The sequence below is a fragment of the Strix uralensis genome, chromosome 4 (genome assembly GCF_047716275.1).
Source record: "Strix uralensis isolate ZFMK-TIS-50842 chromosome 4, bStrUra1, whole genome shotgun sequence".
NCBI classification, from domain to species: Eukaryota; Metazoa; Chordata; class Aves; order Strigiformes; family Strigidae; genus Strix; species Strix uralensis.
In genome coordinates this window covers 68,416,098-68,488,186 of record NC_133975.1, presented here as the reverse complement: position 1 = coordinate 68,488,186, position 72,089 = coordinate 68,416,098, and the positions used below count along the sequence as shown (strand labels likewise).

At 41.8% G+C, this 72,089-nt stretch overlaps 1 protein-coding gene across 3 annotated transcripts; it reads right to left on the bottom strand.

Moving 5' to 3' along the window:
* Nucleotides 1-19,303: 19,303 nt before the first annotated feature.
* On the bottom strand, nucleotides 19,304-70,297 carry UGT8 (UDP glycosyltransferase 8). Of its 3 annotated transcripts, none has more exons than XM_074867201.1 (6): nucleotides 70,229-70,297; nucleotides 48,835-49,658; nucleotides 29,238-29,380; nucleotides 24,998-25,074; nucleotides 23,244-23,463; nucleotides 19,304-21,607 (listed from the first exon to the last, which is right to left on the bottom strand). In XM_074867201.1, the coding sequence occupies exons 2-6, from the start codon at nucleotides 49,654-49,656 to the stop codon at nucleotides 21,244-21,246; spliced, it is 1,626 nt and encodes a 541-aa protein (XP_074723302.1). In that variant the 5' UTR covers nucleotides 49,657-49,658; nucleotides 70,229-70,297; the 3' UTR covers nucleotides 19,304-21,243. The 3 variants fall into 3 exon arrangements, with proteins under 3 accessions (XP_074723302.1, XP_074723301.1, XP_074723304.1); XM_074867200.1 differs by lacking the exon at nucleotides 70,229-70,297 and adding an exon at nucleotides 69,757-70,219; XM_074867203.1 differs by lacking the exon at nucleotides 70,229-70,297 and adding an exon at nucleotides 69,216-69,319.
* Nucleotides 70,298-72,089: the final 1,792 nt, after the last annotated feature.

Here is a 72,089-nt window from a genome sequence, read left to right as displayed (position 1 = left end):
CTTTACTCTTCACCACTACATTCAATTCTCTACCTATTTCCGTCCTATCTTCCCTCACCATTTGATCCCCAGGTGCCTAACAGGCTCACTGGCACAGACACCTTTTGTGCTTTCCTCATGTTTTCCTCCAAAACATAACTGAAGATGGGGTTACTAAGGAAGTGTCACTGGAAGAGTGCAAAAAAAGTCTGTTAATTTTATGACTGACTGAAAGAAAAAACATGCAGTAAATGCCATCTAACTGATCCCATTCCAGAGTCTGACATCAAGAACTGGATTAACACCAACACAACTCTGGTGACCCTCACAAAGGAAAACATGCTGGGCATTTTCTCATTGCTGAACAGTTTAAATACACTAGGCTAGCTGCAGTGGCAGTTTCCTTAAATCAGGGCTTGATCCTACAAGAACAAGCATTTAGACTGTATTCTAGGAAGAAGAAATGTAAATGTGAGTTCAGGCATGTAAATATTCCCCATAAAGGCTGTGGGACTGCTACTGTGCACGCTAGAGGGCAAGCCTGCAGTGGATCAATACACCCTGCTTAGGGAGGCTGAACGACTTCTTCTAAGGTTTTAAATGCACAGAAACCTGCAGTAGAGTTGGGAACACATTTTCTAGACTCTTTTTATAACTGGTGCTGAGCAATGTCATCCTTAACCAGTGGTGCCAGGAGTATGAAGGAGGAGATGGCAGAGGAGAGGAATATGTACCTCCCCATGTTTTTATCTATCCTCACAAAAAACATTAGGCAAACTGCCCCAAACAGAGTGTGAGGCCACCAGTCCCCTGGAGCACACTCGTGTTGCACAGATACTCACACAGTGGCTGCGGGATGTGCTAAAGCAACGAGAAAATAGCTGCAATATACGAAATTCTGGTCATCTTGGGACACCAGCCAAATTGCTCAGGCTCAGAGATCCAGATTCATCCATCGTGAAGACCTTGTCTACAAGGTAGCTTCTGTGTCAGATAAAAATCTATTTGATGACATTTTATTTTAGAAAGCACCATCCATCCAGAGTAAATGAACCTTTTCTTTATAATCTTTTTGGTCCATCTCCAAAATGTGGCAGAACACTTTGTAAATGGGGATGTTACCGAAAACATCTTCCATGTTGAAACTTTTGTATTCCCTCGTGTGCCTCAGACGTGAACGCCACAGGCTCCCATTTCATGAGCAGCATGAAATCTCTGGTTTACATTTGGATTTAGTTAAATGTCAACTGTCTTTCTAAGTACTCTTTTTATAGGAGAAGAGTGATTGAAATTACTTCTGCAACTGAGGAGTGCAGTCTATTCCTCTTCTTTGTTATAATCAGAAATTTGACAAAATATTTTTCTCAAAGCCTTTGGCCAGTAAAATTATTTAAGCCATCAAGATTTCAGTCAAGCAGTGTAAGAAAGGCTATTTTCCTAGCTTTGAGTAATGACCAGAAAAGCCTCTATGCATCGCTGTTTATTATACACCTCATTTACTTTGATACAATGCTAATACTAAACCAAAGTTCAAAGCCCATGAAAGTCACATTTTCCTACATGGGGAAAGCAGATTTTGCTTATCTCAAGCATCTGAGAAGGTATGATATAACTCTGGCAGGAATAGACAGAGTCCAAGACAGTTTCTGTCCTCCCACATCTGCTCAGGTGCTCCCCGCCCCCAGCCACGCCTGTGTCTTCTTCCAAGCAGTCCCCAAACAGGCAGGGAGCTCTTACAGAAAGTCTTAAAAAAAGGGTGCAGAGAAGAAGAAAACTTGAGACAAAAGGATAAGAAGTGCCAGAAGCAGCATCGGAAGTTTACCATTCAAAGAGAAACAAAGCAAAGCAGGGCTCTGGCTTAGAAAAAGAAGCCCCAAGATAACCTTTCAGTGGCCAAACAAGACTTCCACAGTCTGAGGAAGGTGGCAAGCAAGCAAATACCTGCTGATTACACAGAGACTCAGGGGAACTTGTTGAAAGAGCCATTTGCAGGTTAGAAATCACAGGGAGCATTTATTCACAAACAATCCAATGGGATCAGTGGAAGTTATATTACTCCAGAAAAAATTATCAACAGACACAAGCAAGAACCACACAGCTGTCACAGGGGCACATGCAGCTTAATGCCTAAGAAAATGTTAATGCACAGATTGATGGACATGGCATGAGCAGGATTGTCTGTAATAGCTTTGTTTCCTATTCTATTTCCCAAAGCTTCAGATACAAACTACTACTGTTAATCAGAAATTTTGCCAGGCCTAGATTTAGCTCTCTGCACATACCAAGAGCACAGAAAACACCACAATTACAGTATTTTAATATATGACTGACTTACACAAACTGTGATTTATCTTCTTCATCTCTATCCAGCATCATTCTGCCCAGGCTAGCCTCTTGCCTTCCTTCACTTAAAACTTTGGGTCTTGATTTATCTGTTATCCAACCAATAGATCATGAGTGCTGCAGAGCAGGATTACTTTTCTCTTTTTTTTTTTTTTTCAGAACAATCAGAAAAAATGCAATAGATAGTTTTAACATTAACATAAGAAGATAATAATGAAAAGACTTGAAACTCACCTGTGCAGAAGAAAGCTAGACATGCAGTCCCTTGCAGACAAAAGACTCTGTGACATAATTTGATACTGGGATGAGCAATGGCCTCATTGATCTCATGTCAGGAGCGAGGCCAGGAAAGTCCCTCTCTCATTATCAAGGAACTGGAGAAAGAAATGGACCATGAGAGGTCACTTAGTCCACTAGTCCCAAACCAAGTTCAGATGCACTTATGGCATTGTGGAAAGGTGCCTGACCCATCTGTCCTGAATAATCAAAGATGATTCCCCACACCAGAGCCCTCCCTGCAAGCTCTCGAAATGCCTCTCTGGCCTTGACATTACATGGCCTTCCTCACGCCTAGCCAGAACCTTTCTCACTGCAAATTAAGCTCATTATTTCTTGTCTGACTCCCACAGTTTGCCCTGGGTGGTACCCCTGAGACCACCTCTGTGGGCATGGGGTGCCACCGGTGTGCCTGGGCAAGGCAAGGAGGGCATGTGTTGAGGAATGTTTTCTGCCTTGTATTGAAGAGCAGGATATTTCATATATCTATCCTTCCTTAAGATGAAAAAGTTGCAGTATCCTATATCTCATTTGGATAACATCTGGATTTCTTGAGAGCTTTTGTAAAGCCATACTAGACTCCTGCACTCTTTAACCTCCTTCCTATAGCTTTTCTGTTTCTTTGTTTGCTTTTTGACTTTGTCACAGGGGATTTCTTATCTCTTTGGGTGTCTTCATAAATTGAATATGTCCACAGCAATGGAACTCCAAGAAAGAAAAGGCAAAATAACACGGTTGCAAAACCATGTGCTTCATTTCACAGTCCAGTTCCCCAATATAGAAAACAGAAATGTCTCTCTCCTGTATCCTCCAGCCTCACAGGCCTATATTGTTCAGCAATTTATACTCATCAACCACTTGACACACATTTTTACAGATTAAGCTTTCAGCCTGGAGCCTATTAAAATGCCAACTGACAATGCAAAATTTATTAAAAGTTTTAAAAAAACATTTATCACCAATTACGTGGCCCCATGCAGTTTCATTGCAGGTAACAAACATTTAATAACTGTGGTTTAATACACACAATAATACCTGCACCTAAAAACTTCTGAAGTTTGAATTCACTTTAGAAGGGTGAGGATTTCACTTGTGTCATTCAGGAATAGCTCCACCGAAGTCAGCAGAACAACACTGTAGTAAGAAAATTAGGCCTTGTGTTTTTTCAAACCTTTCTATCCTCTCCCAAATGCAGTGATGGACTTGCACATTTGCAGCTTTTGTCTTTGCAATACAGCTTTTCTAATGGGTTAAATGGCTTTTTGAGTAGAAGCTAGCCCCTGGAGCTTCAGACTATACCTAGGATGTGTTTTCATCTTCTTTGCAGTAATTTTTCCTATATATAAGCAGTCAAATAGCATGGTCTGGTATAGGTAAATATCCCACTGTATTAATGAAGCTTGAAGCAAAAAGCATTGCTAGAGCAAAACCACATATTTACAAACAAAATCAGGAGGAAACATGTCCTGGAGGGAATTATATCTGCCACATGAATGGTCTCACAATAAACTGCACTGATATGACACGATGGTTTCTATACGGGTTAAATAGAAATAAGAAGTTGGAATTAAAACCTTTCAAGTCTCTGATGGTCCGATTCATCTCTGCTGATAGAGACCTGAGGTGCCGCTCAAGCTATAAAACTCGGAGTACCTTCCCCCCACTTTGTGGATTTAAATGCAACTGAAATCTCAGAAGAATGCTTAATCATGGCAGATTTTCCCTGTTCTGTCTCAAAACAAAGGATCTCACAGAATCCTAGCTGTTGAGACCCAGGCCTGGAGCTCAGGCTGCTGTCCTGAGCCACCCAAGGAGCATTTCAACTCTGGCAAGCTCTGCAGCAGCAGTCAGGATAGATCCTTTAGGGAAGGAGCAAACTCTGACTGTATGTTACCAGCTTAATTTGGTTTTACACTAGATCAACTAAACTATTGCAGCTGTTTTGTCTTGGTGTAAAATAACAGCTCTTTAAGACGTCATCTCTAAGAAACAAAACTTTCTCAGGTACTTTGTAATGAACAAGGTCCAGCCAAGCAGATTTTCTCTTGAGCCTTTAAAGTATTAACTCTTTTTTTTTTTTTTTTCTGTTTTTAACTATTGCAGAATCCATTTAAGTTGAAGATGAATGTCATAGAAAAGCAATTCAACAATGCCACTGATGCTTTGAACAACCTTCGAAGCTGCCTTGAGGAGGTTAGCGTGTTAATTTATCAGGAACAAAATACTATTGGCAGTATTGTTATTTCCACTGCATGTCTCATTTGCATCTTTCCTGAGTAAGGACAGCAGAAAGGAATACGCTAAAGTCTTGAAATGACAACTGTCCTTCAGTACTTAGTACCTGATTTTACAATCAACTCAACACAATCTACACTATTTTTGCATCCAACAGCAAGGTAAAATATATTGAGAAAATGTGCTCACTTCTTCCCCAGGAAGGTGAGGAATTCCTCAAAAAAAAAAAAAAAAAAAAAAGGAGAGGCTGGCAATACAGTTTAAAAATATGCACATCATCTTTGAGAGTGAGCACGCAGCATAATTAAGTGGTAAGACACAACCTTGCATACCTTAAAATTGACTCTGCCAAAGGAGACAGCACCACACCTTGCCCTTATTTCTTAAAACTGACTTCTCTGTTAGGTTAGAGAAACTGGTAACTTGGATTTGTGCTTGTATGCATGGATGTGATTCGCCTGTCTGAAATAAAACTCTGCCTGCACATCCTGGCTATATTTTTATATCACATTTCTTTGCCATCAGTAACTCCTTTCACAGCTGCATTTATATCCAGATTTTCTTTTCTTCAGATTTAAAATTGAAAACACTGCAGAGCTGCAGTAGAGGAGCAAAACAAGGCCCCATCCTCAGCACAATACATGAGCTGCAATTTCATCCCTGAGATTCGGCTTCTTCACTTGAATTGTGCTTTTGTGGTTTATGGCATCAACAGAAACATCTCACTGAATTGCCGCCTTGTATTTGGTTACAGACAGCACTCGGTATTATCCGGCTTTTTGCAAAACGGCATCTCTGAACATATCCCCAGTGCACTGGGAAGAAAAGCCGGGAGAGGGCTGGAAGAGGGAGCAATGCTTTCTTTTTATTTCTGCAGAGCTGGAGTCAGTGTTATTTAGTCCCCAGACTTCCACTTCAGCAGTGGTAACACTTGTTCAAAACCACAATCCGGTACATCACAGGTCAACAGTGGCTGTCACAAGGTGCCGCAGGCTGATGCAGGCTGATTATTTAGGATGAAGCAGACTGGAAACAGGAGTGATCCTGTTAGTTTATGCTTCAGAAAGACTGTTGTGATTCATCCCTCTGTCCTGGAAGTTCACCCTGAGCACTGATTACTCAGGAGCAAGGCTCTGCCAGGAGTTCATACAAGGAAAAAGGCTCGTTCATTCTCTGGAGATGTGGCACCATCCCAGAAACCAGCAAGACTCGAAAACAGCAGCTAGCATCTGCCAGGCAAATTTCTTGTAAAAGACAGTCATTTCATGTTCTGCTAAGGAAAAATAAATATTATGGTTATTTTTCATCAGCCTTCAACTTCAAAGTCAGGCATATTAACAGCTGTGATTTTTGCCTCTGACAGCAAAGGCCTAATTGTGCCCTCAAAGACTTGCACAACCCACTTGATGTAAATATGTGAAATTAGTGAGAAAGAAAGTCTCCTGTGATCCTTTGGTAGAAAGGTAACATGTGGACATGGAGGTCTCCACTTTATTAATTATAGATACCATCCACATTATCCATATTTAAGTTTATATACATTTTTCAAGCATATCAACTTCCTAGAAAATGTTACTGGCCCAAAGTAGGAGGACGAAGTGCTGCCCCTTATGCTTACTGCAGGGGCATTTCATCTGCCAGCAACAGAGCTGAAGCAGACACCACAGGGACCCCAAGTTTGGACCCCCCCTAAAAACCTGCACTGCCTCGGTCTGCAGCTGGGGAGGCACCAGCCAGGGGACACAGCGAGGGCAGCCGGGATGTCTGCAAGGAGCCTAACCGGGTTCGGCAAACAGTAGGGAGAGGGAAAGGGATAGGGGAAAAGGATGGGGAAAGGATAGAGAAAGAAAATAGGGAAAGGGACAGCATACTGTAGAAGGGCTCAAATCCCATCTGAACTACATAATAGTAATATATAGTAAAGGACACATAACATCTAATAAAGACCTCCTCCAAATGAGGCAGGTCCAGCTCTCTGGGAGATGTTAACAACGTCGTTCTGCTTCATTTTTTTTGTTGTTTTTTTGGGTTTTTTTGGGGGGGTGTGTGTGTATTTGTTTGTTGGGGAGTTGGGGGGGGCCTGGGGGGTTGGAAGGTCATACCTCCCCGAGAGGCAGAAACAACGCGCTTTTCCCGGCTCCCTCCGCCGTCGCGACGGCAGGTGGCAGCGCAGCCACGGCCTAGGCCAGCAGCGGGGGGGGGGGGGGGGGGGGGGGGGGGGGGGGGGGGGGGAGAGGAATAGAAAAAAAGGGGCGGAGGAAGAAGATGGAGGGGAAAAAAGCAGCGGGTTTCTAACAGGCTGCCATGAAAAGAGCATCTCCGGACATCGTGCGGAGGGGCTGGCACAGAGGATGCGAATGCACGGGCACAGACATGGACATGGATGCATACATCTGTGTGTCGTGTTGTTGTGTCGTCGTGTTCCCCCCCCCCCCCCCCCCCCCCCCCCCCCCCGCAAATATTTCTAATAAGGTGATGATCAGGGGGCTGGAGCACCTCCCTTATGAGGACAGGCTGCGAGAGTTGGGGTTGTTCAGCCTGGAGAAGAGAAGGCTCTGGGGAGACCTTATAGCGGCCTTCCAGTACTTAAAGGGGGCTACAGGAAAGATGGGGAGGGGCTCCTTATCAGGGGGGTGTAGGGATAGGATGAGGGGTAACAGTTTTAAAACTGAAAGAGGGTAGATTTAGATTAAAGGAAGAAATTCTTCCCTGTGAGGGTGGTGACACACTGGCACAGGTTGCCCAGAGAAGCTGTGGCTGCCCCCTCCCTGGCAGTGTTCCAGGCCAGGTTGGACGGGGCTTTGAGCAACCAGGTCTAGTGGAAGGTGTCCCTGCCCGTGGCAGGGGGGTTGGAACCAGATGGTCTTAAGGTCCCTTCCAACCCAAACCATTCTAGGATTCTATGTTTCTAATGAACACAAATTTCAAAAAATGCCATAAACTGGGAGTTCAAAGTAAAATACCAGTTTAGGCTTATCAACGTGATTTGTTTAGGCCTTTTAAAATGTGTTTTTAAAGGAAAATAGCATGTATTTCTGAGGAAAATTATTCTTTGAAACAGATAGCAGAGAAAAGCAAAGGTTATGCTAGGAAACAGGAGCAGAGTGTTTCAGCACTGAAAACTTTTTGCCAACTTATTTCCAAACCCAGAAATGCCTAGAAATCAAGAAGTGGAAAGGGTTTTTCAATCTGTGTGTGTGGCAGGAGGTGCAGGCTACAAGTTTATCAAGCTCCAGGGTGAAACCAAGAAGCGTTTTCCTCCAGTAATTCCATTTAAAAGACTGTTCTGGTCCTGCATGATAAAATCAGAAAATTACCAACCTAAATATTCTTCTGGCCAACTTCTACCCATCTGTTTTGTCTCAACGTCATTCTTTGGTTAAAACACCTTTCCAAGCCCTTTTTTCTGTTGTATAATCTTAGCTCCTCTTAGCCTTTGTCTTTTGGCTAGATTGAACAAGCTGGGAATTGGCTTCTCCCTTCCTGAAACTGATACCTTCATTGTCAACAAATTCACTTTTTCCCTTTCAGAAGATGCTCGGTTCCAACTTTCCAGCCAGCTCCTTCCTCAGGTGCTCCCATGACCAGGGACAGCCCAACTTCTCCTGCGACTTGTCCCAGCCCTGCCTGAGCTGTGCAGAGGGTCAGGACAGGCCTCTACTCACCACCACCCCCCAGCTCAAGGGTTTTGGCAATACCTAGAGCAAAGAGCAGCATTCAAACCCCATGCGGGCGACATGCAGCAGTTATGCGAAACAAGACAACTTGCCCCCAAATGGCTGGTCACGAGTGAGCCCTTCAGCTTTAAAAGTGACTGTCTTGCAGCCCATCTGATCTCTGCAGAAGAGCTTACTTGAGACCTCAGGAACCTCAACTCCCATAAATACCTCAGATACCACAACTCCTCAGCCATTGTCCCTGGACAACATGGACCCCTCCACCTCTGCTCGCTGAGGATTTCAGGGCTCATTTCCTGATGGCTCCTTCCTCCTGTAATTCCAGCAAGTCTGAAGATTTTATCTTGTACATCTCTGTTGATAGTCCTTCTTGAGGAGTTGGATATTTGTCAAGCACTTCCTTGGCTACTGATCTGGTCTTATGTTTGTTAAGCAGAGCCAAGCATACACCATAGCAATCTAACCACAAAGCTCAAACAGCACAAAAGACATACTCAGTATTCAACACCTCATTTCACAGCCTAACAGATGAAGGCAGCACCCTTTTCTCCCTTTCCCACAGGTATAACCTCTTTGAGTGTTTTTTTCCACATGGGCATTTCACAGTATTGGTGCTGGGGAGGTGAAGGGGAGCTCCCGTTGAGCAGGGACTTTCTGGGAGGTTGTTGTGTCTCCAGATTTCTTATGGAGTGAGGCCAAGCATGAGGAAGAAAACACAAATAAAGGCAGCGAGGAGAGCAAGAGGGCAGTAATGCTTTGGTATTTGTAGGATTATTGGTATTCAGCTCAACGGAATTGCACAGGGCTCACACAAAAAAATTGTAAATAAGTATACTGGTTCGCTTTGCATGACTGGGATCTTCAAAAGGATAAAAATCTTACACAACACACAACATACCAGTGTGTGGTCCTGTATTTGGCAGGGACTTGGACACAGTGTTCTTGCAGATCTCCCAGCCTGAGAACTAATTGTTCTGTACTGAGAAATTTCTGAACCATGCAGATACAGGAGGCTTAAAGACCTCTCTCTCGACACCCAGGTCTTCAACGGACACTGAAGGTGGACCTACAACTTTGCCTTCATTTTACAAAGATCATGGGGTTTCAGGTAACTCGGCCTAGAATATAGTTGAAACTATCAGTTGAAATTGATAACCCCAGAGGGCTAAAGACTTGGGAAAAGAATCTTAAAAGAGAGTTGGCAGAAATTATACGTTGCTTAAATAACTAAGTACCCTCCTGAAGCCCTTGAGCCTGAACAATGATATTTTCCTTTTAACGTGACCTGAGCAGCTGGACAGTCTCCGGTTGTGCCCACATGCCACCCACACTCACGGCTCTTTTATTCTCCACTCCCATACCAGGATGTAGCCAATGTTTCCAACCATTGATACGAGAAGAGTGGTGTCTCCTCTCAGCAGGCATCTGCAGCGTGACTGTCCCAGGGCTCCCACATGGCACAGGGCACTTGCCTTCTCCCACGTCACCCTCAGCAAGACACGTGTCTTCTAACAACATGGGAAAAGATGGAGAAATGTGGCAATATCATTAACATGTTTCTTTGTAACATAAGGAAATGAATAAGTTGATAATTCCCAGAAATTCCCATTGCACAGAAAGATCACATTTTAACAGAGGTGGGACAGCAAGCTGGTAAGATGCAGATACATACATAAAAAAAAGATGTTGCACAGAATGGTACAGGTCTAAAACTCACTAAATAGCTCAAAATGGCAATCAGGAACATCTGTGGCATTTGTATTTGATCACAGCCAAGAGCACAAGGGTGAGAGAGGCGAGGACATGGCAGGGATCCATGAAGACCCCCTACACAGAACATAACATCACCCAAGATCAACCAGCAGATGATAGAAATAGTTCCTTCTGTCCTGGAGCAGAATGGGAAAAATTCTGCACTCTGATGAAGATTGCATCCTGAAATAGCTTGGCCAGAGGAGGGCCACATGGTGCACTTTTCTGGGAGGACAAATACCTGAAAAAGGGTTTAAGGACATAGGGGGTCCATGAGGTAGACAGAGTAAAGACACACAGTGCCATGGTGGGACAGCCCTAGACATGAAGTCCCCTGAGCTTTTACAAACATGCTCCTCACACAGTGTGATGGAAAAACAGAAAGAAGAAGGTGGCAACCACAGGCTTGCTCTTCCTCCCTCACTCTTCAAGAATTCTCTCTGGTTTTCTCTTACAGCAACAGTAGCATTGCATGTATATCAAGGTGTGCTCTCAACATGGGAAGCCATGCAGCTGGACACGTGTTGGTTTATATTTCACAACTAGAAGCGTCAAATGTTCCCAACAGCGTCGTCCTTTCCTCCCACACCCAGGAAAGCAGGACTGCCCAGAAGCTGTCCATAAGAACAGATCTGGTGAAATTGTTTGGGTCTATACCCAAAGGAGAGAGAGACAGGTTTCCCTCCAAAAGAAGATCCAGCAGCAAGTCTCTGTCTTTCCTCTTACTCCTGAGAGGATGTTTGCTAGGGAGCCTCAGCTGCCTCCAGCCACCACCACTCCTCTGTCCCAGCCCCCCCCAGCTCTGAAGCCCCTTCAAAATAGCTTCCAGAACAGCAAGTTATACAGGCTACATCCCACGCAAGTAAGTTTCCTGATGGGCAAAGGTGGAGAAGGTGAACTATGACTGGAATCAGGTGGATCATTCTCCTCCCTGGGTTATAACCCTTTGGTCTGTTTCCCACAGGAGGGGCCTTTATTCTCCAGGCTGATGGAAGAGAAGTCTTTCTGAGGAGGGGCTGCTGGCCAAGCTCAGCATGGTGGCACAAGACTATCTCCCTGGAGCTACCTTCCAGCAGCTGTCACTGAAGTTATCAGCACAGGAATGGCCCCAGGTTGTCTGTTTTTCCCCTTTCCCCAAGAAAACAACAGACAGAAGAAAACAGGGAGAAGGTGATCAACAGCTGAGAAAAACAAGTGCTCACTTGACCTACTCACTTGCAAAACATTGACGTACGGCCATCCTGGCCTGACTGGTCACGATGATGAAAGGCAAGCAGGAAACCAGCACCAGCCATGGCTAAATAGCTGCTTCTCACCACAGAGTCATCCAGAGATCACCAGTGGGCTATTAGCTCTGCAAAAATACACCCACAAAAGCAGAAGGCATTGCCCTGACTCCTTTGGTGTGATCTGAAAAGATCCTTACAGGCCAGGGAATCCCAAGGGCTGGCAGCAGGAGCTGCCTGTGGCCCTTCCTCATCCAAAGGACCCCAGCATGTGGTGAAGGAAGAAGAGTCTTGGTCTCTCATCTTGCACAGACTCTCCAAATTTTCTCATGACCCTGTAAGCCAAGAATGAGATATTTCCTAAGGATTAAGTAATGATGACAAGGAAGTTGGTCACAGGTCTGGGAATAACCTGTCCTAAAGGAAGATGCTTTTATATGATCTGATCAGTGATGAAAATTTGGTTATGACTTAAAGAAAGTTGTCTTACCCAAAATGTTACTTTAACCTTCTTAACTAAAATCTTTTTTTTTTCACACAGTTAAAAACTTTCTACAGCAATCCCATCAGTGGTCCCATGGATAGGCTGGAATGTTTCCTGTTGTTGGCTTGAGTTTCTCTTCCCTTTATGTCCACTAAGTACATACTTAGAAAAATCAATGAAAAAAAAATTAAGGAAGCTGATGGGTCTTTCAGGAATCCTAAGTGCCACACACAGGTGTGGATTCATTTGCCTTTTTGGCAAAAGCACAGTCATACAGTCCCCATCCCGCATTACACATCATTCTTTACCCATTGCTTTCTTTACCGCGCCATCTGCTTTTGTAAGACTGCTCTGAAAAAGAAACAAACAGGGAATGACCAAGGTTTTACTTCTGCAGGGTTATTTTTAACCTGGATCTTCTCACTGGTTTTGTTTATGGTGCAGCTCCACAAAAGAGATGTGTCTGCAGAAATGAGGATGCAGAGAGCTGCAGTTCATGGCAGAATAAGTGGCCAGTGGCAAAGAGTCCTTAAAAAAGAACACAAAAAACTCTTGAATTTAAGTAATGAGTGATGGGATCGAGGAAGAAAAAGTTGTTGCCTCTGCTGTACCCTGTGATCAATCACACTACAAATTCCATGTTATTTTATTTAAAAAACCCCAAAACATAACATTTGTTTTTATCCAGGAAAGTAATGCATATTTTTAATTCATGTGTCTTCTTGTTTCCATGCTTTTTTCAGCATCACCAGAAGACCCAACATCACACCTTCTTCTGGACCATCAGACAGAAGCCGAAAACAGCAGAAAGAAAGAGCAAAATAAACATTTCATGAGGAAGCTTACAGGTGAGGCTCACAGGATTGGAAGGTGTTATCTGCAATGAAACCAAATGACCAAACTTACGGTCTTAGCTTGGAAACATTCCCTGGGGTGACAGTCCCGCTCTATCAGAAAGTCAACAGAGCCCAGCCAGGACATAAGGGGTACACAGGAGCTACCCAAGCTTTCCATACAAGCAGTACTGTGATGAAGCTATTGGGACAGCTTCTCGCCAAGTTATGGTACCACCAGGAGTGGTATCCAGGAAACCAGTACCAGGAGGACTGGTAAATGCCAAGGGGCTTTGGCAAAGTGGCAAATGCACACTTCATATGCATGAAAACTATACACACTAAAACTCTAGTGAGAAAGGTTGCCGCACTAAAAACGGAAGAAACAGAAACATAAAGAGGTATAAAAGTCAAGGCTAGAAAAGCAGGGCACAACAGAGAACCTCTTATAAATATAGGCAGAAGCTTTAATTCCTTATAGAGCTCTATTTTTTCTAGATATATTTGCTGTCTTTTTATAAAGAGTTTTCTCAGTGGGTGTCTCCTGGAGCTGAAAAACCATTTCCTTGCTTTAAATCTCACAGGAGTCGAAGAAAGGAATTTATTCAAAGCCTGTGTCTGAGATTATTATATATGCTGCTTAGTTTCAAGTAGTAAACAAGTTGTTTGTGTTTTGAATGAGAACATTTTCTTCCTATAAAGCTGCCAGAGGAATTCAGTGCATCTTTCCACAATGAACTTTGAAAATGACCATAGAAGCTTTACCCACCCTATGAGAAGTACAAATAACAGAAAAAAAATTAATATAGAAGTACCCAAAATGGAGATCTAGCACCTCTTTCCTTACTTTATGGGGGTTTAATATTTAGTCCAAACTTGCCACATGAAATCTGATCAATGATCTTTAACGTCTGATACCACTGCAGATTCAGCCTGTAAATGAAACTTCAAAACCAAGTCCCTTCCAACCCAAACCACTCTATGATTCTTCATTAGTGCTGAAGCCTTTTATAAATCCATCGAATCAAAGAATCACAGAATAGTTTGGGTTAGAAGGGACTTTTAAAGGTCATCTAGTCCAACCCCCCCTGCCATAAGCAAGGACACCTTCCACTAGACCACATTGTTCAAAGCCCCATCCAACCCGGCCTTGAACATTTCCAGGGATGAGGCATCCACAACCTCTCTGCGCAACATGTGCCAGTGTCTCACCACCCTCACAGGGAAGAATTTCTTCCTCATATCTAATCTAAATCTACCCTCTTTCAGTTTAAAACTGTTACCCCTCATCTTCTCCCTACACTCCCTGATAAGGAGTCCCTCCCCAGCTTTCCTGTAGCCCCCTTTAAGTACTGTAAGGCCACTCCAAGGTCTCCCTGAAGCCTTCTCTTCTCCAGGCTGAACAACCCCAACTCTCTCAGCCTGTCCTCATAAGGGAGGTGCTCCAGCCCCCAGATCATCTTTGTGGCCTCCTCTGGATCTGCTTGAGCAGGTCTATGTCCTTCTTATGTTGGGGGCCCCAGAGCTGGACACATGGCAACAGCTCAGATAATTGCATATTATGCAATACACTATTTATTCATGAATCAGTTTTAAATGTGCTGCTCTTTAATTTTCTTGTGTGTTCCTTTTTATTGGGAAAGACACATGGGTGAGTTCAATTTTGCTTTTGTGTACTATTACCTTAGATCCTTTCATCCCAAGGAATCAGAGAAACTTATCAGTTTACTTGCATTGGTTTATCCTTGAGCACTGGGCTGATATATGCCTTAAGACATCCAAGAGAATGACGAACATTTACTCAGTTTCCTCTCTCCTACTTCACCTTCATGCCCAAATTACTAAGCAGGGTCAGCAGTTCCTACATCACCTTTTGTCCCTTCTGGCTTTGAACAACTGATGTAATTCTGCATTTTCTAGTAACAGACAAACACATAGTTAATTATTACACTGCACAGCCCAGTCAGTGCAATGCTATGTCAGGCAAAGTGGGACAAGGAATTCTTCCTGATTTCAAAAGAAACATTTCATTTCATTCCACCCCCCCACCCCACCTCCATGGTTTCCTAATCTCAGCTTCACCAATTTGTTTTCCACAGTGGAAGATCCTTTTTATGAAGGAGGAAGTTATCTATACCTATGTATTTAGCTATGTTACCTCACCGTCCTTATAAGTAACCTCCCACTTTTATGACAACTGGCGAGATTTTATTTTTTCATAAGAGACTAGAAACATAGATAATTAAATTTTGACCTTTAGTTTCTCCTAAGTCATTCTTAAACATGTAGAATGCAGTAAAAATGTTTATTTCCACAGAACTCAAAATGAATTATACAAAACTCGTAAAATTTGGTTTTGTCATGCAGTAATCAATCACAAGCAAAACAAGATGAATGGATGCACAGCAGAGTACAAGCAGCAACATAATAAAGCCAGTTTAGACTGTGTATCTGCAAGAGAATCTAAGCTTGCCAAAGTAGATGATCAAGCATCTGCATATGTTAATTGGTGTGAGAACCCTTATGCAAAAACCTTCTTGCAGACCAGCATCCAAAATTATTTCTTCTCTGTCAAGCACTATATCAGTGAAAGGTCTCCAAATTTGCTCTAGAGAAATGCCCTGAAGGCAGCAGAACTTGAATAAGAGGGTTTTTTCCATTGTTTCTGCAATATGGTGAGATGGGGTAGTACTGGGAACAAGGACTGACCAAATCAACGCTTTGAACTGCTGAACATTGACCATATCCTGTACAAATGAGATGAGGTGAATCAAAAGTTAAGGCGGTGGTTAGGCAGCAGACTCAATAGACTGCAGGACATCTTCAATGAAAGAATCAGACAAATCTTAAACAGTGAGATGGAGACACTACATGAACACTCATTTTATGACAAGTTGACTACAGCATCATAAACCAAGTATTATAGAGAAGAGGGCCCTGAGCACTTCGGTAGACATGTGAAAAACATCTAGTTTAAAAATACATCTGGGTGTGTATTACACTAATTGCCTACCAAAAATCTTCATGCTCATCTACAAAAAGTTACTCTATATTGGTTTTTGCTTTAGTAATCACTCCTCCCCAGCCTCAGTTCTTACACCTAGACATACAATTATTTCATTACCATATAATCATATTAACATTAAAAAGCCAATTAGTGCTCCATGCATTGCAATTATGCTGTAAGTTGATGCCTCCTATTTTTCACAGACCAGTACTTTCATGACAGCACTTCTAATCTCACTGAAGGGTGCTGTCTGTGGTTCAAAAACCAGTTTGACACACTTTAATCAAAGGACCCTTCAAATCCAAATTTCCCCAATTCATGCTAAAACATACAGTACTGTTCTTCTAAGGAGCAATTCCTGAACTGACTCACAGTGCTTTGGTATTCCTCGTCTCTCCATTTTTCTAACTCCTCTATAATACCTAAATAATATAAACCTAATGTATCCTCTTAGCCACAAGGAACATGTGAAGACGAGAGTACCTTCCAGCAAGTACTTTCCAAGATTTCTCTAACTATTGTTCAAGCTTCAACCTATGTGAAACAATCTTTTCCAGCCAATTTTAGTTTCATCACAGAGTAACTGAAAAGACCAAGACAGAGACGCATGCCATGCTCTGATTTTTGTTATTTTACAGTGAAATAAAATTTAGCATTGGTTGCTTCTTGTTTAAAAAGAGCAAACACACCCACACCCCTAGATAAATCTGTTGTATACCACTGAAAGGTGTAATTTTCATTAGGATAAATAATACTCAACTGGTCTGCGGTATTTACCAAACAGTGGCAGAAGGCTGTCTCAGAAGATTAATGCAGTTTCTTTTAAGACTGTCTTCTCTGTTCAATGCATAATAGACAGTATTGATCAAACAGGTGAGTAAAACCTCAGACTTGGTACCGTGGTTCAGTATGCAGTCTGGAGTTACACATGTATTTTTAAAGATGCCTTTTTAACATTCCTTCAACAATCTGTCTGGTTTCAAAGCTGGCTGAGCACCAACACCGATCCCTGCAAAATGCTTCATCTTGAAACACAGGAACATTTGCTGCTATGGCAAAGAGGGAATTTTCCCCCTTGTTATCCACAGCGCAGATTTGGAATGTGTACCAAAATACAGCCAGAGGTGGTTGTTGGTTTTGTTTGGGTCTCTTTTCCTGCGTTTCCCAATTAAAATGTTGTGATTATCTAAATGAAAGGAAGGAGTTATGGTCTTTCTGAATATAGCTACCTCTCTCCTACCAGTGCTGCTGGACCGGAATAAAAAAACAAATGTATTTTTTTTTCTTTACAGCTTCGTAATAAAACAATTCACGGAAAGAAAACATGAAATTTCTGAGGAAAATTCCTCCTCCTCCTCCCCTCCCCTTTCCCTCACAAGATCTTCATCCTAATTCTTCATCCTACTGGTGAACTGTTAAAAAAACTGAACACTGTTCTTCAAAACCCAAGTGCAATAGAGCAGCCTTCACCTTTGTTCTGTAACACACCTAGACCTTTAATATAAAGAGCAGCCACATGACTTCAGAGACTGTTCTCTCATATTTACATAACTGAACCTTCTCACTAGAGGTGTTGCCTTCCTTCTTGTAAATCAGAGTATTACCATTCCGGGGGACCACAAAAGAAAAAGTATTTGATAGTAGTACAGCCCACTTCTTTTTGCAAGCATGTGCACCGTTTATCCCAATACACAATCTAAAGCAACATGGGCAATTTCTTGTGTATTACTGGATTTGTTATATCCATCTTTAAACACACATTCCCCCCACCCCCCAAAACAGAAACACATCTCAAGTTATATGATCTCATTGCAGGAAAATTACAGTATCTATGTCGAAAATTACGTCACTCCAAAGAATCATCACACCTCTTATTTGTTGACCACTAGCCATCTCTAGTGTTGCACAGCAAGGAAGATAAGAGTCCTTGGTCAAGACACCAAAAAACCCCAAAAGTTTATTAATAAAAGTGCTGATGTCTTCCGAAAAATCACCAAAGCAAATGAAGCACAGCTCAGCTTCAGAAGGAATCAGATGGCCGCCTTCTGTTTCTAATACAGATGCACACATGTATTAGATTTCATATACAAATAAACCACTTATATGTACCCACACAAATTAAGGGAGAAAATTTAGCAGCCTGGAAATAACAGGGCTAACATTTTGCTTAAATGCATACACTAGTATTTTAATCATGTCTCCTCACTACAGGTGTACAGATCAGACTAACTACAGCAAATACTGCATACTTACCATGCCATAGAGTAAAACAGAACATAAGCAACTTCATGAAAAGTGGTATCTTTCAAGAACATCAAAAAGAGATTAACACAGAATAGTATTAAAACCCTCATTTTGCAAGTGATCTCGGGGAGGAAGAAAAAACTGCTAGCACACTCATTGATTTCCTTAAACTCTGAATACTTGATAACCATCTCCAGAACCTATTTCTGCAGGTGATAATTAAACTGTCTTGCTTTTACCGCTGCTTTCTTCTTGAATTGTTGAGCTATTCAAAGGAAATCAGAAAGCAGAATACCAAAACCTATGGCAAGTGCCCAAGTGTCTCAAGCGTCTTTGAAAATCTTTATGCAAGTGGTATGTGTCTTTTCTACTTCTTATTGGGGCTATTTCTTGTCTGCTAGTTCTGCCCACACAATATTTTACCTCTTCTGCTCCAACTACCTTTCTTTCAATACACACATATTTGGGAGAGGGGCGAAGCCCATTTAGAAAGCTGCATGAGAGCTGCAGGTCACACAATTGTGCTGTGCTGCCTAGGGACTCCTGCACATCTGCCCCAGGAACAGCAAAGAAGTGACTAATTTTGCACCAGTTTTACTCTCCGTCAGGCATGTTTTGTGGAAACGTTCCCCCCACACCATTATCCATCCACTTCATCTAATACAGGTCCCTCTATTACTGCAGAGGGCTGAAAAATAACTACAAGAGATCGTATTTGAATTTACAAGATAGTAACTTTGAACACAACAGGTATTTCTATAGATTAGGTGGATCAGACCCATCTAGAGGTGTGGTAATATAATTAATAATGCAGCAACTTCCTCTTTTTCCAACTGAATTGCAGCATGTTTATATCTACAGAGAATACTCAGAAATCAATCTTCTCATCTAATATCACTGTGAAAAATCTTTTTGTTTTGCTTTCCAATAAATGGGTATAACTTAACACGTACAGAAGCAACATACTTCACCAGAAATGTTCACATAAACTTTAAAAAATTTAAACTGCCTTAAAAAAAGAGATATCTGGTTAAGCATTCCATCTTTCAACTGATTCAATGCTCCTACAGAAAACAGATCTACATTCACAAAATATAACAACTTTTGATTTCAAATATGTATCATGCATCATGGTATATACTGAGAAGAAAGAATTTGTGCATCCACATTTATATACACTCACACACACTGGGTACTCAAAAATAAACAGCATTCATTTGAACAAAAATATACTTCCAACAACAGAATTTCTCTATTAAATCCATGTTTATTGCTTAAGTTTTATCACAGTGGAGATTAAATTATGCTTAATCATCCGGTCAGTGCTTTTGTACCTTCTTCAATGCCAAAAAAAACCATTTAAACCAAGTCATTCATACACTCGAAGTCTTAATACCATCCCACCATTCATCGCCTCTGTGTGCTCCTTTAGTTGCCACAAACTGCAAGATTGTAAAAAGGTATAGCTAATAGGCTTATTTATAATACCATTTTCTTCAAGTATTCAGAAAGCAGTACAAGTAGCTGTACTGTATATTAGAAATATATCTGTACTGTTATTTATTGCTATAGGATAGAGGCTCCTGATGGAATGATAGTGAAATATTGCATCACTGTGTATGAAGATGAGCTCAGCATTCTGTAATCATCACAACTCTTCCCGTGTTAGTGAACAACACTAGGTAAATGGGTTTCTTTCCTTTCTCTTTCAGACATGGGGTTTCAAATAAATAAAGCATACACTCACAACATGTGTAGTGCAAATTCCAAGTAAACAGAATGACATGGAAATAAACTCATAGTTGCCAACCTTGGTTCAGCAGGGCAGTTATGATTTTATGCCCAGCGCCCTGCATCCCCACCCTTGGTGCACACCAATGCCAGCGTCCCATGTCGGCGACAATGATTGAAAGAGATTGTTGCAGGGAGGGGCCGTAGCAGGGGAAGGGGGAGACGACCACCTCTGCAAACCTTGCGCTTGGGTGGCCAGGCTTCACCCCACGCGTCCTGTCGGACCTCGGAAGGAGGCTGGTCACCCACCCGGGGAGCAGCCTCCCGTCCCGCATCGGAGAATTCGTATTGGCAACTATGTGAAACATGGATTGCGTGGCCCAGACTAATAGAAGGTAATATTTTTCCAGATACAACCATTGAAAGAGAACATCTACAACACTGCGATTTAGAAAGAACTTAATGAGAATTAATAGGATAGACATTCAACGTTGGGAGGGTGTGGGGTACATTTGTTGCTCATTGTTTTTTTTAAACAAACCCCAAATAGTGGTTTGATCCTGCACAGCTCTAGGCCACTACAAAACCTTCTGCGTTGAGCACAGGGCTAGATCTTCTTTTTTGTTGCCGTTTCATTTATTTTTCTTAATTATGCAAATCTACTTCCCACACAGCCATATTTTAAACTGAAATAAAACTCCCTAATATTTTCATGGCATAAATTATATATGCAGAGAAAGGCAACAAATATAATATTGTATAAATTACAAATTAGGACATATTGTAGACTTGCTCAAGACCCTTTTCTCCAAAGTACTGGTAGCGAGCAGAAGAGTCATGCAGCTTATCAGTAAAATGAGTACATATTTTAACCATTTTTCTTCAGTGCTCATTTTGAGATTTTTTTTTTAATTTCTGTGTTCTCAGTCCACAACTTGCTATTTCTTGCACAAAGACTGGGAAATTATTTTTTTTTTTTTTAAACATTCTTACACAACATGGTGAACCTTCCACAAAGGAAACACAGAACTAGCACTAAAGTTCTCTCAGCTAGAAGATGGATATATTAAAATAATAAAAAAATAAAAGGAAAAAACCTCTGCAAATAAAAAGAAACCTCTCCTCACTTGGGACACACACATTTAGCTTTTAAAAACTGAAAATTCATAAATACGGTCATCGTATAACTTCAGAGAATTAAGGCTTCTAAAAACTTCAGTGCCAAAATAACCTCTCTGCATCAGTATTAAGAATAAAATATTTTCCACTTTAGGTTGTGCTTGGTTTTTTTTAAAGACTTTTCTTAGTTCTGTAGAATTTTGTCACATAATATTACATACTGAAGGGGGAGTGTTAGAACTGCTTATTGAGGTTTTAAGTAGTTGTTAGACTAAGTTACAGCGATAAAATTCGATTACTGATCTGATTCATTACTACTTTACATGGGGCGGTTGGCTCATTTCACCTTTTTTTCATGCTTAATGTGGCCATTTCTTCTATACTTGCCATTTGGTATCCCATTTTGGTAATGTCCATTGACAGCGCTATGTTCATCATTTGACCAAAGATGTTTGCTTTGTTTGCGGATAAATTTTGTCATCCTGGCCAACATATAATAAAGTAAGGCAGCACCCACTAGTACAACAAAGGCAATATCCAGTAAGAAATACTGATATAAAGAGATGCTGTAAACAGCGGCACGTAGATGTTGGGCTCCATTGTGACGGAGGATGTAATTAATCCAGTATACAGTCCGGTTAACAGGATGACCAGGTTGGTCTTTGTGAATCTCAGACAGCCTCTGGGCCCGCTGTCGGTAGCTGTGGGGAAGAAAAAGAGAAAAGGGAAGAAAGGAAAAAAGGTTGTCAGCACTCTTGAGCAATACAAGCCTGCAAACATGTAAATATACTTAAGCCTCTTCAGAGCGTATTACCATAGGACTCTTGCAGCCAGCACCATACAGAGGGCTAGACACAGCAGATAATCTGTCTTTAAATCAGTCCTTACAGCTTATTGATGAAGAATGACTGCAAAAGCAGACCTGTGTGTGACTAAAGATAGAAATCCACCCTCCAGCAAAGCGATGAAGAGCCAAGCTGACCTGCTGCCAGAGGGGAGTCTTATCTAATCCAAAATGAATCCTAACCAGGGAGACACATTCTCCCTTTCCACTGTGAAGTGGCAACATACCCTAAGACACCACTCATGTATGCTATTGTGCAACTGAATTACTAGACAAACAGAACAAAGTGAGAAACTCGTTTTTGATTGCACAATAGACTATTTCTTCTTGGGTCCGGAATTCAGCCTAAAACTTATTTTTCTCAACATGCTGTCCCCAGAAGCTGATCTTGTCAAATTCCTTCTCTCCCCCCTCACTGCAGCTGTGGGGTCAACAGGTTATTTATGCAGAACTCACCTTTACACTAAGGATAATTGCACAAGGGAAAGGTGATGCAACCGATGTTATCAAGACCTCTTTAGTAACATTCCCCTTCACTGCGGTTCTGCTGCTTGTTCCTTACAGGTTTCTCCTTTCCCAAGGCAAGTGCCGCTTAATGACTTTGCTTCCGTGAAAGCAAGAAGCATTGTCAGCACCATCCAAAACTACAGTTAGCTTGGTACAATAAACCAACAGCTAACACATCATTATTTTTAATCTGGATACAGTCTGAACATCACAGATGTTTAAAACAGAACAGTTTGGAACAAACCTGTAAAGTAACTTTCCTTGCACTTTAATACCCCTGAGCAAATTCATTTGCTCGAATTAGTTATGAAACCCAGTTCATGAGCTTTTACTTATTCCACTTGAGTAAAAAAAAAATAAATTTACAAAAAACAGACTGGAGTCCTCATATTCATAAGAATTTGTTAGAATACTGTCATTTGCAACAAATGCAAATAACCTTCCTGACCTTAAGAGAGGTATTACTGGCCAGAACAGGAAAATATTATTATTTTTAAATCCAACCATGCGACTTTTTTCTAAAGAGGCACTCTTTTTGAATACCTCCATATTTTTAGCTATGTTCCAAACATGCCACCCTACAATCATTTAAGTGTATTTTGCTCCAGGCCCCTTAGTCAACACAACAGACAGACTGCTAAACATGGAGTAATCAAGACACACAAAAAGAGACATTGGCCAGCAACAAGGAGTAAGTCAGGAGAGGTTTGTTTCTATAACCTTTCTGCCCTTCACATGGCAACTGTTGCAAAAAGCGAATGAGTCACCTGAGTTTTGGTACACTGAGCAAGGAGTTTAGCACCTACCCAGAAACCTGATCAACTGAGTCATCTTGTGAAACGGGACAACCATCCGAAGACTTGCCCCAACTGTACACACAAATAAATCCCAACATGTGTTTTTTTTTCCCTTGCACAAAGGTTCTGTATATACTATTTAACCCATAACAGTAACTTAAAAGCAAGAAACAATTGTTCATTCCATACCTGGGATCATTAATAACTTTTCTTAGGGCTTCATACAATTCACTCTCAGTGAGAGTCTTCCAGTTCAACAATATTCCCATGCCTTTGGCCTGCACACGAGTCATAGTATCGTAATGGTCTCCAAAAAGGGGAATCCCCACCACTGGGACCCCGTGGTACATGGTTTCAAAAATGCTGTTCAAACCTCCGTGACTAAGAAAAGCTTTAATGTTAGAGTGACCTGAAAACAGAAGAGGCATGAAGATTAAAAAAAAAAAAATAATAATAAATTGCATCTTCTTAATGTAAAGTTATTGAAGCAACTGGGTACAATGCATTTGTTACCATGTTTCTATGGCTGCAATTCAGGAAGGCAAAAATGAATGTCACTTGTTCTAAAGTTCTCCTTAAACTCACTTCGCTGAAATTTCACATGCATTAGATGATTTCCTTATACACTAAGAGAGGGAACAGCTAACACAAAGAAAATTTTCATGTATATGAGTTGTGTAAAATTATTAATGGAGTAATTAATGTACAGTGTTTACTCCTGAGTAGCTGCAGGTGGTGACTACAACCAGTATAGCAGTACATATGAGGAAAAATGCTCTCTCCCTGGCTCATTATTCATATGAAATACAACCTATTTAATGACAGGACAACTGATGTTACATTCTCTCTAAAGTTTCACATGCCTTACTTCTGGCTAGCAAGTTTCACATGCCTTACTTCTGGCTAGCAAGATCTGACAATAATGATAACAACCTTATGTAATGGAAAAATGAGAATGCCTCAGAGCAATTAAGTAACCAAAACAAATCTACCTGCTTTAAAAGTCATTTGCCTAATATATTATGATAAAAACTCCAGCTAACATGCACACACACCGATGCACACGCACGCTCAATACATTCAGCAGCATCCATCGTAGCACTGGAGATGTTTTGCAAAGACAAAAACATCCAGGTATCCCAGAGACAACCAAAAATATTCTGTGGCCCCCTGAATCTGCAGTGCATTCAGCTACCCTTCAACAGTGAAGGAAAGGAAAAAAATAAAATACAATACACAGACCCTAACATAGTCTTTACCAAAAGATGGAAAAATATCAATTTTCATCTCTGCAGCTGAGAACCTGGAATATCTCAGGTTAAACAGAAACGTTATTATCAGCTTGCAACACATGCCCAACTTCTGCTAGAGGTTTCTTTGGAGAAAAATAAATAAATGTGTATACATACAGCAGTGTGTACAGACCCCTAAGACTTGTTTTGATGCAATGTGAACAGATTTTGCATGTTTAGTTTTATGACTTTTCCATGAAGACCAGTGAACACCATACCATGCTTTTTCATAACAGAGAAATTAACAGTTACAGTCATCAGTTCCCTAAAATAGCAAATTGAAGAAAATTCCTAATTATTTATCTTTAATAATTATTTTCCCCTACACTGCATAGCTTCCATGGTACAGAAGACACCTGTCAAAACATTTTCGCATTTATTAGGCCAAATAGTCTTTGGAATAACTATGTCCTGCTACCCTATTAACTCAGACAAAAAATGGAGTCAGTACCAGGGAAAGATAATCAACATCAGAAAGGTGTTTGATTTCACCATCGTGAAATTCTGACGAATTCTATATTCCTGTTCTATGACCTCCATTACAGAAGTTACCCTAGCTCTATAATGACTGCTAATTCAGTAGAATATTGTTGGAAGAGCAACCTGAACTCGAGTGAAAATAAGCGATATATGATCAAAATAGATACTCACCAAGGAGGTCGTTTTGTGGTAACCATTCTATAAGCTTTGTATTGTTGCCTAAATTCCTTGGTTTGTTTCCGGAAAACCTAAAACAATGAAATCAAATAGAAGCTGAGTTATCAAGACCTCCAAAATCAATAAACTCAAACGAGAGAATCAAACCAAATGATCCATGAGCCCTAAGCACATTTCCAGTTACACAGTGATACTGTTTACTCACTATTACAAGAAAACAAAATATCCTCAACCAAAGTGCTGTAAATAGCTAATAACTTCCAACTTCATGTTCTCATGATTCAGTTTCCTTACAAACTGGATTGAAATGCAATGTTTTCTGTTAATATAACGGCAACATAGTTCCCTCTCAAAGCATATATAACTCTTACCTAACTCTTACCACTAAGACTGGTAGGAGGTTTTATAACCTCTCTATGGTTCCAAGTCCATTGTTTTACTGAAGACTCTGGCTGGTACTAGATAAATAACTCCACTGAGAACACCCCACCAGCACACAAATAATAATCCCTACCATCAACACAAGGTGTTCCCTTTCAGTTGGCCAGTTTCCTGTAGCTCTTGATAACTGCCACCATCTTACTTTAAAAGGAATATCAGGAAGGGAAAGACTGACAGCTCAGCTTATGAGGCAAGAAGCTACTGATAAAAAGTTTGGGATCAGACTGTGAGACAAATGTATTTTTCTTACTTGCTCTTACTTGGGACCGGATGGGTTACACCCAAGGGTGCTGCGGGAGTTGGCAGATGTGCTCACCAAGCCGCTGTCCATGATTTACCTGAAGTCATGGCTAACTGGGGAGGTCCCACTGGACTGGAGGGTGGCAAATGTGACACCCATCTACAAGAAAGGCGGGAAGGATGATCCAGGAAACTATAGACCTGTCAGTCTGACCTCGGTGCCAGGGAAGGTCATGGAGCATGTCATCTCGAGTGCCATTAAAAGTCATATAATGGACAACCAGGGGATCAGGCCCAGTCAGCAGGGGTTTATGAAAGGCAGGTCCTGCCTGACAAACCTGATCTCCTTCTATGACAGGGCGACCTACTTATTGGACGAGGGAAAGGCTGTGGATGTTGTCTACCTTGACTTTAGTAAGGCCTTTGACACCGTTTCCCGCAGCATTCTCCTGGCGAAACTGACTACTCGCGACTTGGATGGGCACACGCTTTGCTGGGTAAAAAACTGGCTGGATGGCCGGGCCCCAAGAGTTTTGGTGAACAGAGTTATATCGGGTTGGTGGCCGGTCACGAGTGGTGTCCCCCAGGGCTCGGTTTTGGGGCCACTCCTGTTTAATGTCTCTATTGATGATCTAGATGAGGGGGTCGAGTGCACCCTCAGTAAGTTTGCAGATGACACCAAGTTGGGTGGGAGTGTTGATCTACTTGAGGGTAGGGAGGCTCTGCAGAGAGACCTGGACAGGCTGGAGCGATGGGCTAAGGCCAACTGTAGGAGTTTCAATAAGGCCAAATGCCGGGTGCTGCACTTGGGCCACAACAACCCCCAGCAGCGCTACAGGCTTGGGGAGGAGTGGCTGGAGAGCTGCCAGTCAGAGAGGGACCTGGGGGTGTTGACTGACAGCCAGCTGAACATGAGCCAGCAGTGTGCCCAGGTGGCCAAGAAGGCCAATGGTATCCTGGCTTGCATCAGAAATAGCGTGGCCACCAGGGACAGGGAAGTGATCTTACCCCTGTACTCGGCACTGGTGAGGCTGCACCTCGATTCCTGTGTTCAGTTTTGGGCCCCTCACTACAAAAAGGACATTGAATTACTCGAGCGTGTCCAGAGAATGGCAACAAAGCTGGTGAAGGGTCTGGAGCACATGTCGTACGAGGAGCGGCTGAGGGAACTGGGGTTGTTTAGTCTGGAGAAGAGGAGGCTGAGGGGAGACCTCATCGCCCTCTACAACTACCTGAAAGGAGGTTGCAGAGAGCTGGGGATGAGTCTCTTTAACCAAGTAACAAGCAATAGGACAAGTAGTCATGGCCTCAAGTTGTGCCAGGGAAGGTTTAGACTAGATATTAGGAAGCATCTTTACAGAATGGGTTGTTAGGCGTTGGAATGGGCTGCCCAGGGAGGTGGTGGAGTCCCCATCCCTGGAGGTGTTTAAGAGTGGGGCCGACTTAGCGCTGAGGGATATGGTGTAGCTGGGAACTGTCAGTGTTAGGTCAATGGTTAGACTGGATGATCTTCAAGGTCTTTTCCAACCTAGATGATTCTGTGATTCTGTGACTCTGTAACTGCCTGAAACCCAATGGCAACATCTTGCTCACCAGAGCTGGAAAATTTTAGCCCATAAGATACAGGCTCAAAGGCCAAACTGATTTACATATTCATGTTATATACAGTTAATAAAGAAAGTGAAATATATTCTAAACAGAAAAGAAAGAGGGAAAAAATTACCAGTGACTACTAAGAGGATAGAGCTCTTTTGTGACAGCTCCACTGAACAACGTAAAAATATTCTGGTTACTAGAGAGCATTAGAACTGTAACTTCATAAAGAATCACCTACATATTCCCAGTTAAGCAAGCTATACACCTTTACAACTGGCTTGTACATTCTGTATGTTGAAAAAAGCGTACATTATTTACGCTAAGTTATGTAAAAGCAAATAAACTATGTTACTAGTTTTGGCTCTAATTAACAGTCCATAATCAGAAGTGTATAAAGAACTACAAAGATTTCCTTGATTTGGCATCGTGACATAAAGACTGCCAAGCAGTACCACCTTTCTAATTTTCAGAAATATCCAGTATAAAAAGCACCTGCGTCCAAACACAGGCCATAGGTCAATGATCTAAAGAACAAAAAGAACCCCAAAAAATAAACCACAAACAATGAAGTAAAGTTGGGTTCATAATATCATATTTAGGTATTTAATTATGGATCTCAAATTCCCACTGGGGTGACTGAAAGCCACTTGCTCAGCTCTCCCAAAGACCATGTCTTACATCTAGTCCCAGGGACATCTTCCCACTCCACAAATCATGATGGAAAGATGCAGCAGGTGTGTTCCCTTATCCAAAAATCCACTCAGCAGATAATAGATTGCAGATAACAAAATCAGAACATAAAAAAAAAAAAAACCATTGATAAGGAAATACTAGTGAGGAAAATGAAAAATTTTAACAGAAGGCTTCAACTAAGATTGTTGCTTTTGCCTTAAAAAAAGCTACCCCCAAGAAAAATCCATTAAAATTGATTTGTTTACTACAGAAAGTGGATACTTCCTATGGAAAAACATTCCAGGGAAAACATGATCAAAGGATAAAACAAAAGAAAAGCAGTAACATCAACTGGGACTAATAATTAATTACAAGCCAAGCAGTGTCGCAGGCTTCTTAACAAACGCATAGTGGCTCTAACCCCAAACAAAAACTGATGAGATCTTTACTACAACTACCAAAGGTTCTGTGCCATAGCCTGAAGAATTTCCATTTTCCTGTTCATTAGTGAGGTTCACTATCTGAATTACACACAGCAGTAAAAATGGTCCTGAAGAGATGGTGGGGAACAGGCCACTAAATAGACTGCTAATACAAGTCTGAAATCACAGCAAGGACAGCAGTCAAACTGTAAAACACTGATTATTTGGAAACCAATGGTTTACATGAACTCCTCTAAATTATATTCCAGTGCAACGCTCCATGTGAGGCAGAGCTGACTAAACAGTTCTTGGATTTTTACGGTAAATTGAGAGCGTCATTCAAGATGTTTTTAGAGCTGAGAAAGCTTATTACTGACTTTTATTCCTGCAGATTTTTCTTCCTCCAACTTCTCACAGAAGAAAAAAGTAAGAAGAGCAATTATTAAAGTCTATGTTTACAGATAATAGAACAGAAGGGGCCTGAAAAAGTGAGGAAGAAGAGAAAGAAGAAAGAAAACCTAGGACAAAATCAGCAGGATGTCATTCTTGCTCCCTAGGGTGGCTTCTTTATCAGAAATGATGACAGTATGTCACAAATGTTATAACCTCAGATACTCTTTTCACTGTCCCCAATCCTTCTAGGATATAAACTCAGCATAGGAGTATAACCTATGCCTTATTCTGCCACAAAATCACTACCAGGGAACTTCAACATTTCCACAAAGAGTGTCTTTCAAAAGAGTCAGGTCCTCTGTGCCACCCAGACTGTCTCAATTTCAGCTTCTGCAACTCTAGATCAAGATGGCACAATAGGAAATAAGCATGCTTCAAATCACCCCAAGTACATCTATCATTGCACTTACCTCCAAATAACTCTCTGAGGCAGTCTTGCCAGAGCATGTGCTAACTTATTTGCTATATCTTCTGACAGGTATTTCACTCCAGCTCCAAATGAGACGAGGACAAAGCCATTTTCATTAGCACCATTCACCCAAGTTTGGAGATCCTGTTAAAGTGAAAATTTATACTGAGCACTGTAGAAGCATAGGTAAACCACAGAAACTGAATAAATAAAACATTGCTTAGGAAGAACAGTTGTTGGTCCCTGTGTTACTTCACGAGCCAAGTTTCAAGAGTCAAACATTTTAGAAACCACTGAGTACAATGACTCAGTGATTCAGAATCCATGGTACAGGCTATGAAGAGCCAAATCCTTCCGGCTTCGCTTTAGCTTCCATATTAATAACCAGTTTCATAAAACAATTCGTCCTTTCTTAAATAATCAGTTGACACACATTCATGAGTTAACACATTACATTTTAACTCCGCAAAATATAAATAGTTCTATCTCGTAGTATCAGCCTGGAGGTACAGCATGGGAAATAGATGAACGAGGTCTGACACTTAACTGTATGATTTCTAGCCTTAAAGAAAGTGAAGTGAAACAACTTCAAAAGGGTTGTTTTTCTTTCATTGATATAAAAATAAACACAACTTGAAAGAAGCCAGAGCTTCAAAAAAACAGCCTGAGTTTCTACTGCTCCAATATTCTAAAGTAGCAAGGAACGATATCGCGTCTGTATGCCAAGTACAGGGTGGACGTCCCTCTTTCTTGGACCTACATACTTTATCTTACTTAGACCTAACAGTGCGCCTCTTCCAAAGCAAGTTATCAGTATCATATTGAACATACACAAGTGTAACAAAGGCCAAAGCCCTTTCCATCTTTAAGCTCATCCTCCCCCTGTAATCACTCTGAAATTGAGTCTCTTGCAACGCAATTTTTGCTGACCCTCTTGATTCAAGGGCTGCCTCAACTTTGGCAAGGAAGGCAATAATGCCAAAAGCAGAGGTCTGCAGTACTGCGCTGCTCAGCGGCACTTCGAAAGCAGAACCAAAACCAGTCTCCTGGGGGTAACCTGACTGCCAGGCCATGAGATTCAAGTTCAGAAGCAGCAGCTTTTGCAGCAGGACACCCTGCGACAATGGTTCTGCAGCAGCGTCAGGTCCTGCCTTCTGCTGCACGGGGCTTTGGGAGTCTCACCAAGAGATGCTCAGCCCACACGTGGGCACTGGCAGGAGAGCCCTTTGCACAACCACAGCTGGTCCAGGGTTCCACTGCACCAAACACCTCAGGGCCTTGGGTCCAGCCACTGGGAATTCTTCCACAGCTGATGCTTCAGGCTAGTCAGAGTTCAGCTGAAAGGAGACCACAACATCCGAACACCAGCACTGAGTTGGTGAAAATGGGGTTTGTGTCACCGATGACAAGGCAAGCCAGCAGACACCACTACCAACCGCCACCAGAACGGCAGGGCTCAGCAGAGTCGGAGGAAAAACCATCCTAGCATACAAGAGAGAGTAGAGCTGCCAGCTAAAAACAAGTCTTAGACACAAGAACAATGTCATCTGGCTTGAGGGGGTAAAAAATGATGGTTAAAAAAAAGGTAAAAGCTCCAGTGTACCTTTGCTTTTGGAAACACAGATTTAAATTCTATTTTTCCAATGTAACTGTTGGCAGTGGAAATTAAAATAAATTATACCACTGACATACAGATATGTCAGTCTGTCGAATAACAACTTGTATTTCCCAGGATATGGTTTAATTCCGGTCTTGCCAAATTTAAGCATAAGCCTGCTCGACACCAGTACAGCAATAGGAAATGAGTAAAAGGAAAATTAAGAGCCCTGTTCACAATGCACTTCTTGTCCTGGCAATAAATAGCAGGCAAGACAGTAATAGAGTAATGCTGTGCTATCGTATCTGAGCACAAAACCACAAAAGCTACCACAAAAACAAGCAGGTGTAATGAAGACCTGCACATTACACTGGGGGTTGTACACTAGCCTCTGCTATGCAGTGAAAAAGGGATTTTCATCCTCTCTAGAATTCACACTTTCTCATTTTTCTTCATCCTTTTCCACTGCACTTTCTTTTCAATTTTTTTTCCTTTATCTGTGGAGAGAGGGGGAAGAAGGGAAAGGAATGGAAGTGTCTATGACCTGCCTCGAAGCTGAATCATATATTATGGGCTGAACTTCTGACATCAAAGTATCCAAGTGGCTTCGTGATTTAAAGTTTGTCCTTGAATTTTACTTAAAGCATGCTGCAAATGTACATATGCACAAATTTACAAATGAAATGCACAAATATGGGCTGGGCGATGAGTGGATTGAGTGCAGCTCTGCAGAGAAGGACTTAGGGGTATTAGTGGATGGAGAACTGAATACCAGCAACATGCACTCTCAGCCCAGAAAACCAACTGTATCCTGGGCTGCATCAAGAGAAGTGTGGCCAGCAGGTCGAGGGAGGGGATTCTCCCCCTCTACTCCACTCTCGTGAGACCCCACCTGCAGTGCTGTGTCCAGCTCTGGGGCCCCCAACGTAAGGAAGACATGGACATGCTCGAGCGGATCCAGAGGAGGCCACAAAGATGATCTGGGGGCTGGAGCACCTCCCTTATGAGGACAGGCTGAGAGAGTTGGGGTTGTTCAGCCTGGAGAAGAGAAGGCTCCAGGGAGACCTTGGAGCAGCCTCCCAGTACTGAAAGGGGGCCTGCAGGAAAGATGGGGAGGGACTCCTTATCAGGGGGTGTAGGGAGAGGATGAGAGGTAACGGTTTTAAACTGAAAGAGGGTAGATTTAGATTAGATATGAGGAAGACATTCTTCACTGTAAGGGTGGTGAGACACTGGCACAGGTTGCCCAGAGAGGTGGCAGATGCCCCTTTCCTGGAAGTGTTCAAGGCCAGGTTGGACAGGGCTTTGAGCAACCAGGTCTAGTGGAAGGTGTCCCTGCCCATGGCAGGGGGGTTGGAACTAGATGATCTTTAAGGTCCCTTCTAACCCAAACCATTCTGTGATTCTATGATTATAGTTGCTTTTACTTAGTGGTTCAACTAGTTACATTTTGAACTATTTCCTATCTGTTGTTTAAAGCTAAATAGAAAATAAACTTTTGTGGGCTCTAGGACAAACCATTATGAAAAACAATCAAGTACCATGCTGTAAAAGACAGCCCTCTGCCCATTTGTGACATTCGATCAAGTCATATTCTGAGAGCGGATGTCACCTGTTACAAGGTGGTTTTCTTCTGACAACTGGAAGAAGCCCAACATTCACAGGCTCTTGTCTTCACAGGCCACTCACCCACCCTGATACCTGCTGGAAGGGGCAGAAGCCTGGAGGTTTCTGGAATGCCTTTTTGATGACAACTCCATGACATAGGTGCTGAAGAAGCCAACAAGAGGAGACACTCTTCTGGACCTCATACATACAAACAAGGAAAACCTTGTCTAGGATGTAAAGGTCAGGGGCAGCCTTGGCTGCAGTGACCATGAGATGGAGGAGTTCAGGATACTAAGAGGACAAGGAAGACAACAGCAGCATCTCCTGGACATCAAGAAAACTGACTCTGGTTTCTTCAGAGACCTGTTTAGAAGAATCCTGTGGGATACAGCCCTGGAGAGAAGAGGGGTTCAGGAGAGCTAGTCAATATTCAAGCATCACCTCCTCCAAGCTCAAGCATGGTCCATTCTGATGAACAGGAAGTTAAGCAAATGTAGCAGGAAGATGAACAAAGGACTCCTGGCAAAAATCAGGTATAAAAAGCAAGCATACATGAGCTAGAAACAGGGACAGGTGGCCTGAGGGGAATGCACAGGCACTGCCTGAGTTTGCAGGGCTTTGGAAAGCCAAAGCCCATTTGCAGCTGAACATGGTAAGGGACACAAAGAGCAGCAAGGTACATGAGCAGCTAAAGGAAGACCAGGGGGAGCATGGCCCACTGCTGAATGGGACAAGTAAGCTGGTGACACAAAAATATGGTAAAGGCCAAGGTACTTCATGCTTTCTTTGTCCAAGCCTTTACTGCTAAGGTCGATCTTCAGCAATCCCAGGTCCATCAGACAAGAGGGAAAGTCTGGAGCAAGAAAGACCTAACCTCAACGAAAGATCAGGCTAGGCTACTTTTAAATAAACTGGACATCCACAAGTATATGGGACCTGATAGAATGCCACCAGAAGTGCCAGCAGGTGATCAGGAGCTGGCCAGTATCACTGCAAGGCCATTCTTGATTATCTTTGAAAGGTCAGGACAATTAGAGGAGATTCCTGTGGACCAGGGGGGAAAAGAAGAAAAGAAAAGCGAAGGTCACTTTCATTTTCATGAAGGAGGATCCAGGGAATGGGCTGTTCAGCCTCACTTTGATGCCTGGAAGGTAATGCAACAAATAATCCTGGAGGTCATTTCCAAACATACTAAGGACAACATGAATGGAACAGTCAGCATGGATTTACAGAGGGAAAATCAGCTTGATCAACCTGATAGCCTTCTACAGTGAGAAAACTGTCCCAGTGAATGAGGTGAGAGCAGTGGATGTTATTTACCTTGACCTAAGTCTTTCAGCACTGCCTCCTACCACAGCCTCACAGACAGACTGGGCTGGCTACACAAACGGACAGTGAGGTGGGACTGAAAACTGGCTAAACTGTGGGGCCCAAACAGTTGTGATCAGTGGCACAAAGTCCAGCTGGAGGCATGTCTGCTTTTCAATAAGGACAAAAACAGGATAGATGGCACTACTGCTCAAATATTTCTCATTCAGCACTGGGAAGTCCTGCCTGTGACTACTTATGCTTGGTCAGACACATGGTTTCCACTGCTAGAGATCAGTCTGTTCTAGCTGAGGAGTGGCTCCCAAGGCTCCTGCTCCTCTGTGCTTAATTAGAAATTCCATGAGACTTCACAACTCTGATGTATTCACACAGTAAGAATTATAAATCATTATGTAAACATAGAGGAGCTATAAAATATTTCCTTATAATGGAATTTCTAAAATAGCATTCAAAAATACATGTATAACAACAATTAGCTATTAAGTACTTAGAATTTTACATAGCGGACAAAAAGAAAGGAACTTTACTATGCACCCTGGAACTAGAGTCACCCTACAAGCAGGCTTTTGCATTTTATTGTTTCGCAATAGCAAAGCAACCTGCTTCGCATTATTATGGCTGATTTCATAGCCAAACCTTTGTAACCCTTCCCTTTGAAGGTAATTCCACTGCTTCAGTGGAACATAACATCTACGAAGAGGAACTTAAAATCTTGACAGGCCAGACAAGATCCTGCCATCAGGCTCAGAAGATGGAATTTGTTTGCCATATTAAATTGGATTACATTAAAAAATAAAAAGCAAGAAAATAAAAAATGTTTTCTTTTGTGCAAACTGAAGTTTATTACCTGAGTGCTCCCTCTCCTGACTCACTTCCTAAGTGTGGCAACACACAAATGCACACTTGCAAGCTCTCAAACTGGGATCCAAGCAACAGAAGCTTGCATGGAAAGATTTTAATTAACTTCAGAAATCAGGCGTGCTTCCCCTACAGAGAGGTCCACATAAGGAAGAGACAAGGGAAATGAGATTTTCCATGCTCTGAGTTGGTCAGCTGCAAATCAACTCTGATCCAACAGGCATCACAAACACAACTGCAACAGGCATAGACTTAGCTCAGACAGAACAACAGCCTACACAGCTACCATGGGCTTCCAGGCCAGAGCTGGATGATGCCTGGCCAAAGGAATTTGAAGTTGTCCTCCAGGTTTCTTTTAGGATGATGAATTACAAAGAATATGATTTTAATTCCTCACAGAGTCAGGGTCAAAACTGTCCTGTGCCAACCTCGAGAAGATCCAGGAGATTTTCAACTCAGCTTGTCCTATTTTGACATCAACTGAAAGGTTCTTTTCTTCCCCCACTCAAATCTGTCCTAATTTTACTTAAGCTTTACACTGTACTGGTAGTAAGAGGAATTGCTTGCCTGCCTTCTGATCTGCAGCCCCTTTCCATTCTGCTTCCCCAGAGGGGTGCTGGAGGTATCCATGCATGGGCTGCAGAAAACGTACTACAGACTTGTCAGGACAAGGGTTCTCCTTGCATATACCTGTGTAATTCCTGGTGTAACACAGCCTTATTAAATGGGATCACTAAGCATTGCTAAAAATGCAAGAGTTATGTAAAAAAAAAAAAAATCAGGAAATGAAGAACAGGGGACTTGCACTGCCTCCTTGTAGAGCTCCCCAAGTTTGTCACCTGGAGGAGTCCATTATTCCCAGGTTCCTTTAGCTTTTTAGAATTATTTTTCCTGACAGCTTTTTAGTACAGACTTTCTAAACTGAAGATTGAGTGAAACTGAATCCAAGTAAGTGGTGTTCACAGGTCTTTGGTTGCAAGATAGATCTGAATGTCCTGGTACAATTAGCTGGGCCATGGCACAAAGGCTTAGTATTTTCTTGCACTTGCCCTGTTCTTTATGTGGCATACAAGGTATAGAAGTGACACAGCAGACAAAAAGCAAGCTATGATCTTGGCACACAAGAGAGACTAAATACTCCATCAGCTTTATTACTATGGTTATGTGTATCCCTTAATTCGCATATATACATTCCTAATATTTACTTTAGGAAGCACGCTGCAGTGACTGATGCAGGACAAGCAGTGCAAGATACAAGCTTTGAGTAATTCTCACAAAACCTGAATTGTGGAATAGAACACAGTGATGCCACAGGACAATTTTGTTTGCCTACAATTTCAGCGTATCTAGCCACTAGAGCCTTTAGTCACCTTCCTACCTTTCCATACCATAAGGCCGTATTAGCCCTAACACCCCAAGTATCAGTCTCAGTGAAACAACCGCTCCAACACTGTACTCTAAAACATTTCACAGACACCTAGGCTCATCCTCTATGAATTCACCCCTTCCTTTTTCTTAAATCCACTTACACTTTTGACCTCCAGCACATTCTGTCTTCCTGATCTAATTACGCACCATGAAAACGCACTGAGTCAGGATGAGTCATTAGAGCCACCTTCATTAAAAGCAGCGTTCCCTGTTCGGGCAGCATTTTGCAGCTCTTTGCTTGCAGCAAAAAAGCTACCTCCTTTTGCTTGGTTTAAATGACGTCCAGGTTCGCTGTAAATTCAGTGTGACCTTTTTAATGTAAGGAAAGGATACTTAATATTTGGAATTACAACTTTTGAGGTCTAAACCTCCAGTACTTATCTGGGGAGTGGGATTATTACATGACGAGCTGCATTATTGAGTCTTCCTCAAACTCTTTTTCAAACTTCAACTGAACACCAAAGTGAGAAGGAAACACCTTTGACTTTTGCAGTTAAGTCAAACTTTAAATATACATTGTCAAGACAAGCACTTCTTTAAATGGCTCTCTTTCAGTGACTGTAACAGAGCACCTGATCACTTTTTTTTTTTTTCAAATATAAGTACTTCCAGGTTTTTTTGTGTAGAAAGAAACACTCTTCCCTCAATTACCTTGAAGTCCCAGCATAGCCAGCAGACAACGTTGCTTCGCTGAGGCTACTCCGAAAACTTGACAAAGTGACCAGCAGTTTAGAAACAGAGAGCTGGATTTCCCCTTCTGAACTAGGAATTAAACCTCAAACAATTATAACCCCCAAACCATGATGAACTTGAAAGCTGAATTTTCAATAGAATTTCTGAAAAAACTTAGATTCAGGCACTTACATAACTTGTAGTTGAAGAAGCATTAAAAATATAATTATTCTTCTTCTAAGTTCATACTGAAAACAAGCTGACATTAATGAAGTATTAAGCTGGATACACAGGTGCATACCAGGATTTTCCAGATTTTAAAACAGTCAAACATAGCTGACAAGTCTGGGATTGTAGAGGTGTTCACAAAAATGACTTGAGCGAGGGAGGCTGTTTTCTCCAGGCTGTCTCGACAGTCAGCAGAGAGGCTCATCCAAAGGATAAACCTGAGCACCTACAGCTAGACACATCACACCTTGTTGCCCACCCCCACCCCCTCAGCAGGCACAGTATGACCTCAGATGAGGTTAACCCATGTGAAAGACAGAAAACCTGTCAAGCCTACTATAGCATGTTCAGTTTTTGTACCAAGTTGTGAACTACAATTTCTAACTGAATTTTGGGTTTCATTCAATTATAGCTTTATATCCCCAATAAACTATCATCTAATACATACATTAATTACCATTTTCACTTAGTGATTTAAAATAATAATAATAATCAATGCATGCTTAAGGTAGCCTCAATTACAACACTGTGCCAAACCCTGTCAGGCCTCTGCCTGTTTTCATCTTAACTTCTGTGCAAATGCATGTTCTTTGGGCAAAACAGTAGAGTAAAAGAGACTGAAATAATAAACTCTTTTGAAGCTCCCTGCCTGTTCATTCAAATACCTAGTTTCGCTTAAGCTGACTGACTGATCCTGGCACACAGAGTCCCAGAGGAGGTACCAACTCATCTTTAACCACATTCCACATCAGATGTGCTTTCTAAACCCTTTTAATAAATGATAATTAAACACACTTACAGGTCTCAGAGAGGTATGGCACTTGCACAGACCAGGCAAAGGCAGTCAGACAGCACTACTCCCCTCCTTCCCTAGGCAGGGAGTTGGCACATGGTAGCAGACTGGCCTTGTGGCCATTTCTCCCCTCTCAGAAGTTACATGCTTGTTTTTAAAACACCACCTTGAGTTTGTCATACACACTGTTCATAGGCTGCCTAAGCAGGCTTCTCCTTTTTCAACATGGGTAATATTTACTGCAGTCAGAGCTTTGCACAGGAGCAGACACTACGACCTTGCTGTTCTCTTTTCCAAGTTTGGTTGCCTATGAGCAATGATTTCTGTGTGACACTACGTTACTGAAGAGTGAAGGTTTTTGAGTACATACTGAGGTCCTCCCTGTGCTTGCATAGGGAGAATAAGCAAATACTGATCTACACTGTACTATAGGCACGAGGGGGGGAAGGAAAGGAATAAAAAAAATAAAATAAATCTTTTTACCATTTTCAGACAGGAATGCTATTGTGCCAGCCCTACTATGTGAGCTTTGTTCTGTTTGATTTTCTAATTAGCTATTCTTAGCAGGCTCAGATGCTAAATGCACAGCTGTGACTATAGAGTGAAGACCCAGCTGGCAGTAACCAGTGGTGCCTAATACTGAGCTTTGTTTCAGATAAACAAAGTACACAAATACAAACATAACCGGGTTTAATATCCGAAGCTTTCCCTGTTCAGCTGCTCGATTCAAAAGTGTAATAGCACAAATGCCTGTTCTTTGAATATGGTTGCAAACCACCACTGCCCAATGGGGAGCACAGGCATACTATGCAACTTCTACTACAAAATGCTGCTTAGAGTAGACAGAACTAGATCTATTTCAAAATAAATAAATAAGAAGCCACATGAAGTGATCTTTAGAAAGGAGATACTCACTGATAAATAAACAGAAAGGTACACAGACCATTTTTATTAGTGTCCTAACTTTTCTGGCGTCTTCTAAATAGTACTACTTATGTGAAGTGCTTAAATGCTGTATTAATACATTTTTAACCTCATTTCGAACTTTACCAAAAAACAATGTTTCAGCACAGGCAGTTGAAAGTCATATAGATGCCATTATACAGCCTTTACTATCGCTGAACAAACAGGGTCCTATCATATAATCTGAAGTTATAAAATAACATGTCAGTCTACAGCAAACCCAGTGAAATGCCATCACTTTAGGCAAAGTATGCTGTTTGTATTTACTTGCCATGAATTTGTCAATCAGTTTACATCCAAAAATAGAGTTCTTTCTTTTTATTTGCTTTAACGAGCAAAGGACAAGGGACATCACAGCGAACACCCAACTGCACCAAGCACTTCCCTGCCTCAAGGTATCCAGATGCCTTCTGCTGGCTCAGCCACACATCTCCACATCGGTTAGCACTTATGTCACACTCTGAAGGTAATTTTTCCACTAACTAAATTCTTGCCTTTTAAAAGCAATGGCCACGAGGCAAACGTGCTCATCCCAGGGTTTGTTCCTTTTCGTATCATCAGACTCAGACAATTCAATTAATAGCAGCCACACTGCTCCCAGCCAGGACAAGATCCTTCCCCACCCCACCATTTCCCTCTGGATTAATTGCAAGTTAATCATTCTCTTTCCTCAGGAACAAGTTGCTGTTGGTCATCAACCTCCTCTCTCATGAACTTGTAACTAAATGTATGTTTCCTGGTCTCTCCCACTCTCTTCTCCATTTATCCTGCTGTCTGAAGTCAAACTGAAACTTCTAAAAATGAAACAGAAAAGGTGGGGTATTTGTAAAGTCTCAATAAGTTTATATCTTGTCTTCCCTAGATACACTGAGGTTGGCTGACCTCCACCATATACTATTAAGATGCTGATAAATCTCATTCTATTAATGAGATCCACCATACACAAAGTCCACGCAGTTAATATTCACATTATTTTTTCATATTTTGTAGTTCATATGAGTGTAGAGTAAGACAATTACAAACCCATACTTTGTAGACATTAAAAGAAGCATACTCAGATTATAGCATTAGACTAATGCTGTCCTGTATTTTCTTGCTGGTTAAAGCCATGCTAATACTCTCAGCTGGGAAACAAACAGTAAGATCTGAGCTGTTTTCTATTAGGACCCCAAGCACTACTAAGTGCACTGTCATCACGTATTAATCTAACAATGCTTCTTCAGTAATATTAGATACAGATTCAGCCTTGTTGAAACACAGACCTTCTCCTTTTATGTTTCTCACTATTTATTTGGTATATATATCTACTGCATATTTGGCTTATCAAAATGCATTGGAGGGGAAAAAAATGTCTTTAAAGCCTTATGAAGCTTTTCAACGTCTAAAACGTTGCATTTTCTTCTCCCTGACCTCTACTGCCTCTATCCATTCAACATCCAATACCGACAGAAAGTTTAAGTCCATTTAACTTTAAAGAGGAATGAAATTCAGACTCAAAATGCAGGCAAGAAATACAGTACTGCAAGCCTTTGTCTTTTCTCCCGTATCTCAGCCCTCTCTAGTTACAGGCGTATCCAATGAAGCCTCTGAGAACACGGTCTACCTAAAACTAGAGGTCAACCAGAAAACTGCCGCGCAAGTACTTCCCTGATGCAACATTCTGTCAAAAATCCATTACTCACTGGACCTCTGGCAAACACCCTGGCAAAGCAACCTTGCCTTTCAAATGAATGGAAGGTAGTCGAAAATAAGAAGCTTGCCCTTCAAGAGAGGTTATTAAAATCACTGCATAGAGTAGCAGGTGCAGAGGTATCCCCACATTCAGGATTCAAATTAAAAGCCTTGTGGACATTACCCCAGAGGCAATATTCTGTTAAAAAAAATACCAAAAGACACATTCACTTTCCTAAGCATGAAGCCCTGTCACATAACTTGCAAGCATACACAGAAAAGTTTGTGATTGTTAAATGTAAATGCAAACCAAGGTTTTGCCAATCCTCCTACAGTTTCAGTAGGTGCGTATGTAGTAGAAAAGCTGGACAAATAAGGGTTAAGAAAATACAGTTTTAAGTACAGAGAATGTTTTTACTTACTCCGTCTATAGAACATCGGGTCAAATTAAATTGTAGCGAATACAGTAAGAAGAAAATTGAAAGGCAGCTGAATTTTAAATCCAGACCTCTGCATTACAGATACTGACATACAGCCCCATCCATAAATCCACATTATAAACTAATTTAGGTGGAAATTTTATCTTTCATTGTTCCAGTACAACACCTGTGCGCTGTGGACAGCAGGAGATATAATGCTAACCTGCAGCTTTGATTTAATAATGGCAAGTTCTTCTTTATTTCCTCTTCACATTAAATAGCTTTCATTTCTCCCTGGAGTTTACCTCCTCCCTTCTCTTTTTTTTATAATATTTATAAATATATATAAACACACACGTATATGTATATATGCATGTATGTATACACACACATAATGTATGTATATTTTAATGTAATATTTATATATTTTCAACAGGCCATCAGTCATCATCCCTTCTTTAACAAGTTTAAGATCAGTTGGCTTCTGAGCCTGTGTTTAAGTGATAAGATCCCACATCCTTCAATAAGACTTCTCTAATCTACTTTACTGCTCCTCCACTTGGTTGGGGTGACCAGAATTGCACTATGTGTGTGTCCCCCTCACCTTTGTCCAAAAAGTATGAAGAGAGATGAAGCACCGCACTGGCGCCTGCTGAGCGATTCCCCATTTTCACCTCTTTCAGGGCCCCTGCTCCCACCAGGTCTGGATGCAGGCAGGGCTGCTGATGTGGGCAGCACAGCACTATGCAGGATAAATCCCTGTAGCAGCTGCCAGGTATCCTGCCTCCACCTCCCCAGATCAGGGTTATCTGACCCCAGCACTGCACGCTGCCCGCAGCAGTCCCCGGGCAGGGGTAATTCTACTCTGTAGTTTTAAAAAACAAACAAAAGATAAATAAAATCATTAGGCAACATTGTTAATAACGAAACTTCTGTTCAAGGTGCTGTTGTGACCTACAAGCAGCTCACTGTCAGGACTGCTCAGTCAGGATTTGAAATAAGACTTTACTTCAGGTCATCTGTAAAGTACATCCACTGAAACTGGGCACTGAAAAAATTAATGTACAGCAGGTTTCAGCCAAACATGAATTGACTTCCTGAAACTACAATTCCCTGAAGGCAATCTTTTAATGAGAACGGCATTATTTGGAAGATGCTTTTTTAGACAGAGAAGCTGAAGATACATTACTGATTTTTCCAGCACTCTTCAAAAGGTCAGGTAAGAGGTACTTGAAGCCACACCACAGAAGAGATTACACAGTACCTGCTCTCAGCCACTGCCACCGGGGTCAGGGAGCCAAGCATGGGACAATCCCTTCTTCTCCCCATCCATCATGTTCAGGTATTCCTCAGCAGCTTCCACCCTCTCCTAGAGGCCCCTGCCACAGGCACCTCACCACCCCAAACAGTGGGTGCTGCCTAACACTAATCACAGCCACGGGATATATAAATGCCCAAGCAGATTACTAGTCAAACATGAGTTATCCACTTCACTTAAATAACCTCTAAGCAGCTAGGACATCTGAAAAGAAAAGCTGGCTTGATTATAGAGATTATTTTTTTTAAAGTCAGTAATATCAATAATCAGGCTTTCTCCTCTTAAATGTCAGCTTTCAACACATCCCAATTTCACAAATTATACAAACGTGGTATTCAAACTCAAGCAGATCCCAAATACTACTGAAAAAAGTATGCCTTTGGAAATAAGGTCCTATCTTCTTTTTCTCTGCATATGTTAGAAACTATCCTACAGTATGCTAGAGAAGTAGCCCATGGAAAAAACACTACCTCATTATTTGTCCTACATACAGGTCAGTCTTAAAAACTTGCAGGTGACACAGTTAAAGCACTGCACAATACCAAAGTGAATAAGTCTTGTTTATTTGTGCATTCCAATACAAAAATGATGAATTAGAATATTTAAAACCAGAAAACCTGTTTCTAATAGTAGTTTATATTAACCTGATTTTTTGTAGATAAAGCAGTATTTCTGTTGCTTTTAGCTCTCGTCATTTGACCTATGCAACATCCAAGGTCTGAACCTTGCATTTTTAATTCCAAATACACACAATCATTTGAGCTGAAGAAAGAACCACCCTGTACTCCAACCCATGAACCAAGTAAATTTGCTTTTTGATGGACAGCACAGGCTTGCTGAAGAGGTTTGGTGTTCGTTCATCAGACCACCGGATGCAAGTTTACATTTGGCATGTGTACTCGAAGGACCTGCCTTCCTGACCAAGTTTTACTGGAGATACTTAACCAGTTTCTGAAACCAGCCCTGCATCCTTTGCCCTGTCTCTTACATTACACAGATAGATGCTGAGTCGCATATCTTCCTGAATTTAAAATGCAGCAGTACAGCAGAATAGACATGGTTCATCAACCTAGTCATGCTGGAGCATCTGAGACTGGAAACTACAGCAGTTTTATGACTGTAGGTATCTAAAGAGCTCAGGCAATGCTTACTTGCATAGCAAAGATCAATTAGGGGAGCGGGAAGAAGCTTTATGTGCAAATATATTTGAGCCAAAATACACATGGTTCAGCACAGAATTTACACAATGCCCCATAATCTCTATCATCCTTACAAGACTTCTTGCCTCACCAGCTGACAATCACATGCATTTTAAAACAGCTCTAGAATTGCTTCACATCACCAGAAATTTACTGTCAAAAGTAGCTTTATGAGAACTATTCCCCAGACTCAGGAAAAAAAAAATTGGTGCTATGCCATGCGCAAAAATCTACTGCCACAGCCTGCAAGAGCTTAGAGATGGTGTCCTTGAATTTGAATGAAGGAGAAAATTCTGATCTAAGGAATAAAACATGTCTTTATTCTTCCACCTAATTTTAAACATAAATACCAGCACCAGCTAACACATGCCTAGTAAACATACAACTGTCAGCAAGAATCAGCAAAAAACCCCAACTTTTTAGTGAAGATATTTCAAAGCCACCAATTTGTTACATAGATCTAGATCTATATAACAACAAGATTAGATAAGAGATCTACAGGGAGGACCAAGTAAGTTACTGTAATTACTATCTGTTGACAGCTATGGCTGAAAGGACAGCTTCTAATTCTGGAACGTGAATAGCTGCCTTTGTAGAATAAATTAGTTCACTCAGGTACAGAAGAATTAAAAAAAAACAAAAACAAAAACCAAAAACCTGTAATTTGTTTCTCTTTTTCTATCAATGACAAATGGCATTCAGTCCAAAGTACCACCTCAAGATCAGCATTGAAAAAAAAGCAGTGTTACACAGACATAGCTATGAAACTTTAAAAACTCTGCAGATGTGAAAAAGAAGCAGCTCAATTTACAAACTACAGTGTATGTATCATTTTAGTTTGCGGGGGGTTTTTTGTAAACACCGACACAGATTTTCTCAAGTATAACTGTTTTCAAACTGCAGGATCCAACCTATGTCCAAATGGACCTACATCATCAACCAGTTGATGGAAAGAAGCCCTTCTGAAACACTGTTCATCTGCTTTTCTTGCAGCAAAGACACCTGCTCATTTCCAATGTCCTCTGTCCCCTCCTCACCGGGTATTTCCTGAGGCAGCCGCCTGTAGCACCCGTTGGGTTTCTACCCTGATTCAAGGACGTATTTTATCAGGCTGATTAATGCCTAACTATGGATCAACCTAGTCACAAGATATAAACGCCATAGCAGAGGTTTCCCCATTGTTTCTTAAAATGTGTGTTACTTTAAAAAGCCAGCTTCATTCAGCTTTGCAAGATCCCTCTGGAGAAGTGTAATAAGAAAGAGGCAGAGGAGCCTTTTACTTTCCTAATGGCCACTGCCAGCTATCTGGAAAATACTGCCAGGTAACACCATACACTTTAAGTCAGTGATGACCTTAAAGATTTTATATTCAGTCTGTCTCTAGCTTTTGATCTTTTAAAGCAAATTCTGCTCACACTGTCCTCTATGCAATTCAAGATACACTCTTTTTGGAGTTAACTATACAAACCCTGGACTCTTTCCCACATGCATGTTAGATTTTATTCACTTACAAGTAACGGGTGCAGCCACATTAACTATCTTCTCGTCTTTTACAGAGTACACTATTTACGCGAGAAGCACCTTCTGAATCCACGCACTTTAACCTGTGAAAATAGCACACTAGCTACCACAGAAGACGACCGTGCAGCGTCTCCTGCCTCTGCTGAGCTTTGTGAAGCGAGGATCAGTCCTCACACCACGATGAAGCAGAGTAAAACAAGTTATGCTCAGCTTCATCCACCTGCAGCAGGGATCAGAAGAGCACAGGAGGAAATGTGCCATCACCAGGCCTTCTGGTCCCTGACATACTGCCTCTCTGTAAAGGGCAAGGCTAACCCTGCTCCGCCGAGGAGCAGCCTCCCAGGTGCCTGCACCGCGCCGTGCCGCAAGGCACCGCAGGGCGCCGGGCAGAGCGGTGACCTCCAAAGGACCCGCCGCTCTCCTCGCTGGCTCTTGGCTCCCGCCCCGCAGCTCGCCGACCGCTGCAACCGCGCCGAGGGACACTGCGCCAAGCGCAGAGCGACGAGGGACACCGCCTCAGAGGGAGAGCACAAAGGAGGACAGGAGCCTGGCGAAGGCTTCCCGAGGCATCCGGGCAGGCTGCAACCCGGAGAGCCGCATGCTACACACCGCAGCCGTAATTGCTATAGTGCTCAGCAGCAGCTAAAAACCATGCCCGGCTCGTGAGGGAACTGCATGATCGGGCACTGCTGGTTTCTGGCCTGTGCAGGGCAGTAAGAATACACCCCAGTGAGGCCAGTTCCCTTCACGGGTGACAAGGCGAGACGCAGGGCTAACATACGGTGCCTGCAGGGACTGCAGCCTGCCCCTACCTGAGCACCGTGCCAGCACGGCAGAAGCTCTGCTTATAGTCTCTGCGTGTGCCAGCAGATTGACTTTGGCTACATCTATCGTGGCCCCCGATCTCAGCATCCCCCCCCCAATGTCACTTAAAGCCATCCAAAAGGCCAAATGCTGCTACAGGCACTTGTGCCTCCCTATCAGACACCAGCAAGCATTTGGTTCACAGGTGAAATAAATCTTCCAGCTTGACATCCTCAAAAATAAACCTGGTTTACCTGAACCAAAAACACTCTACAAAGGGAACTCACATGCAGTAAGTGAGGATGACTGGGGGATCTACAAAACCCTTCCACTGCCCTGAAGCAAAGTATTAATGTAGATAGGACAGGGACAGACCAAAGCAAGAGTCAGGTTTGTTTCTCATGTATGCACTGTTACATGACATGGATATTCAGCACCCTCCGATACATGCTACCTTTAAAGCTGTGTTTTTCTAACTTTTCTTTAAAAAAAGTTTAAGGAAAGCACAGGTGCAGACTCTGAGCAACCACAAAACAGCTACCACATCCCCTAGAATTAAACAGCCATCCCATAACAGTTTGAAAGGCCTTGACCTTTGTCTTCTCTTTGATTGTTTAATTATTACTCTGCCTTCTCTTTTTAAGATGTTACTTATTAGCAGAAAACTAGAGCTTTTCAGTTACGTGTAGGTATTCTGATTTGGTTAAAAAACCCCTACTTTTTTCCTTTTTCACAAGCCCCCCCCCCGCCCCCCCCCCCCAATAACAACCTCTCTCTTGCCAGCAAGGCAGTGGTGCCACTGCTGAGGTGCCTGGGTATTTCAGACTCGAAAAAAACAACACAGTTTTTTTTGCCTAATACTTCTCTACCAGAAGCGAACTAGGCTACTTATAAGCAGTTTTGGAGAATGTTAAGAGACCTGAATGACTTATAATAGTAGCTTAAATTTGCCTGCTAAAGCTGTTATCTCCAGCCACATGCCCTCTCTACTGATGATCATCTCTGGGCAAGACACCACTTTCTTTTATGAGATGGCTCCTGAAGCATCATGATTTCCAGCACAGAAACATGAATGAGATCTGCTTCTGGCTTACATTAATGCACCAGGCTAAAAGCTGCATAAAATAAATTAGCAAAGGCTCCTGCTTTAGAGACGCAGCAACAGCTGAAAACAGTTGCAGCACTACCTATCCAATTTTAATCTGCCAGAATAAAGTGACAGTTATGGATTTTATATAACTGTTCAGTAAAAACAAACTGATTGCCCAATAATTTACCTACAATACATACCACAGTGGATTATGTGTAACAGTTTAGGCATGGACAAATTATATGATAAAAGATGAAAGCACTGACTTTGTGTCTCTCGCATTCAATCTTAGAACACTTAGAACATTGTAAGAATTAATTGCCTGATAAAACCGAAGTGAAGGTAAATAATGTCTCAGTTCACAAATAATTACAGGGGGGTTTCTTCCCCCCCACTGTAATAAGTATTTGCCAGCATGTATTCTACCTACAGGTCTATTTCAAGGTCACTGTCAATCTGGTTGTATTAAACATTTTACTTGCTGTTCCACCTTCTTGCACCATAAAATATTCTAACAGGTTAATGTCTGTTGTTCCAGGGTAAATTTAGAAAGTACATAGAAATATATTTTCAAAATACTCCAAATATATATAAATATATGTGTGTACAAATATGTATCGCTATGTCTTCTTACAGAAGAAGAAAATACTGCTTTGGAAAATGAAAAGCTGAAACTCAATCCAGCCAGCAAGGTTTTCCTGGAGAGAACAGGGCTGAACTTTGTTTAGACAGCATGGGGCTACCTTTGGTCTGTTTTCTCAGGATATCTGTGCAGCCTGACACTTTCTAAACACACACAAACATACATACAGGAAGAACCAGTTAGAAGCAGCACTGTTAAGAGTCATCTCTGATGACACCTTGGAGAACAGACAATAGTATATGTTGGGATATAACCACTGTTGTGTTCAGAGTGCCATGCAAGTGCCTGCTCTCATTCAACTCAAATGCATTTAAAGTTGAAGAGGGGAGGGGAAAAAAAAAAAGAATCGGCTCAGCACTCCACATCCTGCAGTCCAAATCAGAATTGTCTGATGGTTTCTGAGCTGGTGAAAGAAGGTACTGCTAAGTCAAGACAGTACCAACAGCACAAAGAATAAAAATAGCAAAACAAAAAAGCCCCAGCCTCCCAGGACCAGCTCTCAGGCTAGAACAGATGAGAAGTGGGCCTGGCAGTTTTCATGCAAAAAGTGAAGTCTGAACGAGGCGTTTTTAGAAGCAAGTTGTTGAGCACTGCAGGTCTACCTACCTATTTATCAACCAGCCAGAAGCAACCATTAATAATCACCTCCAATTTGAGATCTATTTGTTTATGTATACATAAATAGAAGTGTAAATGACAGGTTTTCCGTGAAATTTTGTTCTGCCCATCACTCACCATTGTGTTGCTGAACAGAGGCATTCTTAGATATCAGGTATCAAAGATCACATGGTACACTGAAGTAATCAAACTTAATTATTAATCTCAGGAGTCAGGATTTCTGGAATCAGTCCAATCACTATCACTATTGCAGTCTGAAGTTCAGTACCTTATGGCCAGTGAGTGTACAGTAAAAATTTATATCCGAGTACAGTGGTGGTGCCATTTAAGTCAACTCACATCATCTCCATTTTTTAGCCTATACAGAGTTTCTTCATGCTTATATACACCTAGTTTTAAAGACATTTTTACCTATCAAATCAAGTGAAGAAAACTCTCCATAAAAACATTAATACCATGAAATTATAGTATAACCTATCAGCAGGCTTCTCTAAGCATAAGCAGTATTCACCCGCTCTGCCTTCTTCCCATTTTAACCCACAATTGGTTAGAAGCTACAGATGTAATTTCCAAGATAGCATGCACTGTTTTTTCCTCTATTGTACCATTAAGCACCTTACTCAAAGCAAAATACTTCCTGAGATCACAAAAGACTCATCAAAATGAGTCTGTGTCTGATAGTTTCCCTCACCACCACCCCAAGGCTACTTCCAGTGACTTTACCAAGCAACAACAAATCTGCTAGATCCCGTTTGAAATGCACTGCTTGAAAACTGCCACTCATCACATGAGGTCAACCAGATACCACAGAAATTACGGTAAAGCTCAGCAAACCTTACTTCTGGCAGAGGGCTGGCTGGTTTGGTTAGGATTCCTCCCACATAAACAACATTGGGTAGCGTAGGTCTTGGAAACTCCAGTGCTACATCAGTACAAAGCATCCACAGGCTGGATCCATGAACCAAGTCATACATGGACCGTTCTGGCAGAACCTTGTGTTTCTGCATTATCCTTTCATATTTTGGCAGAACCAAAAAACTGACTCCAAATCTTGAAATAAGATAAACAACAGTATTTTTAATCCTCTCAAATAGGTTCATGTGATCTGTGAGTAGCGAGTTAAATTCTGGAACATATGACAGGGGAGCTGGAGCACCCACTTCTGCTGGATACCATAGGCCAGTGGAAAAGACGGCATATTTAACCCCTAAAAGATGAGCTATAACAAATCCACACATCTCATTGGGATCTACCAGGAGCAGGTCAAAATTTTCCTGTTTCAGGGCATGCATGAGGTTCCGGTTGCCAACGATCATGTCGCAGTTCTTGGAATAATGGTCCAGGATATCAAACAGTTCGAGGGCTGTCAGTCTCCCCGAGAAGATACTCCTCATCTTGGACTGGAGAAAATCATCCGAGGTGCTGCTGTTAAAGATCCCTGGGTAGCGCTGAAGTCTATAGTGATTAGATGGAGGAATCTCTCTGCCCTCAGAGAGGAGAAACACTGTCTGGTGACCTTGGTCATGCAAGGCTGAGGCCAGAGTCTTGAAAATATAAAGATGGCTTTCAAACATAATTGGCGGCACAACAACGATTTTGGCAGCCCTTGCTATCCCAACAGCACTCCACAGGAGAATGAAAGCTGGAGTGTACGGCTTCATAGCTGAAATGAGAAATAAAAGCATTACATCAACAGAAAACAGGTTTGTATGCTACCTGGGAATTTAAAAAAAAGTTATTATGTGGCTGTGCCATGAAAGCTGATCACATCTCCCTATTTCGAAGACATCTTTGCAGTGGTCATGGGGAACAAGAGAGGCACTCTGCTTCAGAGTGCATTTGGAAGTGCTCAGCTTTCAGTGAGATCCATCTTTTCCCCTCCCCTCCCTTTCCATCTGGCATTAAGAGTAGAAAAGAGACTTCTTCCAACACAGGTGCTGATACAGCACCTGCATTAAATGGCAGGAAAACCAACTGAGACAATGAGCTTGGTACCCTCCATGGAGATACTGCATGCACCACTTCCAATTTATGCAGCTGTAAGATCTTGAAGTCAGCTCTGAAAGCTAGATCCTGCTACATTTGGGATTATATTTAAAAGTACAACTGCGTTACTGTCATTGCACTACATTAAGTGAATAAGAAAGGTGCTAAATTCAAAGACCCAAAGGCTAAATTCCTGTATTTTTTCACACGAGACCCAAAGGATGTACTGGTGATTTTCAGTGCATAGGCTATAAGATGACTCTTTTATAAATAAAATTCAGTCTTGCCCCCTCAGCTGGAACTTCCAATATGTCCATTTTAATTTAGTAGTTTGAGAACAGCGCACTTCACACTACTGTTAACACAGTTATGAGCATTTCTCCTGCAAGGTCTTGTCTGATAGTTACCCACAGCTTTCAAGCTGTCCTCCTTTGAGTTGCAACCCTCTATTCTGATTTAAGGATAATATTTTCTGCTGTTTTGTTTTCATATAAGCCAGTGGGAATAGAGAAGATAAAGATTTTTTTTTTCTCCTCAAAGGACAGGAAAATTCAGGCAACATTTTTCTTTAGTATCAACACTATCAAACACTTGGGGATGGAAAGTCAAAATCTGGCAGGAAGATGCTACCATCAAATACGAACCAACTTAACTACTTCGAGCTTTCAAAAATTACTTTGTGTATGAGAACAAATGAAATAATAGGAGTTAGCACTACATACATTAATATCGCAACTTCCACTGAAGCACTTTTAGAAGTACTTGATTCTGAACCTACTTAAATCTGCACTTGAGCACACACTCAAGCATGAAGTCTAACCTATGCTGCAAACCCCACTGCCATCCTAAACACACACAGCTCCTGACAGTAGCGGGCTGCTGGGGAAAGAAAGGGAAAAATACTTCTCCCCTCCCCATTTTTTGGTGAGTAAAGCCTATAAAATGCACCAGATGAAAGCAAAGTGCATTAGAAGCACAAGAGGGCATGTCAGAAAGCTCCTCAGTCACTTTAACCCTCCTAGGGCAGAGGAACAAGCGCAAGCCAAACCAAACAATCTGCTCTCCTCTTGTGCCAAACTAATCCACATGGAAATGTGAGTCTGTTGCAGCATCCTTTATAAATAAGCACAACAGAAACAAATAACACTGCTACTCAGTCCTTGTTATCTCCTTACAGTGTAGACTTATAACCCTCCCACAACAGATTGCTCGGGACATTTTTTAAGATTTTTTTTTTTTTTTTTTTTTAATGTCATGCAGGTTACCAGCTCACCAACAGAACATCTCATATTTGTATTGCTACTGTATAATATTGAGCTTTCTGAAAGATGCCCCAATTTTCTCCTCCTCCAGCTTTGGCAAGTGGCTTGAGTTTGAAACATCTATAAGCATGCACCAAACCCAAGTAAAGTCAGAAAATCACCACCAGGTACACTGACTATTTAAATCAAGTTTCTCATGTGAGAAGTTTTCTTAATGGATTTGAAGTCTCCTCCACACTTGTCTTCAGAAAGGGTTAGCCACTGCCTAGGAGATTACTGACCATCACTTAGAGAACTCTACCAATTTTAAATTAATTATCACCCACAGTAGTGTGATACATACATAAACACATATGTATGCACAAAAAAGTTCATTCAGGCAGATGTGAATTTTTTTGGTGGGTTTTGTTTTGTTCTTTCTGAAGACAAAGCCCACAGTATGAAGATGCACAGCAAAACCTTTTGGTACGCATGGGCAAGTAGTGAGGAACTGAGACACAGAGAATTTATTGAGATCTCCACACCACTACCACATTCACAGGCTGACACAGAGTTCTGGGAAGTACTCGGAGCCTTCACTGTCTCTAGGCACAAAGCTCAATTTTATAGAAAACACTTCAGGGGAAGAGGGAGGAAATTACTTGCTGCAAATATTACCAGTAGCATATGAGAGCTTCACTATACTGCACCATTGTCCTTGGCATCAGGAGAGATCAATTTGTTTTTTAACCTGCTTCAATTAGGGTGTTGGAGATTATCCTAAAACATCTCCTTGGCAAATAGCAGTAGTTAAATTGAACTAAACAGTAATCCTATTCACTCTCCAATAAAGCTGGAAAAAGCATTCTCACTACATGAGAAACAGCTTACCTCCCAGCATGAAGACCTGACCTGCTGGAGAGTTTAAGGTATTAAATTGCTTTTTTAGTTTAGGCTTTTGCTTTCACTGAAGGCTTTCTAGAAAACCACAGCACCCCACAGAGCTCAGCTGCCCTACCAGGCGCTCCCGTTCGAAGGACATGCCAGCACCGAGCCCCGCTCACCATCCCGCTTTGCTCTTATCCATAAAACTCGCAGGTTTCAATCTGCAGCAGAGGGTTGCGCAAGTGCAGAAGTACACAGGCTTGGCGTGGAGTTTAATATTGGTACCAACCAGCTGTGTTCCGCTATCTTCAACAGGGCCCCACTGGAGGATAATACTCATTAGGTAAATGTGGTTTTTAAAAAAATAAGTAAATAATGGTTCGTCAATTAAATATCCAAGAAAAATGATTAATCAAACTTGGAAAAAAACATTATTGATTACACCTCCCCATGCTATAAGCATTCCCACGGTATTACATTACTGCTCCTGTCAACAACAGCAGTATTACAAAGGCATGAATGGAGGTGTAGGATTGGGAAACTCAGAAACAGTTAACATTTCCATCAGCGGTATAAATCAAAGGTACCAGGAGCCTAAGGGCTAGTCACAGTCCAACAAGTTGCCAGATGCAGGCATGCTGGCTGTACTTTGATCTCCTGACCCAATACAGGCTCGAGGCACAGTGCAGAAGGTACAATCCTTAGCCCTAAGGTATATTTTCCACAGCCGGGGTTACGCACATGCCACCAAAAGCCATGGGAACTACAGCTATACTTCCCTGGGATGATGAGAGTACTGCCCCACCACTTCCTATCCCCACCCACACTGAGCAGCAACATTTTAAACTGGAATCACATTGGATATTTTACTATTTATGAAGGTACTATAAAGCACTACCTACTTAACATGAAAATCTGTCAATATAACTACAAGTAATTTGCCAAACATTAATTTTTCTCCTCTTGAAGTGTCATCAAGAGATGACACAACACACTTCCTCAGGAGTCTGTAGCTTGCGGAATCTTCAGAACTGGTAAAAAAATAATCACTTCTCAAAAACATATTATGCAACTCCCCTTTTCAATGCAAGCTTCTTCCACAGGGAAGGAAAATATATGTACAGGACCTGCCAAGCCACATGGATATTAAAACACATGATGCTATTAGAGAACTGTCAGGAAAAATGGCGTTGACCTTATATTGAACTTTTGGCAGGAATGAAGCATCATCATTTCATCCCCTGGACAGACAGGGAAGCTTGGCAGGTTTGTATTTAGCAGGAACAGAAGCAGTATGTAACAGCACTCAGTAAGCCAATTAATCATGAGCATAATTCCCATTTGACAGACTGGGAGGCAGGAAGAGGTAGGTGCTTGGTGCCATCAGCACACGACTACGCAAGCTCAGCTCCAGACTCAGTCCCAGGTGCCCCTTCACTCTGACTGTCCTCAGCAATGAACTCTTCCAGCACATCAGGTATTTCCACCAAGACAGGGATTGCTACAGAGGCTTACCAATTTCAACAGGAATTTCTGATTCGGCTCATCTCCAAAAGCAATGAGCAGTACCCAGGCAGAGGGGGCTTTACAGGGGTCAGAAAAATTATGAGGTGGTGCTCACCTGGAAGCCAGCTAATCAAAACCAGAGCACAGGGACTCTTCCCACTAACTTCCAGTCATACTCCAGCAGTGAACTCCCAGAAAAAAAATCACTTGGCACAATAAATAAAAAAGGATCAACATCCAATGCAACTGCTTTCTGTTTCTGAATACCAGGAGCATGAAAAAGAATTGCCAAGTGTCCCGACAGAAAAGAGGAAGGAAAACCCAAAGCCAGAGGATGACGCAATTCTCCAAGACAGTTAACAATATAAAACCATTTTCTATCTTATCTTTCTATCTTAAGTCCTTCTGCTTAGATTTGAGTCCGTTAAGATGCTTTTAGTGTCTGAGCTAGTATTATAACATCCTTTTATAATAGAGGGTGAAGAGAAAAATCTAAATGCTCTAAAATTTAGAAAAAAACAAAACCAACACCACCCCACAAAATTATCACCAAATTGAACCCATTACTACTTTCAGCCAAAAAGCCAAAAAGCAATAGTATGGAGCAAAAAGAGATGCAGAGTGGCTTTATACAAGTGAAATCAACTGCCTACTGTAAAGAGTTCACCTATTGGAGTGTAGCAAGAAAAAGTTAAAGATTAAAGAAATACCAAGAGGTTAAACATTAAACCTATGTCAATGGCTTCTTGTAAAGTTAATGACCTACATGTGGGTTTTTTTCAAATGAAAGAGAAACTATAAGTTTTAAACTGTTACTGAAAACCAAGCACCTTCACAACAGACTGCTGGAGGGATGTTTTCAGCTGACCAAAACAGTTCTAAATCCTGATTATTTTTTTTTTAAAGAAGTAATTTTCCATTCACCCAGAAAGACCTAGCAGAATCTAGAACAAGAAGTGTGACTATACAGAAATTGGTGACTTTCAGAGGAAAAAATAAGGGGGAGGATCCTTCTCCCCCATTGTTCACAAAGACATGGTACTTGAATATTGGACAACGGGGAAAGAAACTGAATGACATTTTTGTTTTAAATAAATTATAAAAAAAGTCTTAATGTTTAAATTAATATTATAAAACTGAACTCTAGATATACAGTTTGTTTTGGGAAATAACAAAACAGATCTCACAAAAAAAAATGTGCATCTGCCCAAATGAACTTTTTTGTGCATACATATGTGTGTATGTACCTATCGCACTACTGCTGATGATAATTTAAAATTGGTAGAGTTCTCTAAATGACGGTTGGTAATCTCCTAGTCAGTGGCTAACACTTTCTGAAGGCAAGTGCGGAGGAGGCTTCAATTAGTTTAAATTAATATTATAAAACTGAACTGAACTCTATATATATTGAAATACACAGTTATATTTCAATCTTAAAAATAGTTTTGAAATAATTCCAACTAATAATTTATGTAACAGTCAATTACAGTACTAGAATACATACCAAAGATTAGATTTATTGCCAATCCTTAGTAATCTGCTAATCACTCTGTAATTAAAAGTTACAGGCATGTTTGGTTTTTTTTCCTGCTTTATACCACTGGCTGGCTGCCTACTATTTCTGAATCTCACAGAAATAACCATTTTCAATCCAGCAACACCATCGCCAGTGTTTTCCTTCACTGTAGTGAGATCTAGAAGCAAAAGAGGCTCTCAAGGACCTCCGTATGCAGCACAGCTTGAATTCAAACTGCACGAATATTTACTACTCAAAAAAGTAAACAGTTCTTATGCACTTACATGCACCATAATGATATAGAGTCCTTTTTATTCACTAGTAACACATAATGCTCCTGACTGCCAAAGCAGCAAATTAAGTTTTACAGAGATCAAGTTCAGTGGCACTATTAGGTTTTTCAAGTTCTTCCTTTCAGCCTTTCTTTAGATTTGCTTAGGTTTGTTGAGTTTACCTGGGCAGTTTAGTCAGAAGACAGGGACCTCTGCCTAGAAAGGTGCCCTTCATACTGAAGAGCAGTGCTGCACTGACACCAAAGGAGCAATCTTTCTAACGGCTGATCACTCTCACCTTACTCAAAGAGCTCAAATTACTCATTACAATTTAACAGATGCCAGTAGACATTAAAAGGATCAGGCTTACCAAGCAGACTTCCAACTCTGCAAACCCAAGTGTGGATGCTAATTAGGACTGAAATGACTACGGCCAAACGGAAAGCTGATGATGTGCATCACAGGAGTTTAATTATCAAAAAGGGGGGAAATTTGAGGTTTGTATGCATTTCAGCAAACTGTGCGTACTGCAACTGCCAGAGTTCTGATAATGTGCAGATTTATTAGTCTTGCTCACAGTATTTTCCCCTCTCTTTATTATCAGTTCATTACACAGAACTCAGCAATTTTGAAGAGAGAACACCAACCCTGCTTTTAGATCTGTAAACTCGCCAAAACTTCACATTAGTGATTTGCACCAATTGGAACAAAAGGCAGAAAACCAGAAAACACTTTTGGACAAAAAAAAAAAAAAGTGTATTTTATCAGCAACTGAACTTTTATTAAAAGTTGAAAATTTGATGCAGTTTCCACAAAGGGAGAGCGGATCTTGCCAGTTATCAGTTACATACCGCAACTGCCCACGGCTGGCTCCAAGATGGGCTGCTGCAGAGCCGGTTGCTTTTCGTTCACCAAGTCAAACTCAACATCAGTTATCCCACCCGCTCATATCTCCATTTGAGGTCAAAACCCAGGACTGTAAGCAGTGCAGTGTCACCTCAGCAGCCAATCTCACCTTACCATGCCTAACAGCAGCATTTACCACAGGTAAACATATATAGTGCGTTTCTTTTAAGATAGTATGTACTGTAGCTGTAAGAAAAGACATGTGGTCAAAATTATGGTAAGAAAAAACATCGTATAAGCTAGATTGTGACTGAAAGACAACTGGTTACTAAGAGCACTAAAACTCCCTCTGAAAAGCACATAAGCAGCTAGTGGCTATGGTTTACTACCGCTCTTAATAAAAAGGAAGCATTAAAGAGGAGGAAGAAATGAGCACGATCTCAGATTATTACCTGCTGCATTACCTGTGTTACCTGATTTATTGAAGCTCCAGTTCTGCCCTGCCTACTCAAAATCCCATTGATGTTAACTTGTTTTACATGCAAATGTGTTTGCTTTAGCTGTTATTGAGCACAGTTCTACAGATAAAGCATGGTATCCAACCTTCACGGGCTTGTAAACATTTCAGTTAAACTAATACAGAACCAAGCCCTACAATGCTAGTTGCATGACCAAAGGCTCTGTAAGCAACGCATTTTATCAAGTCTGAAACAGGAAGGAATGACTAACAAAAAGCACTTACAGTTAAGTATAAAGCTGACAGAGGAAGAAAATATTCCAAGACAAATAAAAGGTTCTCTAACACTGGTTGCAGAACAATTCAGTGATAAAAATATATGCGCCCAAACCGAATCAGCCACATGCAAGCAGCTGATATTAAAGACAAAATTATCTACATACACACAAGCATGAATGCAGCACATTTGATTAAATACTGGGTAAGAGTAAACAGAGAAAAGAGGTCTTCCTTTCTATTTGTGACATCCTCCAAGACATCTCTTGCAACAATACAAATAGTTATTCAAGTCCCTCTCAAAACATTTTCTTCAATATTTAGTACCAGTCCACATCAGGTTTTTTTTTGCCAAGCACCAGAGTAAGGAAATGCTACCTATGTGAGGAAATGCACTGACCAAATTATGTATAACAGCAAATCTCAGAAGATGATCAAATTATCACAGACACAGGAAGATTTTAATTAGCAGCAAACAGATGACAGTAAGACCAACCATGTTCTTCAAGCTAAAAGTAGAACTTGACTCCTAAACCCTTTAAGCTGGCAATTGTAAAATATGTTCTTAACCTATAATACTGCTTGCTGTACTGTACATATTCTGTAGGTAATAGGAAATACTATTCCATAATCCTTTAGGAGCATTAAAGTAAATCAGGCCCATAAGCTGACTTCAGGCAGCAAACTGCAGTTTAAGATTAGGAAGCAGTTGCTACTAAGCAACTCATGTGCTGTAAAATAGATGAAAGCATCAGAAATGTGTGAATGCACAGAGCCTTGGAGCCACAGACCATTGTATTATCTAGGAAGAGACTGTGATAACACGTATTGCACAACCTCTGGATTTATATTCTTAAGTTTTTCCTATCACGCATCTTGTTACTAATTGCTGAGGTAGCGCATGCTATGGTTGTTATTTTGTGTTGCAATGTTTTAGATAAGTGGTAAGATTTGGCTTGTAACTACAGGTTCCTATTTGAACCAAATGAATAAATTAAGAACTTAGTGGAAATGATTAGTAAATCATGTGTGCATAAACAAGGGCAGGATTTTGCATTTACTTTGTATAGTTTCTTGAACTACATCCTTCTATCCAAGGACTGAAGCATTTCAATGAGTACAAGACTGTCACACAGAGAAAAGAGAGAGGAAGATTTACAGGCATTACGATGCCGCTGTAATCATCTGCCAGAGACTTAAGTGTGTCAGTTACGCAAACAGCAAAGGAGTTATTAAGAGGGAGTCAAAAGGATATGAAATTTATGAAACCCCTTTTAGTAACAACTACTTATTTGTGTAACAGGTTTTATCAAACACTGAAGGATTTTACCTAAGCTTTTGTACTCAAGAGTTGTGGAAAAATGATTTTAAAAATTCTCACTCAAAAGCTAGCAAGGTAGAACAGAAGAGGTACTTCTCTTTCAAAATACAGGTTTTACAGTTAGTACACAAAATATTTTCAATATACATGCTAGCAGACAGATTTTTAAGAAGTTACACAGGAATATAAGTCTTACGCAAGGCATAATGTCCTGATAAGATGAATTTATAGCAAGTGACCAAGGTATAACATTCTTGGTAGCACTCTGCCACTGGCGTTCTGAAAGAATAGCTTTAAATGAAACTTCATGGTTACAGAAAACAATCCTAAACTTCTGAAAAGATGGATCATATCTGAAAAGATTAAAGATTTACAAATATTATCTTTATTATTCTATGAATAGATTCTAAATTTACACAAATTTCTGAAGTTATTAACAGTGATACATTTAACCTTTTAAAAAAAGTCACTTACAAACCATAGCAAGGCCTGCATACTTTGGGATTATAATACTGCAGTATTGACAGCATCAATCAAGAAGGGATTTACCTCGGAGTTCAGGATTAAAGTCCAATTAAATGTTTTCATGACATGAAGTATGTTACAACGGGGCAAAAGTACATTCCCCTTCACACAACTTACATTTCTTAACACTCTATGCACTAGAACTGAGCAAACAGTATTCTGTTAAAAATACATACTTTATTGAATGTCGCTACTGTACCAGTATCCATTTTCAAGATTCAGTCCAACTGACTGCAAAGTGAGTTTCATAAAGATTTTGCATCCTATGAAACACTAATGTTCGGAGACCTACCAGATAGGCTAGTTAAAACAATTCAAAATACCTCAAGAAATATATTTTAATAACCAAAATAAAAGTAAAAAGAGCAAGAAGAGCAAGTTTTCTTTTGTCCTGCTGTGCACTAGGCAATTCAAACAAGGTATTTAAAATCCTTATAATCTATAGATCTTCCACCTTATGTAGTGGGGATTAGCATTTGCAAATACTAGTCTACCTGTCAATATTTTGTTAAAACTGAGCACTATTGCAAATTCTTCTGTAAGGCTTAGACGGGCCTAGAAGCACTGCATGAAGAAAAGCCCAATCCTTTCTGCTGCTGGCCTTGGTCCAAAGCAGTATAGCAAGACCAGAAGAGGCTCCCGGCCCCAGCACCTCAGCAGCTGCACCGTGTCCCCAGATCGGCAAGCGGGGGGAAGATGGCACAGAGACACATCAGCAGGACAGCTCAGGTTGGGCTGTGCTTATTCCTTCAGGCCCTGATGCCAGAGCAAAGCTGACCATGTCCACATGTGGTGTTGCAATGGAGCTGAGGCGCCGTCCTGGGCCTCAGGACGGAAATGAAGCATGGTGCAGAAACCTGAGAAACGAAAAGCCTGCTCCAAAACCTATGCACCTTCAACCAAATGCAACCTGAGTCAGTGTACAAGCAACTCAGATTTCTCTGCATTGGCGCTCTCTATTATGCAGGTCTTTTCCTTGCTGCCCATGGTTACTCCACTCCTAGCACCTTGGAAAGGTAAACACTGACTACATATAGCAAAAAAGCCATCTATTTGAAAGTAATTCCTTGTGGAGACATTTGTCTAGCTCATCCAAAACGTGAGAATGTTTTCTGACAAATTATACATCTTCCTCACCGCCACTGGGAATATGCAGAAGATGCAGTGTTTTGGCATCAACATACTAGTCCCTTGACAGAGTCCCCTGAACTTCTGGAGACCTCTCCTCCAAGTACTGAGATCTGAAAGCCGTGTTTCTCAACCTGCCACAGCCATTTCACACCAGAAAGCACGCAACCAGAAATGTTGTGACATCAAGGGGTGGGGGTATTAGCAGAGAAGTTGACAGGTTACTACTCCACATATCCTAGAGACACCAGTGCTGTTTAAGATGTTATTTACTGGCTCACAAAATGCTGGCCCTGCTCCTGCTGTGTGACACTGCACTGCCCAGAAGAGCCCAGTAACAGAATAATCTACTGCAACATGTTTCAAGCTGCACAGTCAAAAGCTACAGGAGTAAGTGCAGAAAGAAAAAAAGAGAAAAAAAACTACCTGCAGAGAGCCGGGGGCATGAGTGCCACAGCAGCTGATGGAGACAAAGCTGCCTCCACTGAGGGGTCGAAGCTGCCCAGGAAGCCTTCCCTTTCACATTGGCATCAAAAGACAGGTTGAAATACTGGCTGAATGAAGTATGAAAAAGGAAAAAAAGAAGAAAATCTGACTCTGCCTAACACTTTCATCAGTGACAGATTCTCCTTTGATAAAATGACTCTCCAAAGGAGGAGCTGGTAGAAATTGCAGAGCACAACTTGGCAGTAAGCTTAATTTGTTGGTGCAACGAACGCAGCCTATCATTATATGCTACCATCACACAAGCATGAACTTTGCCTCATGAATGAGGCTCAGGATCTGAAAGAATTTTAAACTTAAACACATATTTATTTTAACTTTAATAATTGTTTTGGGGGATGCTTCATTTTTCACTACAGCTAGCTTCAGCTTGGTACAAGCTCTCCCTGGTCACGCCATCACATGACACCTAGAAGCACTGAATGAATTTCTTTGTTCAGTTTCTGACTTCATCCTATAGCAAATAACTACATTTTAACAAGCCACACAAACAGAATCACAAGGGAAACTATAGCAGGTTTGTTTCTGCAATGGGAAATACAACTTTGAATAAAGTTAAAATACTTGATTTAATAATGTTTTGCTCTTATTCAGCTCAATTAAACTAACTGAATTGCTCAAGATTGTACACAGCAACAACACACACTCCAACAACATCCAGCTCATTCAGTCTGTTCATCATTAGGTTCTGTTTTGAAATTTACAGGTAGGTTTTCTTAAAGCAAATTGTCTTTTGCTTTCAGATTTGTGTTTTGAAGTGTCTGTTTTAAACTCCCTCCTAGTAGAATGCAGTTGTTAGAATAAGGATAAAAATACTGTATGTAACAGCTTTTCTCTCTACGTTGTTCAATCCTCCTCTGATTTTAAGAGCAAGACCATATCACTTAGGAGAGTAAGAGGGGACAGAAACCAACCCAGGAACCTTCTAAAAGGTACAGACTACACTCCAGTAAGGGGTAAGAAAAGACTCAGGGGTTTTTTGCAGTAGCTGTATAAAGATTTTTAAATACTTCCTGCCAATTTCTAGTATCAGTAGTGGACCAAGACTGGATTGTAACTTCAGAAAGGCAAGGGTCTAAATATAGGGTTTTTGGATTTTCAAAGACAATCTGAAACCTAAATACAATCTGTTAATTTACAAATATTAAGAAAATTAATTTTTAAGGGAAAAAAAAAAAAAAGAGACAATGATCCAAAGGTTGCAGAGAGCCAAGATAAAGATGATTTACAACTCAGACTATTCAGAGGATGATCTGGGTGTAAAAGCAAAACAAATCATCCAGATGTACATCAAGTGCTTCTGCATGTGCACTGTCTGTTCCTACCCACTAAAACAGCACTTTCTGGGAGATGAGAAGAATTTCCTCCACTTCTGGAAAGCAACTAAAACTTTCTGAATACTCTCACTTTATAGTAATATCTGATGGGGATTTATAACAAATGTGTTCTCTTAACTACAACCTTGCTATAGGCTATCAAGTTATTTCACTAGTAAATAGTCTAACACAAGATTGACTGTTTAACAAAGAGTGTAGTCTGAGATTAAATTAATTTCTTTGGAATACTCCAATCTTGAGTGTCCTTTCATGAAAACAAAGCTAATTGATATACAAGTAAAACAATTATCAAAGTATCACAAAGCAGAGTGAGTAAAGATTCATCACCATGAATTGTTACAGAAATATGGCAGCTTTAAGGTTGCACTCCTAAATTTGACACACTGAACTCCAGACACAGATCTGTTTTACAAGATTCTCAACTTTGAAAGAAAAATTTGGATAGTCATCAACTGTCCTTGGGCAAGTTTCCATACAAGTCCTCACAAGATTTACACCAACAGCTTACATTTACAGACTTTCAGGCCCCACAAGCAACGGATGCCCCAAACACTAGACTGGCCCATCTAGTCATGTTACTAAAAAACACCTGAAATTTTCCAATTCAGAGTGCCAGGAAGAAAAAAAAAATGTGTGCAAACAAAACTTCCCACAAGTATTTTATGCTTGATTTCTTATGAGAGATTTCTGTGTCCCGGCATCAGACACCATACATATCACCACACACCTCTCAAAGTTCAGTTTCTTTGAACCCAGGGACAGGAAATAGCATTCTTTCGAGGACCAGCAGGGATTAATCAGGTGTCTAATTCTTCAACAAATCTTTCTTGGTATTTACAGTACACTGGTGTACAGTTTTATTTAGGCTACTGTGACAGTCTTCTCCAAGTTCACTCAGGTGTAAGAAGCTTAGTGAAAGAGATCCCTAGAAGAAAGTAGAAGAGCTTGAGATCTTTTTTGCCAGCAAGGTACAGAGCAGCAGCAAGATTCCCACAGCCTGTATCTCACTTCATGGAGTATCAGCACGACAGGCTTCCTGTAGGAAAAACTGACCCACCTCTTACACCACAAGAACAGTTGCAGCCAGTACTACCTATAGCCTACAAGGTAGAAATGCAATTTCAGCTGGTGCTGAGGACCATCAGGAACAGACACAAGCCTGACTTGGTAACCAGGCAGCAACCTGATAGAAACAACAGTTTTCAAAAAAATAAGAGCAATCAGATTATGCATTTGTTTCCAGTTTAGCCAATCCACCTTGTCAGATCTTCCCATTTAGCTTCATAGGCAAATTGCTTGGCTATCAGTTTGCCATTACTGGAGGGAACAGTAATTGCAGCTTAAAAAGTTCAGACTGGCACTAGAAAAAAACTTTTCCTTTCGAAGAGTGCTGTGGCACTGGAAAACGTTACCAGCGAGGACAGGGAACCTCCATCCTTACAGGTATTCAGGACCTGGATGAAAAAGACCCATGGCTGGCCTGATCTTATGTTGCCAATAATGAGTGGAAATTCACACAAGACCTTCCAGAGACCCTCTAGCCAACATTTCTGACCTACTGACTAAGTAGGCACCAGAGCTGATTAACCCTTTCATGCCCTCAAGGGTAATTCCTGCAGATGAAGTGCTGAAGGCAGCACACACTCTATCCCGAGTACTGCCACTGCCAAACCTCACCTGCAAGCTCTTCACTGGCAGCCACGTTTTAGTCAAGAATGCTCTCGAGAAAGATACTGCTACCAAGGTCCAAGTTTAACATCTCAGCACACCCATGCTATTAAAAAACCCCCCACTTTTCAGCACCTGTTTGCATTATGATAAATTGGCAGAACCAGCTTCCCAAGTAAACTTACAAAATAAACATTTAACTACTTGCATACAGCATCTACGTTCTCTAACAATGATCCCGTTTAAAAAAGCACTAAATCTTAGTAATCTGAAACAGATACAACAAACTAGTACCACAGCTCAGTCACAGCTTTTAAAGCAAGAAGGGAGAAAGCAAATTCAGTGCTCACCCGAAAGAATATTTCATTATAGAATTTCCAGCAGTATGAAATGTTTATGTATTTGGCACAGTATCTCCTGTGTTTGCATTCTTATTCCTATGTCTATTTCCCATGTTTCAACTTAGACAAAAATATTTAATCAAGCTGTGGTGGGGGGAGGGAGAACCTTATTTTCCACAAAACAAGACAGATTCAAATTAATAATTAAATCTGCATTCTCAATCAGTTCAAGGACAGGTGTAGCCAAGAGGAGAGACACGCAGAAAGCACATCCAACTACATCACTGGGTCTGACAGCCGCAGTGGGCTCCTCAGCCATGCTTCCCACTTAACCTCAGAAGCAAGCTGTGCATCTACCTGCCGTTTAAATTATTCTAACATTTAAAGAAGTATTCTGGCCAAAATTCCTGTTCCTAACCCAGATTTCATTCAGAGAGATAGGCTGCTTTGATCCATTCATAGTGTAAGCTAGGAAATACCTGTCTTCTCTCTGAATTTAAGAATTTCTCACTTTAAACATTAACTTGGAAGAACAATGCTGTCCTAAAAAAAAAGGGCAAGTACGTAAAAACATGAGTACTGGCCATGGGTCTTTTTAACACTAGTATTTTACTGTTGTTGAAAGTTTTTACAGTTTTCTTAAATACCTTCATTTTATGTATTAGTGTTCTTGGCATTAAGTTACAAAGCCTTATTTAAGCCAAATAACTTCCAACTTTCAAGTGGTGGGGGGAATGATCAAATTCAGCTTATGTAGCTGCATTTTAATCAAAATCTTCACAACTGAGGCCTTGATTTTCATAATTTAATGCTTCATGTAACAAATGTATGAAATAACTTTAAGACTGGTATTGATGTATGGGTGAAAACAATTCTTCTAATGGAATACAGTGTCTTAACTTAAGGAACTCCAAAGGTCCTCCCCACGTTTTATGTTCATGCTGCTACCGCCCCTTAAAATGCAGAGACAACCCTCATAACTTTTTGATTTGATTTTTAAAAAGCACAATGTTTCACCAGACATCAAGGCTTATTTCCAACTCAGTTCAGAATATGAAGCTGAGCCTGGATTTCCCATTAACTCTCCCCTCAGTTATGGATTAGGAAGGGAAAATAGTCTTAAGTCACTTGTTTCTCATGAAGCTGAACCATCCATTCATAGGAGCAAAGAACAGCATAGAGAGAAGAAATCTATACTTGTTCCTCTATACAAATAAAATTATGTGCACGATAACTGTGCTACTTAAGAGAAATTGTCAATCCAAATCAGGTTATAACTACTTTTTGCAACTCTGTACTGTTTAATTTAGAAACCAGTTATCGACATTGCCTTTCAAACCCCTTAAGTCATAACTGTTACATTTACAGTTTGCAAAAATACGAAGTTCTATGGTATTTTTTCCATTTACCATCACTTCTTCCCATATAAAAACACCTTTTTGAACAGGGCTAGTAGCTATTTTCTAAAAAACAATCCACTGATCAACAAATTCAAGAGCTAACAAGGATATAGTTAAGTGTCTCAGTCCCAGGTATAGTCGATTAGGTGTACTGTTTCTAATAACTAAGCAATTAAGTTATTCCATAAAACCACAGGCAGTGTTGTCAACTCTTCCCATATTTAGGAATTAAGAACACACAAAAAATTCTATGTTAAAAACTAAAAAATTCAAAAGCGTCCAAAAGAAAGGACTCACTACTACTACAACACACTGGCTCCAAGTCAAGAGCACTAAATCTTCCATGTAATTAACAAAATAAAGAAATAATTCAAAAATAACATGGTGTGATTAAGTAACAGCAAAAAGAAGAGCTGGAAGTTCTTCTCCTACTAGATGATAAAATATTATGAACAAAAATATTTAATGGGCTTGCAATGAAAAATAGTGATCAACTCCTAAAAGGTTTTCTTTACAAAGCTACAGACAATATAAAGACTTCTTCCCTACAATGAGTATTAACAGGACCTCAGACACTGAGCATTTAAGGTACATACATCCTAAGTGTCATAAAACACTGGAAATATTTTATCAAAGGGTTCAAGAAACCTTATGTCACAAGCCTTGGAAATTTACTCCAAGCATAGTTGTCCCGAGGGAAAAAATGGAAAAACCACCACGCATTTCAGAACAGAGAATTATATTAAATGCTTCTAGTGTATTTTACTTCCTGGAAAACATGGAGAAGAGCTGTCTACAATGCCTATTCATAAACACTTCGAGCTGTATCAGAATGTCAGTTTTCAGCCCAAAGATACTTTCTAAAACAACAACAAAAAAATAAAGAGCTAAATCCACGCTGAAAATTTTTTGAATAAAAATCCCAGCCAAAGAAAGTGAATTATTTCAGATGCTTCTAATGTATCAGCATTTCTCAAACACAATCCTCTCCTCTTTTTAAATATAACTCCATAATACTGAAACAGAAATAAAGGCATTTCTGTCAGAAGTTAGAATCTGGAGAGAAAAGGTATTTCATTTAGTTAGCATCTCTCGAATACTCTTGAATATGATCTTACAACAACTGTCTCAATAGATTTTAATACTGTAGTGTGATTTTTCCAGTAGGTAACTGACAAGGGACTCCACCAAGATGAAGTAAACAAAAATGAATTCTTGGTACTATTCTAAAGGAAGCAATCTGACTAAAACAGTGATGTGAAAAGAAGCACTTTAAAGAGTCCAAAGTGGAAAACACACAGGAAAGCAGGCATGGGCAATAAAATACTCAGCAGTTAGAAGTCAGAAATAATGTAGTTCATGCTCTGGAAGGTCCATCAGAAAATAAGCCAGGATAGGCATTGTTGTTACAGTTATTAGTACAATTAATCGCAGAACATTTCCGAAGTGGTAGGAGGCGTGTTCCAGCAAAACACATCCTCTGTACAAGTCTCAACAGGCACAGGAAAGGCCACACACAAAGCTATGCTCAGTGGCATTGCTTTACAGATGATGAGGCTTCCCACAGTACCACCTTCTCACTGACGGTCTGCACACGTAATAACACACCTGCCACACCACAAAAGCTGTGATAAATTTGATTTTTTCCCCCCATTCCTGGAAATAATAAAAAAAATATTGCTAGAAATCAACCATCTCAATCTGTAGCAAATTATATACAGCAGAGAATTATGACAGGTTCTCTTAATTTTTCTTTACAAACTAATTAGACTATATTGTCATGATCCATAACACTCTGGCATTCATTTACTAACCCAATACAGTTCCTCCAACTGAACTAACACAGTTATTCTGAAGGGTCGATTTGGATAACAATCTCTAGTGTTTTCAGCATGATAAATATGGCATTAAAATTTCATGAACATGGTAGTTCTGACTACCTTCAATTTCTCTAAACAACAACTGAAATAGCTAAGTTTATCACCGGGTACCAATCTGGAGTTATGACAAGAGTCCTGCCTTGGTCACAGGCCAAGCCCGAACTGTAGTTCCAATGACTGCCAGTGAACTACAACAGCGATTAGCCATTCACTCAGTTGAAGTTGCATCAGTGTATACAACCAATCCGCTGCTTCATTACCACTCCCTCAGGGAGTCAGCTGCCCACCATTCCACTCACAGGCAAGCTGAGGACCCTTAGGGAGCTCAGGTGGCACCACCCTGCACAGAAAGAGAATGTGGGGATTGTCTCAGATGCCCTCTCCTCAAGTCCTTGTTAGTCCTGTAGGTCTCTCCACCCAAATCCTGCTTCAGAGCAACTCAACTGCTTAGAGCAGTTTAAGAATATAAAATATAAGCGGTGTTTACAGAGTACGCTAACATGATTCTCACCTTACAGTCTATATACTTAAGAGACACATAGGACAAAAAGTAAATCATTTTCTTTTCTTGCTTCCTGCAAAGAGCCTCTATTGATGGCAAATGTGCAAAAGTCAAAAACAAAATGGAAGCATTTCAGGCCAGTACTCATTTCCTTGTATTTCAAAAAATATATTTTCACAATAGCACGGAAGCCATCTGAAAGAGTGTAAGACCCTAGCACGCACTGGTTAGTAGATCTGAAAAAACAGCCACTGCAGCATCCAGTGTTCAGCCTGGATCAATGACCGAAACAAAAGAACAAAAACAAGGAAATGTGAAGTAAAGGTTAATTGCATACTATGTTGTGTTGGTGCTATAAAACTAGCTCAGCTAAAATATGTAAGTGACCTTGTGTGATAATTGCTTGGAGAAGCAGGCAGGCAGCTTGAGATAGGAATTGTAACCAAGACAATTTTTGGAATAAATGTTTATAAACAAATGGTATTATGTGAATTATTCCCCAAACTAAGTCACCTAGTCATAACATGAAAACCAAAAATACTACTTTCAAAGTGTTTGCTTGGGGATAGTGGGCAGAGGGGGGACACATTTAAGGATCTCTACTGTTAAAAGTTACCCACTGCTGTTCATCCCCAGGCAACCCTGATGAGCATGCAAAAGGGGCTGCTGCGTATTTTTTAATGATTTCCTATTGTTCCATAGTCACTACAAAAACGAGTACGTAAACAAGTCATAAAAGACAAGATACCATTTAATATCTGTTTAAATACCGCAACTTTATTGACATATTCCCTTAAAACTTTATGCTTAACCGTTTTCCTTCTTTTCAAACCCACAGGGGAGGCACAGCAGCAATTATGCAATGTTCTTCCTTCAAAGGCAAGGCAGTTTTGACCGAAACTCAGTGAACATCCACGGAGAGCCCAGCACGTCCCAGTCCAAACACTCACACTGAGCTCCATCACATTACGTCCTCAAGTTCGCAGCCGGGACATAAGATTCTTCCTAAGCCCCCCCCCCAGCAGATGTGCCGCCCGACTTGCGCGACTTGTGGGCGGTTGTGGGAGACAGCCCCTCATGACGGTACCGAGGGCCGAGTAACCGCTCCAATTAGTTAATGTAGAAGGGGTAAAGCGAAATCCAAGGCTGAACAATGCCAAAGTCGGTGTCCGAAACACAGCGGACACCCCCCCACCCCACTCACCCCCCGGGCCGGGGCCTGCGGCAGCGCCCGCCCGAGCCCCCCTCGGCTGCCGATCTCCAGGTAACGCAGCAGGCACGTACTGTCACCGCTCGCTTCTTCCCCCCAACTTCTCCCCAGCGCCTGCCCGCCGCGGAGGCACAGCCCGCGGCACTCTTCGCCTCAGCAGCGCTGCTCTTCCCCCCTCCGTCCTCCTCCTCCTGCGCTCAACTTCCTCAAGGCGCAGCGCGGGCACCTGCCGGGCGCGGCCGGGCCTCCCGCGCGGGCGTGAGGGGGCACCCGGCGCCCTGAGGGAGGGCGGCCGGCCGGGCACCGCGCCCGCTCCACACCGGTGCCGTGCCCTGCGCGCAGAAACCCCCTCCCAGGGACGGCCGGGCTCCCTGCCGCCCCCAGCCCCTCCTCTCCCCACAGCAGCGGCCCCAGCTCACCTCAGGGTAAGGACGTGTCCTTTTTTTCCGCCCAGAAAAGACGCCCCTCAGCACCCTGCAAGGACACGGCGCCACCCCCCCCCCCACTCTCCCAGGTCACCCCGTCCCCTCCGCGCCGCTCCCCTTGCTCAGGGACACCGCATCGCCACGGCCCCCTGTTCCCCTGCGGCTTCTTTCTAGTCAGTCCACGGCTCCCCCACACCCCACCCGCCATCGCTCTCCCTCCTCCCGCCCCACCACCCCCTCTCCTCCAGACCCCCCGCTGCGGGGTGATGCAAGGTGCCCAGGGTTTCCTCTTGCGTTACGGGAAGGAGGGAAGGAGGAAGGAAAGCGAGCAAGAGGAGAGAGGGGAAACTGAAAAAAAAAAAAAAAAAAAGCAGCAGCTAGGTGAAACGAGAACCTCCCTCCTCCTCGCCCACCTCCCCGCCGGCAGCGCCCGGGCAGGGACCCTCCACCCCCTTAGCGCGGGGCGCCGGAGCCGGGACCGCCTCGCCCTCCTCCCCGACCCCCCGCCCGCGGGGTTATTCCCCAGCTCCCTCACCGCTCTCCCTTCAGGGCCGTTTCTCCGCGTCGCTGCCTCTGGTGTAACGAGCCGAAGACCGGAGCGAGCCGCTGCTCGAGGCTCCGCTCACCGCTCTTTTCCTTCAGCGGAGCGGGCGCGGGGGCTGCGCGGCTCCGTCCGGCCCGGCCTGAGGCCCTGCTCCCGCCGGAGCCCCTCCGCTGCGGCGCCGGGAGCGCCGGGGCCGCCTGTCCCCTCCGCCCGGGCTCTGCTGCACCTGCTGCGGGGCTGGGCTGCCCCTGCGGCGCGGGCCGAGGAGAGGAGAGGGCACCCTCGCTCCGTCCTCCCTCAACTTCTCATCACTTTCCTCTGCCCCCGCTCCGCTCCGCCGCGCTGCCGCCCCGGCACCCCACCGCCCGCCGGAGGCATACACCGGCGCTGCCGTCCACCCCCACACCCCCGCGGAGATGCTGGCACCGGGTCCCTCGGCTAGACGAGGAAAGGCTCCCCTCACCCCTTCCCCCTCGCCGGCGCGGAGAGCTGCCGTCCGGGTCCCCGGGCGCCCTCCCGCCCCATGCACTGCCCCAGCTCCCAGGACAGCGGGCAGCTCCCGGCGGGGCAGGTCCCCTGGGCCCGCCTCTGGCGGGTGGAACCGGGGCCGCCCTCCGCCAATCAGTCCGGGCGAGGCCGCGGGAGGCACCGCCGGGCCCGGCGGCGACGGGGCGGGGGACAGGCCCTGCCTCGGCGGGGCGGCCGAGGGGCTGCCCGCCACCGCCCTCTTCCCGCGGAGCGCGGCGGGCCCCTCCTGCTCGCCGGCAGCCGAGCACGCTGCCCTCGAGGCGGTGGAGTGCGAAGCGGGGGAGGATTTAGGTGGGATTCTCCATCTGCACCTGTCGTAGCCCTACGACAGGGCCGTGTCCTACCATTCTTCGTTGCCAGCTGGCTTTGATTAAAAAAAACCCCAAAACCCAAGTCTCAGAAACTGAGTTTTTCAACCCCACCCCACCCCCTTTCATGAGCGCTAAGTGCAGTTACCTAATTGACCCTACCTACTACAGTGATAGACAGTCCCTTATTTCCTCTTTCTGCAGGAAAGGGTGCTCAGCTCCTTGGTGCTTTGCTACCTGCTTGGGGAAGGTGGACTAAAAAGGATGTAATGCTTCTGTTCTCCATCATTCTGGAAAAGACTTTACCAGTAGCCTTCCACGCTATCCCCTGACAAAGTTTAAATACTAACGGTAATACTCCAATAGTTTGTGTGTGTGTGTGTTATTTGGGTGTGAGTGGGTTTTGAGGGTTTCTTCTGCTATTCACTTATTATATAATAAAAGTGCAATTTCACAGCTGACAAAGTTCTTTGAAAGAACAAGATTTGCCCCACCTGCCCCACACTTTTTAAAATCCAAACTTTTATCCTGCTTGCTTTAAGTTCAAAGTGTTTTATTTTATGGACCGAGCAAGGTAAATGCTTATTTCATTGAAGTTTTTGAACTGTAAAGGTAACAAAGTTTCAGACAGCCTTTCTGATTTGACAGATGAAGTTACTCCTTTAATAAAAGCAAAAATTTAAGTTTCATCAGACAAGAAAGTAAATGAAATTTGAATGGTAAGTTAATGAAATGCATGACAAGAAAGCTGAACATAAGGTTTAAATTGATTTCCATTCAAATGAATCCAATTTATCTGGGACACAGAACTTCTCATGGTATTCATTATAGAGCTTTTTAAAAGCTCTTCTGATTCTCATATAAAACAATTAAAGTTTCTCAAATCTTGTGCCCCATCTGATATCTAGTTAACGTTAAATTAGGTGTTAGACTTTAGTGGGTGATACTCAAATCCTATAAGTTAATAGTGGCATTTGGCTTTCAGGAAAGTATTAAGCTGCTAAAAAAGGAGGTTCTGAAGTTAAATGTCCCAGAATCAAATATACAGAACCGCTATTGTGTTTAAAGTTTTAGTTACTTCCAGGCAAAATAAATTTCAAAATGGAATTCTAAATGAAGACCATAGGTAATAGTTGAATTAATTCAGCTGCTCTGCATATCTAAACTACCTTCTTGTTCTGGTGGTAACTGATTTAGTAAAATCCAAATAGCACGAAACCATTCATAGGCTAGAAGTGGGCTTAAGTCTAGATTTGAACCAAGTGTAAATTTTCTTCAGACTTCCCTGAGATCTGTTGGTATCTCCTGCATGATTATGAGTATTCTTTTTGTTTCCTGGGTTACTTTAATAAAGACATTCTTGCTGTGGAAGTTGCAATGCTGAAAAGTAACAATTGGTGCAATTACCTGGGGAATTTTATTAACATTATTTATCAGACCTTGGTAAAAAATTAATTTAAGAGTCTCTTCATGGAATATTGTACTGAA

What these genes read in the sequence shown, in the direction of transcription:
- UGT8 (XM_074867201.1), bottom strand. Translation starts at nt 49,656, where the DNA reads ATGAAGCCGTACACTCCAGCTTTCATTCTCCTGTGGAGTGCTGTTGGG. An exon ending in CAGCCAGCCCTCTGCCAGAA is followed by an intron (nt 29,381 to 48,834) that starts GTAAGGTTTGCT and finishes TCACTTTAACAG; the next exon opens with GATCTCCAAACTTGGGTGAA. An exon ending in ACCACAAAACGACCTCCTTG is followed by an intron (nt 23,464 to 24,997) that starts GTGAGTATCTAT and finishes TTCTGTTTTCAG; the next exon opens with GTCACTCTAACATTAAAGCT.